General features: G+C 39.6%; 2 protein-coding genes across 5 annotated transcripts; both read left to right on the forward strand.

Annotated features, from left to right (window-relative positions):
- Positions 1–290: 290 nt before the first annotated feature.
- Positions 291–28,806, forward strand: LOC307133754 (H-2 class I histocompatibility antigen, Q10 alpha chain-like). 4 transcript variants are annotated; one of them, XM_079828990.1, is made up of 8 exons: positions 291–498; positions 17,916–18,188; positions 18,282–18,569; positions 18,665–18,952; positions 19,633–19,755; positions 20,065–20,136; positions 27,077–27,128; positions 27,215–28,806. In XM_079828990.1, the coding sequence occupies exons 1-7, from the start codon at positions 417–419 to the stop codon at positions 27,094–27,096; spliced, it is 1,146 nt and encodes a 381-aa protein (XP_079685116.1). In that variant the 5' UTR covers positions 291–416; the 3' UTR covers positions 27,097–27,128; positions 27,215–28,806. The 4 variants fall into 4 exon arrangements, with proteins under 4 accessions (XP_079685116.1, XP_079685118.1, XP_079685115.1 ...); XM_079828992.1 differs by having other exon boundaries at positions 300–498; positions 27,080–27,128; XM_079828989.1 differs by lacking the exon at positions 291–498 and adding an exon at positions 15,050–15,275.
- A 19,932-nt stretch (positions 28,807–48,738) lies between these two features.
- Positions 48,739–50,032, forward strand: npvf (neuropeptide VF precursor; the record flags this gene model as incomplete). Its single annotated transcript, XM_079829000.1, has 3 exons — positions 48,739–48,873; positions 49,392–49,765; positions 49,920–50,032. The coding sequence occupies 3 exons, from the start codon at positions 48,739–48,741 to the stop codon at positions 50,002–50,004; spliced, it is 594 nt and encodes a 197-aa protein (XP_079685126.1). The 3' UTR covers positions 50,005–50,032.
- Between the last annotated feature and the right edge of the window lie 10,482 nt (positions 50,033–60,514).

The following is a 60,514-nucleotide window of genomic DNA, read 5'->3' on the forward strand; positions in this document are numbered from 1 at the left end:
GACCAAACCCATTTATAAGATATTAAAACATCAGAACAAAACCCTACAAGAGTGTCCCTTTTTCCAATGAAACCGTAGACAGCAGATTATAGACAGTCCATTCTGATATATATATATATATATATATATATATATATATATATATATATATATATATATATATATATATATATATATATATATATATAAGTCTTTGCTGTGGACCTTTAAGAGTTGTGTTGTTGCTTTAGTAACATTGCTTCAGCTGCATCTGCCCAGATACGGATTAAATTTTCGTTCCAAATTTTCTTATTGGTTAAAATCATCCCTTTTTTTCTGCATCTAGAGAACTGCCGTCGAAAGTTGTTGAGTTCAGACATTACACATCAGTAGCCTAAAAATCAGCAGATAGCCTAATAATCGAACGTTTTTCAATCATGGGCACAGGGGTCGCGACCAAGAGTTTTGCTCTGCTTTGTTTTTTCTTCCTTTGTGGGACTCTGCCTTCACTTCAAGCAGGTAAGTTAACGTAAATGTTTAGCCTACATGCTGCGTTTGTTAGAGAAAGAAAGTGAAAGTAACAATTTACGCTTCCTGGTCTAAAACGGTTTTGTAAAGACAGATTTGACATTTGATTACGCATTTAGTAGCTACATTACATTACATTAAAAAGTGTGATCAATAAACTTATTTAATTAGGCCTATAGCCTACACTGGCTACGAGTTTTGTCAAATAAAAAAGCTTACCAGCCTACACACAAATGTGACCGACCAATATGGCTTCGGCCCCATACGTTAGTTATTACTGATCATAAGATCGATCCCTTACGGAAAGAAAATATATTTCCCTATATATGAATGGTCAATATATTAAATTATATAGGCCTAATGTAATAATTATATATAATTTGAAAATATTCACAATAAGATATTGTGTTAATATATTACAATTCATTGAATAATATATGGAATGCCAAGTCTGCCAAAATAAATACATAAATAAATATACAAAGAAATGTAAAAAAGCAACAATATATATATATATATATATATATATATATATATATATATATATATATATATATATATATATATATATATATATATATATATATATATATATATATAGGCTATATATATAGGCTATATATATAGGCTATATATATATATATATATATATATATATATATATATATAAATACCCATAGAAAAGCACAAAAAATATATATATACATTTATTTCCTTATTTATGTATATATATTTACCACATTTATTTATTTATACTATTATTCATTTATATTTTTATGTATAGGCCTTTATCACACTTCCTATTTGGTTTCCTGACACTAAAAGTATAGAGGAAACCATGAGTGAGGCTGATATGGCGGGAAGAAGGTCCTTCTTTTAAAATAATTCGCGTTGTGTATTGTAGCGTTATGGTGCGTTCACACCGTACGCAATTTGCGCGAGTGATTTACATGTTAAGTCAATGCAGAGACGCGAAATGGCATTCTGTGGCGCGATTCGCGCGAATGACGCGAATTGAGCGTTTTGAACGCGGGAATCGCTCGAGTTGAAAAATCTGAACTTATGTGGCATTCAAACCGGACGCAATTTGCGCTAACCGCGCGAAGGTGGACGTAAACTTGCATTTGGACATAAACTTGCATTTAACAAAAAGAGACTGGGTTGTGTTTCATGTCATTTAATGTTATCACAGTGATAATCATATTGTCTGAACCAGATATTAATATACAGATTTTCTCCTCATTGTTGTCACTACTAGAGCAAGCTCCTGATTGGTTAACGCAGCGCGAAATATCCGCCAAAGTTCAGATTTTTCAACTTGAGCGAATCGCGTCCGGTGTGAACGCACCATTATGACTTACGACTGATGGTGCGTTCACACCGGACGCGATTCGCGCGAGTGATTTACATGTTAAGTCAATGCAGAGACGCGAAATGGCATTCTGCGGCGCGATTCGCGCGATTGAGGCGGCGCGAAGGAGGCGAATTTAGCGTTTTGAACGCGCGATTCGCGTGAATCGCGCGAATCGCTCAAGTTGAAAAATCTGAACTTTGCCGGATATTTCGCGCCGCGTTTACCAATCAGGAGCTTGCTCTAGTAATGACAACAATGAGGAGAAAATCTGTATATTAATATCTGGTTCAGACAATATGATTATCACTGTGATAACATTAAATGACATGAAACACAACCCAGTCTCTTTTTGTTAAATGCAAGTTTATGTATGATCAATCAGGGGCGTCGCACCCGTGGGGGATGTGGGTGTTTTAACACCCACACTTTTCCCGGTGAGAGGGTTCAACACCCACACTTTTTCTGCAGTTTTCCCGCAGTTTTGCACAAACGCTGGGATGCCACAATTCTCATTATAATATTGAACCGTTCGGTACAGCATTCACGGTTCAATAAGCGCTTGTGAATTGCGTTGTTTTTTTTCTTTTGTTTTTGCAGTGTGCCTGTGAGTCTACGCGCTGATATGAGCAAATATCCAATCACTATACACAGTGCTAGACACGCTTGCAATGCTGGTGTCAGAGAGTTATACTCACAGAACACTAGTTATTTACAATCACGAAAGTTCATTATTTGCATGCGTTTTAAAGCCTTGCCGGTTATTTGCATGCTTATACACCGTTTTAAGGCGCAGAGCGCGCGCACTAAACGCCTGTCAAACACGTGATTACTGGACTAAGTAGTCTTACTGTGCTAATACTGTCAAATACACACAAGTTTAACATAAACACAGTCGGCACGTCTAGTCTTCAACGAGCCCAAAAGGACCCACGTCACACCACTCTTCATCACTCTGCACTACCACTCGCTGCTCGCATCAAGTTTAAGTCGCTGACGCTTGCCTACAGAGCCACCACGCACTCAGCTCCTGCATACTTTGACTCGATTCTACGTCGTCACACCCCCACCAGAAGCCTTCGTTCAACCAAGGAGCGAAGGCTTGTGGTACCATCACAGAGAGGCAAAAAATCCCTCTCCAGAACATTTTCATTCAACGTTCCCAGCTGGTGCAATGATCTGCCCACCGCCATCCGAAATGCGGATTCATTGACAACATTCAAAAATCAACTAAAAACTCATCTCTTCCGTGAGCACTTAACCTCCTAAAAAATCTCTCCTCTTTCCCGCCCTACTCTAGCCTGTGCTACACTGAGAAATGTACACGGACCAAGTATTTCAGGCACTTGTTGCGCTCACTCGACTCTTCACGACCAATCGCTTATTGTACCCCCAAGTTGTAAGTCGCTTTGGATAAAAGCTTCTGCTAAATGCATAAATGTAAATGTAAATGTAAATGAACATAAAAGAAGATATTTTGAAGAAAGTTTGTAACCAGGCTGCTTTGGGGGCACCATTGACTTCCATAGTAATCTTCCTATGTGTTCAACATAACAAAGAAATGTATACATGTTTGGAACAACTTGAGGGTGAGTAAATTATGACAGAATTTTCATTTTTGGGTGAACTGACCCTTTAAGCAGTCATTCTTAACCACTAATCACTTTTTTGAATTTCAAAAATGTTTTTGTTTTATTATTAATTTACTTAAATTATGACTATATTATCATGTAATTATTTGTCCCATTTTAATCTAAATATTTTTTTTAAATGTCATAAACTTTATATGACAGGATTATTTATTATGTATGATTAAAGCCTAGCTAAATTATAAATTAATTATAACATTTATTAGGCTATAATCTATTGATTAACCTGTCTAAAAAATTATAATTCTGTCTGCCAAGCTCTGGTAATGTATGGAATATTATATTAATATATTATCCATTAAAAAAAACTATAGGCCTACCTTAAGAAGCATGGATGTGTCTTTCACATACCGGTCTGTCAGCGCTCCTGCTTTAAGTCAGACAGTCTGAGCAACTGAAATGCTTCTCATAAAGTGTACAGTTGGCCTGAAGTTCATCATGAGTTACTGGACAGACCCATTGATACCTTTTTCATATTCAGCTCTATATCTGGAGATCCTCTTGCGTTCAAATGGTGGACGCGATGCGAGCTCGACATGTTTTTAAAAAAAACGTGCAAGTTTACAGGCAGACGGCACAGCGCATGTTCTGGAGACTCCGCCGCTATGGCAACAAAGCCACTAAAATGCAATAACGCACAAATGAGCTCCTGTACTACTTATTTGTAAATTGATCTCTTTATATTTGCTATAAGTATTCTCCACACTTCAAAATCCGTATGTGTTTATTGAACTATGTGTGGACCTATGTAAAATACGGGACATATGGGACGCGTCATTTTGCTTGTAAATACGGGACGATTCCTTATTTTACGGGACGGGTGGCAACCCTAGTTATGGGCCAGGCGCGAGTGTGTGTGCGCACGAGTGTGTGAGTGAGTGAGTGAGTGAGTGAGTGTGTGTGTGTGTGTGTGTGTGTGTATGTGTATGTGTGTGTGTGTGTGTGTGTGTGTGTGTGTGTGTGTGTGTGTGTGTGTGTGTGTGTGTGTGTGTGTGTGTGTGTGTCCCCGTGTCCGCGCGAGTGAGTGAGTGTGTGTCCGCCCGCCCGCGCGAGTGAGTGAGTGAGTGTGTGTGTGTGTGTGTGTGTGTGTCCGCGCGAGTGAGTGTGTGTGTGTGTGTGTGTGTGTGTGTGTGTGTGTGTGTGTGTGTGTCCGCGAGAGTGTGTGTGTGTGATTTAATCGTTGTGTTTGTTTGATATTTTGCGAGTCCTCTGAGCATTTCCCCCAGACGATTCCTGGGACTGATGGTAGCTGAAGCTCATTAAATATGCATATCTTATCCAATCCTAGCCGTGGGCGTTTACTTCCAAGTGTTCAGCGCTGCACGCCATCAAATCCGAGTATTTTTCAGAGAGCCTCAAAACCAAGGCAGAAAATAGCCTAATACTTATTCATTATGGTGTTTTTGAATGTAAAAACCACACAAACGTCATAAGTTGACTTGAGACAACAGTATAAAAATTTTTAAAAAGCCAGTTCATGACACCTTTAAGAATTGTGAATATCAATGACTGTAATTATTCACTGAACACGGAAGTGTCTTTAACCATACATGTATTGTCATTTTTTTAAAGTAGCTAATTAACCACTCTAGGAGTATAAAACTTCCCTAATGCTGCTGATTTTCTCTTTCTCCACCAACATCTGCCCAGATTCAAACAATATTGTTGTTCTACCAATTGTTTTAAAAGTTCATCCACTATTTTCTGCAACCAGTTTTCATCCATCCAAGGGACCGATATAAACATCAGTAAAATTCACATATAGCCAACTTTTCATGAGCATGTGTGTCCCTATGAAGATTTTTGCTTTGTATTTTGCCTTCACTTTAGACCGGTACATTAAACAATTTTGCCTCATGAGTCATGACTGATATCGGTATTGGATGGCAATTATAGGTTCAACAGGATTGCTTTTTAGCAGCCTAAATAAGATAAGAAAAAAAATAAGAAGATCCTGGAAAAACAGAAATTAATAACAAATAACCAAAAAAATATAATTTTCAATTATAGGATTACTTTTAGATTTGGGTTTTCGACCAGACTAAATGTCTCTGTGAACTATAGGTCTGGCTTTATGATAATATTTTTTAATAATTATTATTCTATTTAGTGGTTTCATGTGAATGTGAACATTCTGAAGTGTATGACACAATGCATCAGGTAAGATATAACTATAGCCTATATATCTTTCACATTAAACCACTTAACAGAATAATAATAATATGTGAATTTTACTGATGTTTATATCGGTCCCTTGGATGGATGGAAACTGGTTGCAGAAAATAGTGGATGAACTAGATTAGATTAGATTAGATTAGATTAGATTAGATTCAACTTTATTGTCATTACACAAGTACAAGTACAAGGCAACGAAATGCAGTTTAGGTCTAACCAGAAGTGTAATAGCAGCAAGTGCAGGATATACAACGTTTGCATAAGTGCAGGACATGGATATGTACTGAATATATATAAATATATCTATAAATAGAGAGATGGTTAGTACTATAAACAGAATTTACAGGTGAATATGTACAGTGAATAATATACAGATGGTTAATACTATAAACAGAATTTACAGGTGGATATCTATGAATATAATATAATATACAGATGGCTATTACTATAAACAGAATTTTACAGATAGAGGTATACAATGATATGTTAGGCTAAAATGAGGAATATGGCAGTGGATTAAGGTAGTGCAATAAATTATGGACAGAAGCTATCCGAAAAAAGTGTAAAAGTGCAGTGGAAGTGATTGCATATTACAGTTAGAAGTACAGTGCAAAATACAAATGTAAACAGTTGGTACTGTAAATAACAGTCGGCAGTGCAAATGAGCATAATCCAGTTATGGTATGGTAGTGCAAGATGCATAAGTAAACAGTTGTGACTCTAATAAACAGTCGGTAGTGCAAATAACAAAGTGAAGGCGGATGTGAGGTAGGAGAGTTATCAGTATATGAGGGAAGTGGATCAGCGGGGGTTCGAGTTCAGTAAGGAGACAGCTCTGGGGAAAAAACTGTTCTTTAGTCTGCTGGTCCTGGTCCGGTGGATCCTGAAACGCCTGCCGGAGGGCAGGAGAGAAAACAGTCTGTGGGCTGGGTGAGAGGAGTCCTTGAGGATGCTGCGAGCTCGATGCAGACAGCGTTTCCTCTGGATGTGTTCGATGGCAGGTAGTGGAGTACCTGTGATGCGCTGGGCAGTTTTCACCACCCGCTGCAGTGCCTTGCGCTCCGCAACAGAGCAGCTCCCATACCACACTGCGACACAGTTGGTCAGGATGCTTTCTATTGCGCAGCGATAGAAGTTCACCAGGATAGCCGAGGAGAGACGATTCTTCCTCAGTGTCCTCAGGAAGAAGAGGCGCTGGTGAGCCTTCTTGACCAGGCTGGAGGTGTTGGTCGTCCACGACATGTCCGCCGAGATGTGGATCCCCAGGAACTTGAAACTGGAGACACGCTCAACAGCCATTCCATTGATGTGGATGGTGTCGTGTGTGCCTCTTGACTCTTTCCTGAAGTCCACGATGAGCTCCTTCGTTTTGGTGGTGTTGAGGAGCAGGTTATTTTCGGTGCACCATGTGGCCAGGTGCTGGATCTCCTCCCTATAGGCAGTCTCATCGTTGTTGCTGATGAGACCAATCACCGTTGTGTCGTCCGCAAACTTGACGATAGAATTAGATCCATACACAGGCTTGCAGTCGGCGGTGAAGAGGGAGTAGAGAAACGGGCTTAGCACACAGCCCTGTGGTACACCAGTGTTAAGAGTGATGGATTTGGAGCAGGTGAATCCTGAACGAACATTCTGGGGTCTGTCAGTTAGGAAGTCCAAAATCCAGTTACACATTGAAGTGTTGATGCCCAGGTCTCCAAGTTTAGCTATTAACTTGGTTGGGATGACAGTGTTGAATGCTGAGCTGAAGTCAACAAACAGCATGCGTGCGTAAGTGTTTTTATTGTCCAGATGAGTGAGCACAGAGTGCAGTGCCATGGAAACGGCATCCTCTGTGCTCCTATTGCTGCGGTAGGCAAACTGGTGTGAGTCCAATGTGGATGGTAGAGAGTCTTTTAGGTGTTCTAGGACCAGCCGCTCAAAGCACTTCATGACGATGGGTGTACATGAACGATACTCGGTTACTTAACGTAACCTCGGTTCTCTCTAGAAGAGGGAACGAGTATTGCGTAAGTTCCTTACGCTACGGGAAAGTATTCTTTCTTCGAGATTTCTGAAAAACCCAAAATTATCCTTAATTTTGTAACATTGTCAACGCAGTGCGGCAGCCTGGCAGACCATAGCAGGCTATTCCAGCGTGCTATTGGCTGCTCTGCTGGCAACTGCAGCAGCCTATCGGTGAGCCCGCGTGACGTGGCGACCAATGACCACCTGGCTTCATTTGCCTACAGGTGGGGCGTGGCCACGTGTATATAAGCAGGGCTCACGGGCTGCATATTCGGTTTTCGTAGTTCTGAAGCGTAAAAGCCCGCGGGGCGCACGGCAAGGAACGCAATACTCGTTCCCTCTTCTAGAGAGAACCGAGGTTACGTTAAGTAACCGAGTATCGTTCTCTTACGAGAGGTTCTCTCGTATTGCGTAAGTTCCTTACGCTACGGGAACATATTGTCAACGCCGTACGCGCCTCGCATACAGCATATGTATCCCAGGGAACCGGGGAAAAAACACTGCTCGGGCAGGGTGGCCGGTAAAGGAAACGGGCCACCACATATACGGACACTTCATTTGAACTGACGGGTGGTTACAACAGGTGGTTACAACACCCTGTCCCATGAATGAGGGAACGGCACCTGCCGGTCTCCTTCAAATTCACCACACCTTGTCTCATGAATGAGGGAACAGCAACGCCGGTCGCCTTCAAATTCACAATATCTTGTTATATGAGTGAGGTAACGGCACCGCCGGTCACCTTCAAACTCACAACAGCTCGTCTCGTAAATGAGGGAACGGCACCGCCGGTCTCCTTCAAATTCACATGAGCCTAGTACCGAACTTACTACCAGTATGTGAGCTATGTCTGCGCAGAATCACTGGGCAGAACCAACAGCCCTATTGAACTGATAACACTTTCGCCTGTAAGGCAGGAACTTCCAGATTGTAAAATCTCACGAACGTAGACGGGGAGGCCCAGCCTGCCGCCATACAGATATCGTGGATGGAAATCCCTCTGGCCCAAGCCCACGAAGAGGCCATGCCTCTGGTGGAGTGTGCTCTGACACCTAGCGGGCACTGCAGGTGTTTGGAAGCGTATGCAGTTGCAATCGCGTCCACTATCCACCTGGACAGGGTCTGTTTCGAGGAGGCGAGACCTTTAGCGCGCCCTCCAAACGAAACAAATAGCTGCTCAGAACGCCTGAAGGCGGCGGAGCATGTGACATAAACCCTCAATGCCCTGACAGGGCAGAGGATATTGCCACCGTCCCCCTCGTCGGATGCTGGCAGAGCCGAGAGGGAGATAATCTGCGCCCTGAAGGGAGTGCCGATCGCTTTGGGGACATAACCATGCCTCGGTCTGAGAATGACCTTAGAGTCATTAGGACCGAACTCCATACACGTCGGGCTCACTGAGAGTGCGTGTAGATCCCCCACGCGTTTCACTGAAGCCAGAGCCATCAGGAACGCGGTTTTTAGCGAAAGGAACCTTGGTTCCACAGTCTCGAGCGGTTCAAAGGGATGAGCCTTCAGGGCCTCTAGGACCAAGGCCAGATCCCATATAGGAACCAAAGGGGGCCGCGGGGGATTCATCCGTCTGGCTCCTCTGAGGAAACGGATGATGAGCTCGTTCCTTCCTAGCGTGCTACCTAGCGTCGTCTGAGCGAACGCTGCTATAGCCGCCACATACACTTTGAGCGTGGAAGGGGACCTGCCCAGTTCCAAAAGCTCTTGGAGGAAGGAGAGCACCCGCTGGACCCCACATTGCTGTGGGTCCAATCCCTTGGAAACACACCACTCATTGAACACCGACCACTTAGAACTATATAACCGCCTCGTCGAGGGGGCTCTAGAGTGTGAAATCGTGTTCATAACCCCTTCGGGCAGGTCAACGGGTATCCGTTGGTCACCCATACATGCAGAGACCATCGCTCTGGATGGGGATGCCAAACTGACCCTCCTGCTTGAGAGAGGAGGTCTGCTCTCAGCGGAACTGGCCAGGGGGGTGAGTGCGACAGCTTCACCAGCTCTGGGTACCAAATCTGGTTCTCGCAGCGCGGCGCTATAAGGAGCACCGGGCGGCGCGTCTCCCTGATTTTCGCTATGACCTGGGGCAATAGGGAAATCGGCGGGAAAGCATACAGCGGGAGGCTGGGCCAAGGCTGGGACAGCGCATCCTCGCTTTTGGACAGAAACGTCGGGCAGCGGGCGTTCTCTTTTGTTGCAAAGAGGTCGAGCTCCGCTCTGCCGAATAGGCGCCATACCAGCTGGACTGTCTGGGGGTGCAGGGACCATTCTCCTGAGAGAATGAGGCCCCTGGACAGCTTGTCCGGGCCCACATTGAGGTGGCCCGGTACGTGCGCAGCTCTCAGCGAGCGCAGCGAGCTGTCTGCCCACACGAGCAGGCGTTCTGTCAGATTGCCCAGACACCTGGACCTGACACCGCCCTGCCGGTTCACGTAGGACACCACTGTGGTATTGTCCGACCGGACCAACACGTGGTGTCCTCGTATAAGCGGGAGAAACTGCTTGAGCGCGTTCTCTACCGCTATCATCTCCAAACAGTTTATGTGTAGGAGTTTTTCCTCGCTCGACCAGAGGCCCGAGGCTGATCTGCCCTCGAAAACGGCGCCCCAACCCGTGGTGGAGGCGTCCGTCGAGATGACCTTGCGGTGTGAGATGGCTCCCATCGTCACTCCCCTCTGGTACCAGTCGGCTACTAACCAGGGCTCTAGGCTGAAACACAGCTCTGAGTCACTCTGATCCTGAAGCCTCCGGACGCCCAGGCTCTGTGAGGCACTCGGGCGTTTAACCAGCATTGCAGCGGGCGCATGCGCATTAAGCCCAGCTGGAGCACAGCTGCAGCTGAGGCCATACGTCCCAGCATCCTCTGAAAGAGCTTGAGAGGTGCGATTTTGCCCGGCCGGAAGTACGCAGCCATGCGCTGAACTTGGCACGCGCGTTGGGGTGACAGGCGGGCTGACATTGCCACAGTATCCAGATTCAAACCCAGAAATGAGGTTGATTGCGTGGGCACTAATGAGCTCTTGGTCCAATTGACCGTGAGCCCCAGGCTGTCTGGATGGCTGAGCAGCATTGCCCTGTGGGCGAGGAGCTCGGCCTCTGACTCCGCAGGATGAGCCAATCGTCCAGATAGTTCAACACTCGCATCCCTCGACTTCTCAGAGGAGCGAGGGCCGCGTCCATGCACTTCGTAAATGTACGGGGTGCTAGTGACAGGCCGAACGGAAGGACGGTGTATTGATAAGCCTGGCCGTCGAAGGCGAATCGTAAGAATGGCCTGTGACGTGGCGTTATCTTGATTTGAAAATATGCATCTTTCAAATCTAGGGAGATTAGCCAGTCTCTCGGGCGAGTATGCGCGAGGATCTGCTTGGTCGTGAGCATCTTGAACGATCTTCTCATAAGAGCTTTGTTCAGACGCCTCAGATCCAGAATCGGTCTGAGCGACCCATCCCTTTTTGGCACGAGAAAATACGGGCTGTAAAAGCCTGACTCGCTCATAGAATGGGGAACCGGTTCTATAGCCCCTTTGCACAGCAGCGTGGCTATTTCTGCTCGAAGTAGATGTGCCACTTCCTCGCTCACTCTCGTCTCTGTACGCGCACAGAAGCGCGGAGGGTGGCGAGCGAACTGCAGAGTGTAGCCGTGCTTCACTGTTTTCAGCACCCATTCTGATACACCTGGAATGGCTTCCCACGCTCTCGCGTGTGCCACACGGGATAGAACGGCCTCCGGGCTCAAAACGCCGCGCTTCGCGGGTTTGACGGCCTGTATAGGAGGGGCGGGCGCAGTGCGCGCGCTCTCTGTGCTGTGGGCCAGCCGATCGCTCGCGATGGCTGGCCGCCCTACACACTGTATCTCTGCCGCTTCGAGCGGGGAGTGGCTTGTGTGTGGCCCTACACTCGTCGTTCCGGCCACCTTGGGCGGAGAACAAATGGTGTGTGGCGCGGCGCATGGCGCCGGGGGCAGAATGTTCGCGAAAATGTGTGAGCGCGTTTGAGCGGGTACAACTCTTACGCGTGGAACATGACCGGTTAAGAGTGGCTGTGTGACAGCGCGTGTGGTGATTAGGCGTGGGCGCAAATAAGCGGACACGTGACCTAACTCTAGCACTCGAGCGGCCGGTGGCCGCTTTATGTGAGTGAGAGACACAGGATTTGTGGTGCTTGGGTGCAGGGGTGAACACAAAAGTGGGCACGTTTACTGCATTTGAAAACACATACGGCGTGAGCCGTGCAACCAGAAATAAAGCAACTTCGTGATTTCTCTGGTTCGTCGTAAAACGGCGGTTGTAGACAGGCGAGAGGGCGAGTCCGCCGGCTCGTAGGCTGCGTGGAAAACATCTGCAGTAGCCACAGGAGTGGGGACTGACAGGAAAACAGAGTTTTAACGGTGGTCCGGCCGCAGCGGGACTTAACCGTCTATTCTCTCCTTATGTATAGACGCCCAAAAATACTCGAGCGCCACGTGGTGCAAGTTAGCTTTCTGTATGTAAGAAATGCTGGCCGCGAGCCCGGGGAAGCGGACAGTAAAACATTTTTATCTGCCGCGAGAGCTGGGCTCGAACTCGGGTCTCCGGCGTTTCAGCCGCTGATTTTGCCACTGTGCTACCGGGAGGGACACAATAGCGTTCAGTTAGCGCGAGCATACGGCAGTACGTCCTCGTGCTTGTTGGCAGTCGTGCGTGCATAAAAGACAGGCTCGTTACTGCAATAGTAATATTTCCAGCCGCCTGAACTGGAGAGGGGGCTGAGAAATGCTAGAGAAAGGCGGTTCGTCCGGCCACAGCGGGACGAAAACACCCTCTGTTAATTTCCCGGTGAGTGCGGCGCGCGCGCGCTGAACATGCTCGTGACCGTGCGCACTCTCATTCCTTGTGAACGGCGCAATCTGCGCGGTCCAACAGGGGGGAGTGCGGGTTCGTTGGAGAGCATATGTCAGCGTCATGTCTCATGACGGCATTTGTTCGCTGGCGTGCGTGTCTTAACAGGCTCGTGTACAGCAATATGAACAATTCCAGTCGCCTGAACTTATGAGGGGACTGAGAAATGTGCGCGAGGGTGGAACAGCTCTCTTGTGACGTAAAGAGAGCTGCAGGACCGTCCATTTCTGCCATCCCTTGTATGTAAGCGGCGCATTAGCGCGGCATGAACAGAGGGGGGAGGAGGCTCGCTCCGAGACCGTTCATTTCTACCATCCCTTGCAAGCGGCGCGGTGGCGCGGCTTGAACAGAGGGGGAGGAGGCTCGCTCCGAGACCGTTCATTTCTACCATCCCTTGCAAGCGGCGCGGTGGCGCGGCTTGAACAGAGGGGGAGGAGGCTCGCTCCGAGACCGTTCATTTCTACCATCCCTTGCAAGCGGCGCGGTAGCGCGGCTTGAACAGAGGGGGAGGAGGCTCGCTCCGAGACCGTTCATTTCTACCATCCCTTGCAAGCGGCGCGGTGGCGCGGCTTGAACAGAGGGGGAGGAGGCTCGCTCCGAGACCGTTCATTTCTACCATCCCTTGCAAGCGGCGCGGTGGCGCGGCTTGAACAGAGGGGGAGGAGGCTCGCTCCGAGACCGTTCATTTCTACCATCCCTCGCAAGCGGCGCGGTGGCGCGGCTTGAACAGAGGGGGAGGAGGCTCGCTCCGAGACCGTTCATTCCTACCATCCCTTGTAAGCGGCGCGGCTTGAACAGAGGGGGAGGAGGCTCGCTCCGAGACCGTTCATTTCAACCATCCCTTATAAGCGGCGCGGTGGCGCGGCTTGAACAGAGGGGGGGAACAGCGGAGTGATGTAATCATAAAACTGCTCGAGTCGAGCCCGCAGGGTCGACATAGAGAGTTCCTCGCACTCGGGGCAATCGCCCACGAGGAGTGCGGCGGCGGCGTGGTCACGGCCCAGACAGAGAGCGCAGACACATGGCGGTCTCTGGTGCTGAGCTGCACGTGGCACGAGCCGCAGGTGGAACGAGGCGTTTTGATAAAAACGCTCGTGCTCTTTTATGAAACGTGTGACGCAACGGCGAGAACACGTGCAATGAAAGGATATAATGCTGCCGGATAGCAGAGCAGGCACGGATGGCTGAAGGTGGCGCGATGCTGCCGGCTTCTTCAGGTGCTGTCCTCTGCTTGCTCGTCTGCACGATCACGGCGGCGGGTTCCAGATCCAGCGATGCGAAGGGCTTCGCTGAAGAAAAGAAAATCGAATATGCAGCCCGTGAGCCCTGCTTATATACACGTGGCCACGCCCCACCTGTAGGCAAATGAAGCCAGGTGGGCGCGAAGCGCCCTCATTGGTCGCCACGTCACGCGGGCTCACCGATAGGCTGCTGCAGTTGCCAGCAGAGCAGCCAATAGCACGCTGGAATAGCCTGCTATGGTCTGCCAGGCTGCCGCACTGCGTTGACAATGTTACAAAATTAAGGATAATTTTGGGTTTTTCAGAAATCTCGAAGAAAGAATACTTTCCCGTAGCGTAAGGAACTTACGCAATACGAGAGAACCTCTCGTAAGAGAACTACTAAAACAATTGGTAACAATATTGTTTGAATCTGGGCAGATGTTGGTGGAGAAAGAGAAAATCAACAGCGTTTTTGGAGTTTTAGGTACTCTTAACCTAGAGTGGTTTATTAGCTACTTTTAAAAATGACAATATAAGACACTTCAGTGTTCAGTGAATAATTACAGTCATTGATATTCACAATTCTTAATATAGTTCCTATTGGTTTTATTTGCTTTTATGAAAATGTTTACAAAAAGCTAAATGAGTATTCATTAGATTGCTCGGATTTTAAAGGAAATGAGACCAAACCCCTTTTCCTTTTATTTATATTAGCAGATATTAAAACATCAGAAACAAAACCCTACAAGAGGGTACCTTTTTTCCATGAAACCCTAAATGAAACAGTAGACAGCAGATTATAGACAGTCGACATTCTGACATAGGCTATATATATATATATATATATATATATATATATATATAGCCTATATATGAAGCAATATTACTAAATCAACAACACAACCCTTAAAGGTGCAAAGCATAGACTGGTATATATATATATATATATATATATATATATATATATATATATATATATATATATATATATATATATATATATATATATATATATATATATATATATATATATATATATATATATATATATATATATATATGAATATAGGAGGGAACTTTTGGGCTGGGTTGCTGCTTATTGTAAATATCATTAATTTAACAAAAACGGTCGTTGTTGTATTTTTAAAGATAATAAACCAGTCTATGCTTTGCACCTTTAAGAGTTGTGTTGTTGATTTAGTAATATTGCTTCAGCTGCATCTGCCCAGATACGGATGAAATTTTCATTCTAGATTTTCTTATTGGTTAGAATCATCCGCCATTTTCTGCATCTAGACTAGAGAACTGCCGTCGAAAGTTGTTGTGCTGCCATTACACATCAGTAGCCTAAAAATCAGCAGATAGCCTAATAATCGAACGTTTTTCAATCATGGGCACAGGGGTCGCGACCAAGAGTTTTGCTCTGCTTTGTTTTTTCTTCCTTTGTGGGACTCAGCCTTCACTTCAAGCGGGTAACGTAAATGATTACACTTTGCTGCGTTTGTTAAAGAAAGAAAGTGAAAGTAACATTTTACTTCCTGGTCTAAAACGGTTATGTAAAGACAGATTTTACATTTGATTACGCATTTAGTAGCTACATTACATTACATTATAAAGTGTGTATCAATAAACTTATTTAATTAGGCCTATACACTGGCTACGAGTTTTGTCAAATAAAAAAGCTTACTAAACACAAATGTGACCGATCAATATGGCTGCGGCCTTATATGTTAGTTATTACTGCATCATAAGATCGATCCCTTACGGAAAGAAAATATATTTCCCTATATATGAATGATCAATACCGTATATTAAATTATATAACGGTATATTTGAAAATATTCACAAAAAGATATTGTGTTAATATATTACAATTTATTGAATAATATATGGAATGCCAAGTCTGCCCAAATTAAAAATAAATATACAAAGAAATGTAAAAAAAAAAGCATAAATATATAAATACATATACATAGAAAAGCAAAAAAAAATATTTATACATTTATTTCCTTATTTATGTATATATTTGTTCCACATTTATTTATTTATTAATTTATATTTTTTATTTATTTCTACATTTCTTTATTTTTACATGTATAGGCCTTTATCACACTTCCTATTTCTGGCAAGTGAAGCAGGGCACCGCTACTTCCTTCCCATCGCGACGCAATCAAAACTAGTGTCTGAATCTGTTGCTGCAGGGATCCGGTGCTCTAATACTAAATAATGACATCCTTACCTCAGATTTTACCGTTTCCTGACACTAAAAGAATATAGGAAACCATGGTGGGGCTGATATGGCAGGAAGAAGGTCCTTCTTTTAAAATAATACGTGTTGAGTGTTGTAGCGTTAAGCCTATGCATTTACAAACTGAGGATGTTTATGTTTCATGAATATTGTCAACCTGCTGAAATGTTCCTTCCAAATGTGCATTCTGAATAATAAATACATTTCTAACCTGCCACAGTCCAGTGCTCGTCTTCTCATTAACAGTGTTTCTCTTACTAATCATATTTCATACCTGTTGAATTTACATTTTTAAATTAATTTTACTGACAAACACCCTTAAGATAGTTAACCATGGTTTTATTGTAGTAAGAATGAAGTAGGCTAGTTTTTGTGGATTGACTACCATTTGTATTAGTTTTACCACAAATACCATGGTTAAAGGGGCTATATGCGTTTTTCTGAAATTTAAACTCGCGACTGATACCTGTGGCCAAAAAACAGAACTGCTCTTCCTTTCTGCTCGCTCTCGCAGCGGTGGTGACGTCACATCCGCAGACAGCGCGGGAAAAATCCGACCCGACAGAAATAGGAAAAATAGGATACAGGCTTATAGGTGGAAGGTGTCAGTATGCTCATCAGGAGATGTTTGAGTCATAAATGGTCAAATAAAAAGGCTATTGTTACGTTTATTTTGGGGAAAAAGTTGCATATAGCCCCTTTAAACTACAATAACCATGTTAATTTATTTTATTTGTAATAAAACCATGTTTAATTTTCATGACAGCAGTATTAAATAGATGAATGAAAATGAATTAAAGAAATGTAATGGTGTTAAACATTTAATTAATCTTAAACAGTAAAGGCCTGTTCACACCGGGACGATTTTCGCGAGCGTTTATCGCCGACGTGTAATGCCTCGTGACTAAACAAAGGGCGCCAATGTGACTGTGCACACGACGCGTAAAATGGCAGGCGTAAAAGCGTAATTTTTAAAAAAAGCCTTGGGTTCGTTTTTTGGTTTTGACGTGGCGCGTTAAAAAACGGGCCGACCAATGAGATCTGCGCTTTTGTTCACGTGCCTGGAGCTGCTGAAGTTACAGTAAAACACGACTTGGTGGCGCTCAAGCACAAAACGGTCTTGCCGATGACACATTGATAAGACTAAGAAGTAGTAAGTAGACAAAGGCCCTGTCCCAAATGGCACCCTAAACCCTCACGGTCTTCCTTTGAGTGCGCACTTTCACAACGTAATGCCGCTTTGACTGCCGGGAAGAAGTCCGCTGCGTAACCCGCACCAGTGTGGGCTCGGCAGAAGTGCGCATTGAGGGCGAATATCGACCTCGAAGGGGGCGCTCGCGAGCACCCTTCTGAGACCTACAATGACAAATGGGTAAGTCCACAAGACCGAAAGTGCACATGAAGTGTGCCATTTGGGACAGGGCCAAAGAAGAAGATGAGCTGCTAATGCTGCTTGCCAGTTAGCAAAAAGTGTGTGAAAATTATTATAAATAAAATTATTATAAAATGTATATATTATAATTATTATATTCTTCATTCTGTAACTGAAATGTTTTGAGACTCACCAACCCACCTCTGCTCTCTCCTTCAGAAACTCCTTTTATCATATTGGACCAGTTGCATAAACATAAGTTTAGACTGTGCCTTAAAATCTAGTCTGACCAACTCAATTAGTTTAGGCTAATAATTTTTCAGATTAAAATTAGACCAATCTACTTTTTTATGTTACAGACTTTAAAAAACTTATGACCAGTCTTAAAGAAAAAAATGAGATGACTAACATGTAAGACTAGTTTAAGCAGTTTATGTAATCAGCCAATACACTAATTTTATGCACAGCCTATTTTATTCTTTTGTATTGCAGACGAACACTCCCTGTATTACATTTACACGGCCCTGTCCAAACCTGTCGATCTGCCGGGCATCCATGAATTCACTGCTATGGGTCTGCTAGATGACAGACAGATTGACTACTATAATAGCAAGGATAAAAGAAAGATTCCCAAACAGCCCTGGATGAAAGACAAAATGCAAGAGGATTACTGGGAAAAAGGCACTCAGTCAAGAAAGAGCAAAGAACAGTGGTTTAATGTGAATGTCAACATTCTGATGAACCGTATGAATCAGAATGAATCAGGTGAGGAACATTGATACATATTAACCTGCATATAATTATCATATTATATTGTTATTATTATCTGACAGACATTTTGTTTTCTGTCCTTTTAAGGTGTTCATGTTCTTCAGTGGAGACATGGATGTGAAACTAAACAAGAAGGAGGTGAAACAAAGTTTTCCAAAGGCATTGATGAGTACAGCTATGATGGTGAGAACTTCCTGTCTTTTGATGATAAGGAGTCTCAGTGGGTTGCCCCCATTGTTGCAGCACGTCCAACCAAGGAAAAGTGGGATAAGGTGCCCATCCTAAACCAGTACACCAAGGGATACCTGGAGAAAGAGTGTGTGGACTGGCTCAACAAATTCAGAGAATATGGAGACGAAGAGCTGAGAAACCACTGTGAGTAAATGTACAGCATTTGTATTTGTTGATTATCTGCAGTTGTCATATACTGTATATAGTACTCACTGATAAACTGATTCCTGTGTCCTCAGCTCCTCCAAAAGTGCATGTGTTCGCGAAAAAGTCTCTTAACGGTGACAAAACTAAGCTGAAACTCACCTGTCTGGCCACTGGCTTCTACCCCAAAGATGTGATAATGACCATAAGGAAATACCGCACATCCATGCCTGAAAAGGAGATGGAATCCACAGGAGTCAGGCCAAACCACGATGAAACCTTCCAGCTGAGGAAGAGTGTGGACATCAAGGAGGATGAAAAAGCAGAATATGACTGTTTTGTGTTTCATAGGACTCTTAAAGAACCTATTATTATCACATGGGGTAGGCAAAGTGAAAGCATTAATTCAATCATTAAAGTAGGGGTCTTTCCTCTGAGTAAGCATTGGTGGCAGTGCCTACTTGAAACAACTCATGAAAAGCATGATATGTTCGTTTTTTTTGACCAATTAGCTTAGTTAAAATTATAGGTACATCTCTGTTTTGTGACCATCATGACACCTGCAGTGTTTACCGAGAGTTACACTCACAGTATGGATGGATCCCGTTTATGTCGGAGAGACATGAAAGAGTTTGACTTTATGAAAGAGAATTATGCCACATAGAAACTCAAAGTGAAAACAAACACTTGTGATCCATAAACGTGTCTCTCATAGGAGTGCATAAGAGTCTCATGAATAATTATGTCGTCAGTACACCATAATGAGAGAAAATGTCACAACCTATGACTGACACAATGAAGATTTTAAACCCGAAAGTCAAAAATAGTGCCAATTTCTGCCACATTAAGTTTTCTATTACAATTAAAACATAATGGATGTTAACATTTTCATGTTAACATTTTCTTCTGTAATGTGCAACACAAACACCTTTTAAAATGTAGTTTAGTATTTTATGACCCCTTAAAGTGACCCTTTATCAACAATTTAATTGAATTTTCTATGTAATAATCATTTGGACTTTACATACAGTAACTTTGTCTATTTATTTTGCTTTTTTTGCAGATGGAAAATGCAAAGACTGCAAAGAAGGCCCTTTCCTGGTTATTGGAATTGTGATTGGAGCTTTAATCGCATTAGCCGTTGCTGCAGGGCTTGGCTTTTACCTTTATAAGACTAAAAGAATTGGTGAGTATTACAACATAAATACAGATTCTGGGCACAATACCTTTAACTTTAATAACTTTTAATAACTTAATAACTTTTCTCTAAAGAAATTTCTTCAACTGTCAGAATTGACAGGACTGCTTCAGAGAGAAAAAATCAATGTTTCACTTTGGGGTGGGCAATATGTCCAAAATCTTGAAATAGTCCATTGAAATCTATATTAATGTGTTTTTTTGTGCTGACCAGACTTCACTTGTTTATCTCTGCCTCTGACAGCAATGCATGTAGATTGTAACTGTATTTATCATATTTTTTTGTAATCCTCTGTAGTTTGTCAGAGAACTGAAAATAGAGAAGCAAGAGTGCCTTATACTAATGGAACAGAGAAGAGTCTTCTTCCAGGTAAGCTGCTTCTGAAAGGGATAGTTCACCCAAAATGAAAATTCTGTCATCATTTACTCCCCCTCAAGTCCAAACCTATATAAATTCCTTTGTTCTGCTGAACGCAAAAGAAGATATGTTAAAGAATGTCGGTAACCAAACTTGAAGGTAAAAAAAAAACAAAAAAATATATATACAATGGTAGTCAATGGGGCCCAAGATCTGTTTGGTTACAAACATTTTTCCAAATATCTTCCTTTGTGTTCAGCAGAACAATTTATACAGGTTTGAAACAACTAACCCTTGAAGTGGTGTAAATCAGTATTTCCCTTTAGATAAGTGTTATGGGGTGTTCACACATACAATCATTTTATCACCAGATAAAAAAGTCATTCATAAAGTCAAACTCTTTCAGAGGACCTGTAGTGGATGTTCCTACTGCTGGATTCCTCAGTAGTTTTGATGGGCTGCACATTGACCAAATACATCTGACACAAATGGGATAGATTTCTGCTTAAAATACGTAGTGACTATATTTTGACAGGGATTGTTTTCTGCTACTAATAATGAACATTCTAGGGTGTGGTTCCTAAAAGCATTTATGGTTTCAAGATAGCAACATAATTAAACTTGATCAAACAAAGTTGTGTGGTTGGAACTAGTTATCGACCGATATTGATTTTTTATAACCGATACCGTTTATTTGCATGTTTATGTGCCGATAATCGATTTATAGAACCGATATTTACTTATTGTGTATTTCTGTTTTTTTTACAATTATAGCAACAGCACTGAACTGAACTTTTTAAACACTGTAATTTTTACATACAGAACAAAACACACTTCTACATCAATAAATAGTCTGAAAGAGTGCATTTTTTAAAATACAGTGCAAAGTCTTTTTAACATTAATGCTGTTGCATCTTTTTATTTATAACAACAGCATATTAACAACAGGCAAGTCTGTTTTCAAATGGAGAACATAAATAAATGAGAGTTGAATCTATCAACTCCCCATAAGTATAAGTATAAATATAAGCATTAGTTTTAAACTACAGTTTTAAAAGGTTTATGTGTTGTTTAATAGACTAAAGAGTGAATATTCTCTGGAATATGCAAACATTGTCAGAAAAAATAAACAAAACCTTGATTACATCATAGCTATTAAAGAGTGCATCTCATCTGGCACATTATCAGAATTATTAAAGGGGTCATGAACTGTCAACTTATTACGTTCACGTGGTTTTTACACTGTAATACACTGTAAAAAAAAAAAGTGTGTTGGATTTACATGATTTAATTGTGTACATCGGTCCCACATGAATCAATTAAGTTAAACAAACATAATTTGTTCATGTAACTTCAACATCATGGAATGAATACATTTTAAGTGACCCAAGTAAGTAGTCTCAAAGTGAATGTTATATGGCTCCCTAACATGATTCAGGCATTCATTTTCATATATTCATTCATCTGCTTCAATTTCATATAGCTACTTTAACGTTACACAACTGAATTATGATACTGCACTAGCTAGTGGACAAACTTTTAGCTAGTAATAGCGCTTATTAGCATCTTAAATGCTAAGCATTAAAAGCTCCTTCAGCAAAGCTGTTATGACATTAGTGTATTAGTTGTGTATTAGCACAGCCTAAGCAAATGCTCCACTCTTCTCCACAATGGTAACCCACTGTAATTTGAATTGTTAATTCCAACATAATTTAGGGCTGGGCGATATGGCTGAAAACTGTATCACGATATAAGTGTTTCATATCTGTCGATATCGATAATTATTTATATTTTTATGACCTATTTAATATAAGGACCAGGAGAAAAATATTTTACATTTAAACATTTTTATTTTAAACTTAACCTTCCTCTGATTATAATCCCTTCAGTTATAAATGCAGAAAGGGCAACACAACCATGGAAAACACTCAAATAATTAAATTATAAAGTCTAAAATCACAATCAACACTTAACAATTATCTCTTAACATTAAGGTGCAGTGCCTCCGTTATTTCTTTGTAACTGTTACCGTTTAGATGCTTTGTCATAAGGCACTGATGCAGAGTACCTATCCATGTACTTTCAAAGGCTGAATCCGAAATCGCCCCCTATAAATAGGGCACAGGGGACAGCCATTTGTAGTGGTGTCCAAAACGGTAGTGGACGTTATTGAGTGCACGCATTCTATTCCACTTTGCACCGCAATAACGAGTCTGAAATTGCTCACTTGTTTTCATTCACTCCTTCAAGTGAACTGTATTAGTGGATTAAAGTATGGAATAGTGTTTGAGGGTTTAGGGGGCGATTTCAGATTCAGTTAAAGTCAAGAATAGCACAACGGCGAGCGAGTCGAGTATAAACACGTCCCCAAACGAGTGAGGCGCGCTGTCAGCAGAGGCTCGCGCTGCAGAGCCAGACGAAAGTATAAACAAGGCTGGTAAAACAAGTGTGTGGTATTACCAGTCTTGGAAGGGACGACAGTCTTGCATAATTTGCAGACGACATTGGTCAGACTACGGTCAGACTAATAAAATCCAAAAAACTGCCATACTGGTGAGCTGACTTGTTTTCCTGTTTTATCAACAATTTCCTCGCTCGCTGCGGCACTCATTTTCCACTTATCACTCCACACTGGTTCTGTTTACTGAAGAATGAATCCAACACGAGACGGCGCAACCAAACATGATACAGTTACATGATTGGCTGTTAGCCTGTCACTCCCTACGTTGCTTGGTTACCAGAGAGCGAGTGGCTTTGTTCATGCAACCAAACTTGCTTTGCAACCTCTGGTTTCTTCCGGCGAAGAAAAAAAAAATGATCGAACGCATTTTTTATTGATATCGATTACATGTCTATCGCGATACATATCATTATCGTTTTATATAATTGAATAGTAAACACTATTAAACACAATCACACAGTCTCCCCCTCTCTCATCTTGCTCAAAAATACATAAAATAACACTTACATATAAAATAACAACATTTACTCTCTCTTGATTTTGAACTAATAAGCCCTGCCCAGTTTCAGTTAATGCAACAAATCATTCATGTAAACACAAACAGATTAAAGGGGTGGTAAACCACGATTTCACTATTCTAACTTTAGCTAATGTGTAATGTTGCTGCTTGAGCATAAACAACATCTGCAAAGTTACAACGTTCAAAGTTTAAAGCAAAGGGAGATATTTGCTTTTAAAGAAATCAGTTTCTAAGAACTACAGCAAACGGCCAGTAGGCGACTACACACATTCCTCCAGGGTTGGTGACATCAACAGGCTCAATATTTACATAAACCCCTCCTCCGAGAATATTAAATAAGGGGGGGTGAGGCCATTTTGTATCGCGGCGCTGTTGTGGTATAACGTTAGTTAGGCTGGAGTGTTGTTGCCGCGATGCCAAGGAAACGCTGTTATTTTCATCCGGATTGCAGGTCTGGGGTACTTGCTCTGTTCAGCCTTCCTTGGGACGGGGGGTGCGTTGCAGAGTGTTTAACATAAAACATGTTATATGCACGTGTGTTTGAGTCAGCGGGGAATCAGGCGCGCGCAGGGTTCCCTGCAGCACATCTAACAGAGGAAAACATCCACCGTCTTCGCGATTTCAATGCCAGATTTGCACAACGTCAGCTGCGTGAAAAAAACACTGCCGGTGCGTGGATGCACGACGCGCGCGCTGCACATTTCACGGAGGACAACACAATCTTCCACAAACTTCGCGAGTTCAATACAGGATATGCACAACGGCTTGTCCTGAAAGCTGGATTTACAAACAGAAGCTGTTTACGGGCCACAACCTGTAAGTCTGATTTATTTTTCATCGATGTGTTTTCCTGTAATAGGTTGTAGCAAGGAAGTAAACAGATGACAGCGCTGTTCTGCAAACCAGTCTGTTAAATGCTCATTCATACTTAACGTTATCCGACGAACACCTAACGTTACAAACACTAACGTTAAAATCTCAACAGCGAACCTGGCATTAGTGTAAATGATTCTTTGATTAGAGCTTTTATGTATTGTTTATCTACAGGCATGCTAAACATGGTTCTGTGTGTGATTTGGCTAACTTACTAGTTAAAGCCAGTGCTTAGTGTTCGTTTTGGGTTAGTTCTTGCGACAGATATTTGGCTATAATCGTTCTAAAAATACAAAAGTTAAAGTGCCATTCAGTAGCGATCAATATAGATCCGCAGTCTTTACTCTTGAGGACTGAACAGGTTCTGCTCGATCATCTTCACTCAAATGTTCTGGGTCTGATTCGGGCGGTAAGGGGCGTGACGTTTCAGACGTGCACTGCGGTTAACGAATCAGAACACACTAGGCCAGCTAACCAATCTGAGCCCACTGCGTATTTTTGAGGGACTGGCTTCATACAACCCGGAAAGCATCAGACCGTTTTACAAGGAGGGACAGAGCAGTGTAGAATAAAGGTCAAATATATGAAAAATAACGAAGCATGAACACATGTTACAGTGCACCCCACAAACACAGTCAAGCCTTCAAAAGAATGTGTTTTACCACCCCTTTAAGTAAATTTCTAATTGACTTATATATAAGTCGATTGAACACAATCAAATTAAATTAGGACAGAATTGCAATTGTGTTGTTTTAGCTCATTTTAATTAAGCAATTTGAACAAGCAGCAAAAATATTTTTTTAGTGTAGGCTATTTTCTACCCTGGTTTTGAGCCTCTCTCCTGGAACACTCAGTTTTTATGGGGGTGCCACTGAAGACTAGGAAGTAAACGCCCACTGCTATGATTGGATAACAGTTTTGCATAATAATGAGTTTCAGTACTGTACTGTCAGTACATGTGGGGAATTGTTTTGAAAACTTCCGATGTGGAGAAATGGCAACCGGAATACGCCCACAGGGCTCGCAAAATGTCTTTTATCAAACAAACACAATTATTTATCTCTCATCCAACGCAATTAATATGAATGTTATTTCTTATTACTTGACCCGCCCGATTGGAGGATATATCTGCGAAACACGCATCACTAACACACACACACACATACACACACACACACACACACACACACACACACACACACACACACACACACACACACACACACACACACACACACACAAGCCAAGTACGTGCATCAGCAAAACTTCTCTGCAGACAAATCAGCATGTTCAAAACTTCCGCAACATAATCAGTAGATTTCAAACGATCTGTAACAATGCAATACTATCACATATAAAAAACATGCTTTACTCACATAAGTGTGTTGCCCCGTTCCTGTCAGATCCAATATAGAAGGCACAGCATTGTGTTTTAATCTCAATATGTCTGCAAATCCAGTCTCTATCTGTATTGTTTACAAACGATTCCGTGGTGAAATGAACCGAACAAACGTGCAAGAGCTTACCCAAGTGAGCTGGATCTTCATTAAAAATAAAGTTCAACCACACATTCCTAATATTAGAATCCGAAGGAAGCTTATGCAGCGACAGTGTTCTTCCCAGTGTTAATTTTGACAGCAAATTTTGATTTAGTTTTAGTCATAGTCTTTTGACATCACTTTTGGAGTCATTTCAGCAGTTAAAGCGCAGACATGGCTCATGGATATCGGATTTCTCCGCAGGTTGGATCGGGAAAATCCGATACGTGAATTACGCTGGTATCGATACCGATACTGCTTGTGACGACACATTGATGTCTTAAGACACGAAACAATCGGTTTGTGCGAGAAACCGTACAATATTTATAATTAATATTTATATATTTTTGACCTCAAATACACCGCTATTTCCAACAGCCTTGAGTGCGCGATCACTTCCAGTGAGTGAGGTCTGTACACGATCTGATCACGAAACTACAGACCTCACGTTGCGGAAGTGAGGTCTGTACACGATCTGGCGTAGTTTTGCGCTCAAGGCTGTTGGACATAGTGGTGTATTAGAGGTAAAAAAATTTAATAATACTGTTCGGTTTAATTTGGATTTACATTATACGACTGACAGACTGCAATGATTGGAGTTAAAAATCTTAATTTGTGTTCTACTGAAGAACTCAGTGCATGATGTGCAACACAATGCTGTTTGAATGCCTCTTTAGTTGTTAAAGGGATATAAAAATAAATCATCATTTGCTCACTCTCATGTCATTCCAAACCCATAAGATAACGGTACGAACGCTTTATATGATGAAGAGGTTTAATTGAGCAATGTGAGGTAGTGAAGAAGATTTAAGTTGTGAAATTCAAGTTCACATGAATGTTTATTACTGTTTGACATGTTACTTTCTCCTGGATGTCTATTAGATCACAACAGTAGAGTAGCGAGTAGAGAGCTCTATTATTGTTCTTCACGTGCACAGTAACTGAAATCGGGTGAAAGTTGGCTCCTCAGTATGATGACAATAAGGTGTGCAGAAAAAGTGTGCACTACCAACATAGACGATGCAGGGACACAAAGATAACGGTCTGATCTGAACAGATTTTTGGGGGGGTTACTCTCTAAGATTAAGACAACATTCCTTTTAATGTCATTTTAATACAAAAAATGTTTTGTACTCATAACTTCATTATGTTTACAATTATTATTATTATTATTGTAAACATGAATTCACTTATCCTTTATTACAAGTTGCTATAGTGTTTATGATGTAGTACATTTCTTAACCTATTACTTTGTGGATTTTTTATAAATATAAGATTTTGTTTTGAGAAATTATGATTTATGTTTCATTAATATAATATTACATTGTGCAATTATTACATTCTGATACCACAGCAGTGGTCCATTTGTGGCAACACTGCACAAGTAGTAATGTAAATGTGATTGATTATACAGTATATTTATATTTAAGGTTAATTGTAAAATATTCACAAACCTATAAGCAGTTAAGACTACACTTATCTTTTGGCCAGATTTGCTCAAAATGTTGTCACAAATTGCAAGCAAATTTCTCATGGATAACAATTTCCCTCTTATTACAGCAGCCAACGGAACTGCGTAAAGGAAGGCATTGTCCAAAGCAGTAATAATGACGTATGTATGCCAGAATTATGCTCAAGGATTTCATCTTAGTGACATTTTTTCTGTGATATTGATTATGGTTTCTTTTTGTGCCACAGGAATAGTAATAACCAAGGAATGAGATGAGAATCTTTGCTCACTCCGGTTTTTTCTCACCTTGTCAGATCAAATATGTACATTGTTTTCCTTAATTCTAAGTATGTGAGACCATTATATCGAAGAGGTTATTACATTTTTGCATTTGGCAAATGCTTCTGTCCAACGCAAATTATATTGCTTTCAAGGTATACAGTTCATGCATTCCCTGGGACTTGAACTTTTCGCTAGCACTTTCTCTAAGGTTCAAGCTACAGGAATGCGGTTTTAGGTTAAAGTATGAACTTGTCTAAATAAGCGTGTTGTGCTTGTGCTTTGAAAAATGATGTTACAGGGTTATTCTGATTACGGCTGTCACGATATTAGATTTTTCACACCATAGTTATTGTGGCCAAAAGTATTCACGATATCAATATATTGCGATATCTATTGAAACCTTGGGGGGAATAGTTATCAAATTAATTTTTACTTTGTTTATTTAGTTTTTCTTTGTTACCCAACGAACATAATTGGATTCTGATAAGCACATGCATCATGCACCTACATGCATCTTCTTTGAAGCTCCCTATGAAATAACAAGAGAGAAAATACTGTCAAGTTTAACAGTATGATGAATAAATATTAACATAAATGCTATGAACAGGATTGGTCATGACTAGATTGCAAATACAAATACAAAAAAATACATTATGTAAATAGACATTGATTAATTAAAAGAAACTATGAGATGTGCTGCACTGGTGGAAACAACACGAGACGAAAGTTATGGCCGTTTTACGTCTGTTCACTTCATTAGTTTTCTCTGATTAGATATCTATAATATTGTGAAGAGATCAGGAGTAAATGTCTTCTGAAATTCTTTCGAGGCGGATTTGAATCTGATCACTCAAACAAATCAATTCGGTGATCTGGGACGCATTTCAAACGAAACTGGACAAGTGTGTATGCATCTGGTTGTTTAAACCACATATAAACATTTTACTCCAGGCAAATTGTTAAAAATAAACAGCCCTTTCTCACTCCCAAGGCGTCAAAATCCGAAGCATGGTCAAGTGCCTTCCGCGTCACAACGAAGACGCTAAAGTCACCCCTAGGCGTCACTATATCGACGCGCTGCGTGCTCCATTCATTTCAGTTGTTTACCCAATGCGTCAAATCAAGACGCATTTTATTCTTTGCATTTGTAAAAGCAGACATGATTTTTTGTATTTATGTGTCATGTTATCATAAGAGTCCTATTCATTTTAAATATTGTGGTAATCGTCAATACCGGTAGATTGTCACACCCTAAATTAAAACGATGTTGATATTTCGTGCTTTGAATATCACGGTTGTCGCAAATACCGGTATATTGTGACACCCCTAATTCTGATATGTTGTTTAAAAACAATGGCTGGAAGATTTGACTTTGACTGCAGAAAAGCTTAATTTTTTCTTTAAATTCACCATGCAATAAGCATGGTACAAGTTTGATCATGTCATTGAGTTACCATTACTGACTAAATTATATCTTGTATTTTGAGAACGTTTTCAGCTTGTTCATGTGTTGTTTTTAATCATCAAAACTTATTAAAAAATGTTCCACCCAAGTTCACTTCTTTGTCACCCGTTTCACTGCTGAGAAGTTTACATCCCTGGACAGTTAGATGTTTTAGTCTTAAATGCTTGATAGAAATGTACATCTTGCACAAAGCGAGATTTAAAAAAGAATTATTCCAAGTTAGACTGCACAAACAAGAGGATTCACGCACTCCAACTGCCAGTGGATCACCTGTGCCTTATTCATGGTGACTACAACAAAATTAACATCACAAATAAGTAATTGTAATCCATCATGAACATTTGATTAACTCTTAAGGCAAGCTTACAAAACATGACTTTTGGTCGGACTTTGCGGTTGCAGATAGATTTCCTAGATCTGGGACAAAACCTCTGGATTGTGGCCAAATCAGCAGTTAATTATGAGCATCTTAGCCAGTCTCGAGCAGTTACAGACGCCATGATAATGTCCAACAGATTTTAAAATAATAATTTTAATTTATTAAAATAAATAGATTTTATTTTGTGCGATGCAACGAGGTGGAACTAATCCAGCCAATCACATTGCAGATGGTAAACAAAATATCTTAGTCTAATTAGTCTAATGCATGAATTTATGAACATTCAATGTTGGTCGAGACTGCTTCTAGACCAGTTTGTGCACTGCTACGACAGACAACAAGAAACCCTGTTTTCTGAGAGCACCACAGTGATTCAAGTAGTTTTGCAGTCCTGTAGTGTGAGCTTGCCTTTAAATGTATACAAATTGTGCACAACACACCTTTGCATCAAAGCAAGTCTCTGCACAGCGACCCAGAGGGCATGCACACTTCAATAGAACACATGAAGTAAATCTGTTTGCAGGGAGGAAACATAGAAACTGTCAGGTTGCCTTACCAAATTCATGATTCTGTTGTTGTCTAGTTGTTACCTCCTCATTTTATATATTTATTGGTGGACAAATCCATGAACTGAAAGGCTTTAATCTCAAAGCGACGATGGTACTGATTCTGAGGCAGATGTTTCACATAAAGGCTGGAGGTACTGCCAGAGTCAAGAGGATCAGGTCATCTGCAGGGTGAAAAAAAAACAATCGTTATCAAGGATTATTCATGAATAAAAAGACATCCGAGATATGCATATTTAAAAGTTTTGCTTAAAGGTTTAGTTCACCCAAAAATGAAAATTCTGTCATTAATTACTTACCCTCATGTCGTTCGACACCCGTGAGACCTCCGTTCATCTTCGGAACACAAATGAAGATATTTTAGTTGAAATCCGATGGCTCAGAAAGGCCTCCATTGGCACAATGCACTTTATACTCTCAAGACGTCGTTACAAAGTCCATCTCACTACAGTGGTTCTACAATAAGTTTATGGAGCGACGAGAATAGTTTTTGTGCGCAAAAAAACCCTAAATAACGACTTATACAGTGATGACCGATTTCAAAACACGGCATCATGAAGCTTCAAAGTGTCATGAGTCAGTGATTCGATTCAGCAGTTTGGATCGAAAGTCACGTGATTTCAGCAGGTTGGCGGTTTGATACGCGATCCGAATTATGATTCGACTTGCTGATTCATAACGCTTCGTAGCTTCATGATGCCGTGTTTTGAAATCGGTCATCACTATATACTGTAAGTCGTTATTTCGCTTCATAAAGTTATTGTAGAACCACTGTAGGGAAATGGACTTTGTAACGATGTCTTTAGTACCTTTTATGGGTCTTGAGAGTGTAAAGTGCATTGTGCCAATGGAGGCCTTTCTGAGCCATCGGATTTCAACTAAAATATCTTCATTTGTGTTCCGAAGATGAACGGAGGTCTTACGGGAGTCGAACGACATGAGGGTAAGTAATTAATGACAGAATTTTCATTTTTGGGTGAACTAACCCTTTAAGTTCTTAGCAGCCTCTGTACCTTCAAAAGGAGTTTACTGAACTAAAATTCAAGGAAGTTCACGGCATTATGGAAGTTAACTAAATATAAAAATATGAATCAAAAAGTTATCTCTATAGGTGGCATTTCGAACAATTATGCATCTACTGACAGACAACTTTCAAAATGTAATATTTAATATAAAATATTTATATAACTTTCAAACTGGGCTCACAACCCTACATTCAGCGTTTATCTGTTTAAAAATTCCACATTGCAGATGTGTATTTGAATTTAAAATTAATTTTTAAAGTCCATCTAAATTGCAAATCTGCATCCTCAATTCAATACAATTCAGTATTCAGGTTCTCACCCCTCAAAAAGCAGAACCAGGGCACTCTTAGCAGAGCGTGGATAGGCTACACAGTAGTGAACTAGAAGTGCTGCAGGAAGAAAAGTAGGGCATGACTTGATTTTGCCCATGGGGAAAATGGATTGCATGGTTGGGGATTGCTATTGCTGTGATCTCAAGTGACAGGCTGTCCTGCTCTCATGCCCGTAAACATGTCAGATGAGATCTAGGCATATTAATGAAAAAGATGTGCGCTGATAAGTTTATAATAAATACTGCAAACTCTTTGGGTGCGTCTCGATCAGTTCCCTAGCTCCCGAGCTCGTGAATCAGTATTTCAACGGTGTACACGAATTCGGGCACTGGTAAGGATGGTAAAGGACTCTGGCTCACTACACATTGGGACACTTATGAGTCTATTTCCGGCAACATGACAACGTCCTCATTGTACAACATCATTACTGGTATTTATGAACAACTGCAGAGCTGATATCTTTCTGACATTACTTGAAATGTTATGTAAAGTACATTATGATAAATAATTTGCTTGTTACATAGCTGTAGTGACTGAGGCAAATCAGACACATAATTGCCTGTTACATTTAACAAATATGTTTTAAATACTTTGTGCTTAGTAACAGACCTTCCCCCAACACAACAGAGAATGTTCCCAAAGATAAGACAAGTTTTACGACGTGAAAGAATGTGCAGAGAGCTGAGACTCAGTCTTTATGAAAAGGACAAATAAACCATCTTAAACTCATATATCCTATATATAACCACTTGAGAAATATATAAACATATATCCATCTCATGATTTGTTTTTATAGGGTTTGATCTATGTGTTAATTCAATCTCTGTTGGATTGGTTTCAGAATTGCATACTATGTTTAACGAAAATCAGGTGTCTACGAAGTTGAGATGTAAAAATCTGAATGATTGTGTTTATGATATGCCAATCCTTGTGCAACATATTAGTATTACAAGAGTCTTTAATAGTTCCTTCCTCTGCAATTGAATCATGCTTGAAACAAAGAGCCATAAAATCTCCAGAGAAACTTCCCGCTTGGAAATCCCAACACTCTCATTGGTCAAGTCTACCTCAGGAGGCAGTGATCTCCTGCAGACCTCTTAAGGAGCGAGGCACTCGTCCCTCCTCCTCTCTCTTCTCCCTCTGCCTCACGGACATGACACGCTGGGCCTGTGGGCTTCCGCCCAGCTGGCCGCCAACATGGTGCCTGATGGCCTTACAAGACCATGGACCAGAAGGTCCAGACTCTGCACGCCATGTGCAACCTCAACGGAGTCGAAGCAACCACGCAAGCTCATCATTTCTTCTTCAATCGATGCAGAAGAACTTGATCGCCACATCAATGCCATCGAACGGAACCAACAAACTTTCTCCTGCGATTTCACCTCGGGCGGTCTTCTACAGCTCAGGCTAAATGCCAGTAAAGTATGAAACAGAAATTGCTGTGTAGTTAGAAAACTGTAAACTCTTTGTTCAGAAAAAGAAGTTTATTAATGGTGGTTCTTCCAAAGGTTCCAGACTCTCTGTATAACTTCATCCATCTGTTCTGACCCTTTTCCCTCCAACCACTTGAACCTTACCTCTTGTCATGTATGCATTGTGTATGTAATATATCTTCTGTTAGTTTTAGTCTTGTTCCGTGATTTAGTTATTAAAGTTTGTGCACAATATATGTTGGTCCTGACTCCGTGCCTGCAAACATATTGTCCCTTAAATGATCGATCTTACTATGCGCTCTAAGCGCTTAGGTAAATTCAAATAAATAATATTTTTTTTGGCCATGAAAAATATCCTTTTCTAAGAATTAAATTAATAATCAATACTGAACGTCCTTAGGACAAACTGATTGAATGATTGTAATGTTAATGTAGCTACATCAAGTTAATCTATTTAACTGATTCAAATATTCATAATTAATCATAATGAATAATCATAATGAGTAATGAATAATTATGAATAATTCCCCTCAGAGCTAATTCGTTTCATAGCCTAGGCTACGTGCAACATTTCAGACGTAAATAAATTATAAATGTAAGCAAGATTGTGTTCATTTACCTATCTAGCTATGTATGTTTATCCTGAAATATAATAAAATAATGCTTTCTATTTCAAAAAACATATATTGCATGTAGTTATGTGTAGAGTGTAGTGAGTTGGCTCGATACAAGGTCCATGGCGGGAATGGTGTCAGCTGAACGCCACCTTTGGCTCAATCTTACTGACATAAAAGAAAAAGAGAAATCTTTCCTATTAGACGCCCCCATTTCTAATGACGGCCTATTTGGAGAGTCTGTAACTACGGTGGTTGACAAATTTAGAGCGGCTAAACAACAATCAGCCGTGTTTCGTCAACTCATTCCACGGCGTTCCAGGGATTTTTGACCGGCAACCGCCTCCCGCTCGTTCACACGATCGTTCACATTCATCCTCCCTTCAGCGCCCTCGTGAGGTACAGCTTTCTTAAGAAAAACAAACGCTGTTGAAACTTTTTACAGATGGCATCAGTATTAGCAAAGTAAAATTCATTTATTATCAATCTCTGTACCCAGATATAGTCATCCACAAGCTCAATATTCCGTCCATTTCAGTTGGAGAGACAGACATGGCAGACTTTCTAGAGTCTATAAAAAGAAATGTATTTATCTGACAGAACTCTTTTGCAACATTATACACGTCTTTACTGTCAATTTAATCAATTTAATGCATCCTAGCTAAACAAAAGTATTTAATTATTTCAAAGAAGAAGAAAAAAAAACTTTACTAGCCCAATACTTTTAAATGGCATATTTTAATCTTATGGACCAGGGTGAATTGAAAGGGATTCAAAATCATTTCAACATTAAATTCAAAATTTTGTCAAACCCTGAATTACTACTAACACAAATCTTACTCATAAAAGAAAACATTATACACCTTATGAATAATTTTTACCTTTTTTTTTCTTCTTCCTTGATAGACTGAGGGTAATTACTTTCCTGAAAATATATCTAAATAACCCCGCCACACCCCTCACATATACAAAGATAAGGCGAGATGTTGAAAATAAGGCCAAGGAGAAAACGTTCATGTGACTGAATCATGGACATCAGTTAGCTAATCAAACACAGACACACACTGTACATAAAGCACAGAAAAGCTAGTGAGCTGACTAGCGATTTGAACTCCTGATGCACTCAGTGAAGCACTGGTCACGAGGGCACGAGGCTGCTCGGAAATCTTTCCTGATTATCACAGAGCAGCTGGAGAAAGTGGGAGTCATGAGGAACTGCATTTGATGTGACAAGAGGAGGAATTTCGGCCACTCACCTTTTTTGCCCTCACTCAATATCTTGATCTTGCAGGTGGGAACAATTACACAGTGTATTCACAGCGCTTTACTTTTTCCACGTTTTGTAATGTTACAGCCTTATTCCAAAATGGATTAAATTCATTATTTTCCTCAAAATTCTATGAACAATACCCCATATTGACAATGTGAAAAAAGTTTGTTTGAAATCTTTGCAAATTTATAAAAAAAAAATATTTTTTTAAATCTCATGTACATAAGTATTTACAGCCTTTGCCATGACACTCAAAATTGAGCATAGGTGCATCCTGTTTCCACTGATCATCCTTGAGATGTTTCTACAACTTGATTGGAGTCCACCTGTGGTAAATTCAGTTGATTACATGATTTGGAAAGGCACACAGCTGTCTACATAAGGTCCTAACAGTGCATGTCAAAGCACAAACCAAGCCATGAAGTCCACAGAATTGTCTGTAGACCTCCGAGACAGGATTCTATCGAGGCACAGATCTGGGGAAGGGTACAGAAAAGTTTCTACAGCATTGAAGGTCCCAATGAGCACAGTGGCCTCCATCGTCCGTAAATGGAAGAAGTTTGGAACCACCAGGACTCTTCCTAGAGTTGGCCGCCCTGAGAAACAAAATGACCATGAGAAACAAAATGATCTGGTCTGATGAAACAAAGATTGAACTATTTGGCCTGAATGGCAAGCGTCATGTCTGGAGGAAACCAGGCACCGTTCATCACCTGGTGTCAGCATCATGCTGTGGAGATGTTTTTCAGCGGCAGGAACTGGAGACTAGTCAGGATCGAGGCAAAGATGAATGTAGCAAAGTACAGAGACATCCTTGATGAAAACCTGCTCCAGAGCGCTCTGGACCTCAGACTGAGGCAAAGGTTCATCTTCCAACAGGAAAACGACCCAAAGCACACAGCCAAGATAACAAAGGAGTGGCTAAGGGACAACTCCGTGAATGTCCTTGAGTGGCCCTGCCAGAGTATACTTATGTACATGTTTTTTTCTTCTTTTTTATAAATTTGCAAACATTCAAACAAACTTTCACGTTGTCATTATGGGCTATTGTTTGCAGAATTTTGAGGAAAATAATTATTTTACACTTTATAAAAGTGAAGCGCTGTGAATACTTTCCGGATGCACTGTATAAAGCAGCAGAAACGAACATGAGAAGCTTGGATTATTCAAGTAATGCAGTATATGTGTGTGTGTGTGTGTGTGTGTGTGTGTGTGTGTGTGTGTGTGTGTGTGTGTGTGTGTGTGTGTGTGTGTGTGTGTGTGTGTGTGTGTGTGTGTGTGTGTGTGTGTGTGTGTGTGTGTGTGTGTGTGTGTGTGTGTGTGTGTGTGTGTGTGTGTGTGTGTGTGTGTGTGTGTGTGTGTGTGTGTGTGTGTGTGTGTGTGTGTGTGTGTGTGTGCTGGGTAGATTAATTATTACAAATTGTAGTTAGTAACGTAATCCATTATGTTACACATTTAATGTAATATGATCTATGTTTTGATTACTTTTAAATGACTTAAATTCAACTAGTTTATCACATTGTTCATTTGAAAAAGATAATCTTGTACAATATTGATATAAAAATACAAAGAGATAGAAAATGTATTTCAATTTTTGTTATCAACAGCATTAAGTGCATTGAATATACTTCAGGGTTTACAGAATTTACAGGGTTTTAGAGAATGATAATAAGATAATAATAAGAAATGTTTGTGCATCAAATCAACATGTTAGAATGATTTCTGAAGGATCATGTGACACTGAAGAGTTATGGTTGCTGAAAGATGCATTCACGCCATGTCGCAATTACTGTAATTAAGAGATTTCAGTATATAAAAAGTGTTAATATCCTCAGCTCATGATTAGGCTTATAACTTGTACGCTGATAGTTTGCCATAGAGACGAACAGCTCAGAGTAATGTCACGTGTTGTCGTCATGAAATTCTGGTAATTATGACATGAACACAGCTAAAATTCCCCTTTGCATCAGATGAATAAATGGCATTTGAAAATATATTAAATAACAGTTTATTTAAACTAGTAATATTTTACATTATTACTGTTTTTACTATGTTTTTGAATAAATAAATGCTGCCTTTGTGAGCATTAAAGACTTCTTCCAAAACCATTTAAAAAAATCTTACAGACCCAAAACATTTGTAGTGTATATACTATTCAACAGATGACATCATAACTAGTTCCAAAATAAGATGGTAATGCTTATGTCTTACATGCACAGCCACAGGTTCAGATGAGTAGCTTTGTTATTCCTATTGGTGACTAGGCTTGTCTAATGGGGTTTCCTTCCGCTCACTGCAAGGGCCTCAGCACTGATTAAAGGAGTAATGCAAATCAAACAAACAGCAATCAGAGATGGGAATACACACACACACACACACACACAAACACACACACACACACACACACACACACACACACACACACTCAAATACATGCATATCCTAAATCAAGTACAGGAATACACACAAAGAATCTATCTGATCAAGTCTAAACTATGAGGGCTGGGTTACATGTACACAACTTATAAATACACAACACGCAGAAACATAAACATACTGTGTAAGAAAACCAGATGTTTAAGATGAAAACCAAGATATGGAGAAACATTTTCACTTACAAAAAAAAAAAAACTTTAGCTGTTTAAATTAACAATTAAACAACAAGCAGTTCGGAACAAGATTTAGACGTGATCTCTGTCAGCAAGAAAAGACACACACACACACACACACACACAAAACACAATCATTGGCAGTCTTTCTCCGGAGACCCTGAGAAACCCCAAATCTCTTTGATTTTAACATTTCCCAAGCTTTTCCTATTCCGAATCAGCAGCATTTATCAACATCATCCATCTGGCACATGCGGCACATCACATTACCCCGGCAACAACAGTAGGCCCTGGTTACCATGATGGCAATGCCAAGCCTCATTTGTCTCATTTGAGAAGCCTAATTTATTTGACAGGGGGGAAATATAAGATACATGTACGCATATTCACACACTGGGACGCACACTGATTCATATACAGCCACTGACAGCATGAATGTCTTATTAAATAGCCGACCATGCTGATTTCGTCTTTTCTCTCGTCATTAGAAAGTCAGTCACATGCATAGACAGCAATATGCCTGACCACACACATGCAGTCTATTGCTGACTCTGACATTTTTTTTATAATATTCTGCTTCTATCATCCAATTATGGAGTGTCAAAACAGTGTGGATTAATGTTTAATCTTAAATACCCAAATTATGCCAAATTATACTAAACTACATGAAATCCTCACCATCCTGAAATATACACCCCTAAAATAACTGTTGAAAAGAGCCAGAACACTTTTCTTGTGCTCGACTTCAAACCAACACCCCCTCCCTTTAATTTTCTGACAAGCCATTTTAGGCTTGTAGAATGTTTAAATTACCCAGAAGGCTTCCCGCTGGCTCATACAATCTCCATCCAACATTCGCAGCCACCCGCGCAGGTACGCACACACAGGCGCACGCAATTCGGGGTGAACGTTTGTGTGCCGATCGTACATTCTCTCACTTCAATTTCACAGTAAGCGGTTTTTGTCATCAATATGGAAATAAAAAATGAATGAAGATGATGAAGATCAAACCGTGGCTCCTGGGCTCCGGTGACTGAGAGCGGCAGCAAAATGAGGCATGACATCACGTGGTGCTCTCCAGCTCATTGCATATCTATACCACTTCGTTTTGCATCTTGTTCTTCTTTATTTGACTTTTAATTTTCTTTCTTGCTTGCTTCAAAAGAAAAGGAGGGATTTGTTCTCAAATATAGTTTTTATTGGCAACTGGGGTCCTTCAGAGGGGCTGCCAAAGAAATGCCTGGCAGAATTAGAGCTAATGTGACCATTTCAATTACTCTTCACACACACTGAAAGTCTGGAAGCCATTAGTTTGCAACCCCCTCAGTTTAGGTTTGATGGTTCCCAGGTGAAGGCTTCATTTTGTGATGTCCGCATGCGTATTGTCGGTGGACTCAATTAGCTACAACTCCGACTGATTTCACTCATAACCCTCCTGCCGATACCTGCCATGTTTCAGAGGGAGAGCTGCCATTTTCACTCAGATGAGGGTATATATACATGCTCGCATTCAAAGCAGGGAAGGAAATGAGCAGTCACACGCAACCTGGTACGTGTCAGCTGGTCCTAGTTAAAATGAAACCGTGGGGTTTTGGGCTTCTGACAGCAGTTTTCCCTAATGCACTCTTGCCCACAGTCGCACACACGACATTGAGAAATAGTGATTCCTTGTTGTGGTTTCTCTGTTTTTCCCAGAAGTCTCCTCTTCTGTAAATGGCTACCCAAAAGCCTATGAAAGCAAATAAGGTCTGAAATCACAAAATCAAGAAATAAAACAACAAAAGTTCTAACCACCATAAACCAACCTAGATGTTTGTGGTAAAGAAAAAACCTTCTTCTTTGTTATTGTGTGTGTTTGTGTGTGGATGTGAATAGAAAGAGAGAGAAAGACCAGTGGTCGGTGAAGTGTGTTTTCACTCTGACAGCGCCAACAGAAGATTTGTTGAAAGGAGGGAAACGAATCATGCTCTCTTTCATTTGCGTCAGTCTGTCTTTCATCATGTGCTAAGAAAGAGAAAATGAGAGGAAGAGAGAGAGAGAATCAGGCATGATGGAGAAGAGAGACTGATAGATAATGTCTTAGATGTGCTTTTGTGTCTTTGTGTATGGCTTTCAGGTACTCAGGACTAACCACAGGCATCCTGGAAATGGGAACTTCAGGAAAAAAATGCTCATATGTCATTCCACTTCTCATAAAGGTGGCATAAAAATATCTCAGATAACAGAAATAGAATACAGAGACCACAGACTATTTGTATATGAGTATGTGCCAATATGATGCATATTTCATGAATTTCATATGGCGCTAGCAATGCCAAGGTAATAAACTATTAAAAAATGTATACTTTGAATGCAATGCAAGTTGCTTTGGATAAAAGTGTCTGCTAAATGTGTAAATGTTTCACACTAACTTAACATCTTAATAAACACCGGGATAATGACCATTTTAATCATGGTTTAAGCAGTTTCACACCTGTCATTTTGAAAGGGGATTATCACTTTTTTTAGCCCCTTGTTGTGAAACTGGTACACAGCATGAAATAATGCAGTGTTACAATATTTTGATGAGGCATTTAGCAACAGACAACCAATCATAAACTACTTTACTGATTAGCTCATTAAGTTTTCATGAACTTTGAACAGTTATGGAAACTTTAACAAGTCTGAGAGGAAGTATTAAAAATGTCAGAGTGACAGCAAATGCGTTAACATGGTCAACATGGTTAACATTTTTCTTGTTACAGTAGCCCTACTACACTGGTCGAGTATGAATTATCCTTTAACACAATAAGAAGGCTATAAAAAGTATAGGCCTATAATCAGGCCAAAATGACTGTTCATAAGTGAGGTAGGCCTAAATGCTATAGATAAAGAGAATATTTTGCTCTAGGCCAAGTTCAGCAGAAGAATGTAATCTCACACTCATAAATTTTCAGGACTCAAACCCGTATTTTTGGTGAACCCCTACTGTTTGAACGGAACCGCTCTCTCACAGCGTATGCTGAGAAGGAGCCGCTCTGCACGCATGCATGTAGTGTTGCGGGGTATGTGTGGGTTTAATATCTCGCAGAGAAAGAGAAATGAGCTTTATGTCATTTGGAGGTTTTAGATCTAGTCACCGTCTTCCACCAAAGTTGCTTCAATCAGTTTTGTGGCTTGTCTGTCAGACTCTTACCTGGTTGTCGATCCCAAACACTGACAATGTGAACGTAGCCTCAAGTGTGGCATATGTCGATTCAGAATTTCAGTAGCCGCTCTGACAGTTTGACTGAGTCTTGGGCTGAATCTGAAATCGGCCCTTATACCCTCAAATAGGGTATTATTTGAGGAGACAGCCATTTAGTGGTGTCTGAAACCTTAGTGGACATTATCGAGTTCACTCATTCTATCTCACATTGCACAGCAATAACGAGTGTATACCCGATATAGGCTACACTCAACGGCTGTCCCAATTCGCTCACTCGTTTTCACTCACTCCTTCAAGTGAACTGTATTAGTGGACTAATGTATAGGGAAAAGTGATTGAGGGTTTAGGGGGCAATTTCGGATTCAGCCTCATTCAATGAAGGGTTTGTCGGACTGATTTAAGCCGGTTCGTAATTCGAGAGTCTTAACAAACAATTCAATAAAAGAACCGATTCATGAAGTCCATGAATCAGAATTGTGCGGGAAACACTGCTGTCTGCGACACATCATGTCACAAATATGTAAATGCAAGTTATGCCCACTAGTGAACTTTTTAATTTGAGACCTTACATATTCATATTCCTGACATGGCATCAATGGCATCAACACACCACCTTTCTCACACTTTATGTTACCTTTATAGCCTGTTATTTTTATCAAGTCGATATTTTTACATTATATCATTATATGGCAGAAATAGTAACCACAGAGTACACTGTAAAAAATGTAAGGCCTCTCCAATTCAAAATTTTCTAGTGAGCGATCACATCTAAATTTTTCAATTGGCCAAATTTAATTTCTGTGAATTGAATTTTATCCATTGTGGCAACTGTCTGTTAACATGGGCTCAATTAGAAATAATATGTTGAGCCAATGGAAAAATGTAATTTACCAACACAGTAAAAAATTTCAGGCCTCTCCAATTTAACATTTTCTAGTGACCGATCACATCTAAATTTTTCAGTTGGCCAAATTGAATTTCTGTGAATTGATACAATTTAATTCACAGAAATTCAATTTGGCCAACTAAAAAATGTAGATGTGATCGGTCACTAGAACATTTTGAATTGGAGAAATGTTTTACAGTGAAACTGTGAGGTTGGTCCAATTCAATGTTTTAAATTGTAGTCACAATTCTTTATTTCTCACTGCCCAAAAGACAAAAATGACTAAAAACATAGCCTAAATATATTAAGCAAAATACAGAACACAGACAACAGGGTTGACATTTTATCACATTACTTTATTAACAAGTAAATTCCAACACAGGAAATTTGGTGAAAATACCTTATTTTCAATAAGGAAAAACTCTGAATACATTCAATAATCTTCTGCATAACAGGATGTCTTAATGTGGTGAACCTGCAAATAAAAATAAAAAACTAACATTAATGACAAAGTTCCCCTGCATCACGTCTGGCATATGACAGAACAGAAGTTACTTCATTATATAATGAGGATGAGACGAATGAATGGACGAATAAGAAAATCACGAGCTTGACGTGTTTGATATTAAAAGGCAATAACTCAAGCCCTGAAAGAGGCCGACGCCAAATGCAATCTAACGGCACCGGGTCACATGGCACACATATCACACAAATGACTTAATTTACTTATTACCTATTGTTTTATACATATAGACATGAGGAAAATAAAAAATATTGGCTACCATTAGAGTAAACGAGGTAAACGAGAACACACGCATGAAACCAATGAATGCATGAACTCGTGATTCTATAAAATGTCTTTTAAACTTCATAACGGGTCATAAAGCAAAACTCTGGAGAATAATTTCAGTTTATAATACTCACCAACGTCTTGTGAGGATGAATATCTCTATTCTCCTGGGAATGTCTGTTTCGGTCTTCAGCACCTGCTGGTTCGGCTCCGCTCGCGCTGCCGCTCCAGCGCTCCGCATTTGAAATCTCCACACGAACGGTTTTCTTCAAGCGCATTTTGCGCATGCGTATACTGTTTTTCGGACGTAGGACTTGTTCAGCCAACATGGGTTTTTCACTTCGACTTTATAGATTGACAGAGCACAATTGAATATGTTCGGTGAATATACAATTTTAATTTTGAGTGAAGACCTTAAGCTATGATTAGTACAATGCATCTTTTTGCATTGGGATAATTATTTGGAAGTAATTTATTGGCCCAATATGTAATGATCAATTTGCACAATTTTTACCCAAAACATTTTTTTTACAGTGTAGTAGGCCTATATAGCTATTATGAATTCAGCAAAAAAAAAAAAAACGTATTAAACTTACTTATTAAACTTTACTTATTACCTTTTTTTTTCCTTTTTTTAAATTTACTTATTAGCACTTATTAAAATAGGTTGCAATTAATGTTATTAACCTAATTTGAAACCTTAAAACCTGACATATGGATTACAATATGAGACATGGAACAAGACAATCCAAAATTATGTTTTAATAATCATCATATTTTAAGTATACCATTTCCATAAGCCTATGAGTTTTTGTGTCCTAAGTTTGTTTCTTTTTGTTCTATGCCATTCCCTTCCTCTTTCTCTCATTCCCTGCCATATCTGTCTTTCTCTTTGTTTCTTTCTCTCTCTCTCTCTCTCTCTCTCATCCTGTCTGTCTCTCTTGCCCTCTCTCAGAGACCAATCATTGTGACCTCAATTCTTTGCGCAATGACATCAGTGTTCAAAATGACCAATTAGTAGAAAGTGTGAGAATTCTAACGAGTCTGTTGGGGAAACTGTATGTGTGTGCTTGTGTGATGACCATGAAATAGCACATTATTAATGAATGGCCTCCTACAGCTTGTACCTGAATGTAAATCTGTGAGTCTTTGGTGTCTTGCATGTTTGATTTGTTATCAGACAGTCAACACTAAAGTGAAGCAGTCACTGACGGTAAATGGAAAATGTGTGTGTGCGTGTGAGTGTAAGTGTGTGCACCAGCTGATTTAATCTTGGCTTTCCTTGATACCATCTACTGTTTCAGCCTGTAGACCCAACATATCATCAGTCATACCTGTCAGCAACTAAATCCCTCCCGCTCTTTCTCTCTCTTTCGTTCTCTCTATCTGTCTCTCGCTTGTTTCTCTCTTTCCCACTTAAATGCACACATACACACTCACATGACTTCTATGTCCCAAGTGTGTTGTTATGTGATTCCCCTGCACAATAAATGTTCAGTATATATGTGCCTTTGTGTGTTCTCTCTGACTTCTTATTTGCTTGTTTTGAACAAGTGTAAATGAATGGCATGACTACAACAGTTCTTATCATATGTTTTTGGATATGCATTTTCCTCCCTGGATTTCAGTGGACTTACAATGAAAGAAAGGAAATGTAGTTATTCTAAACCAACTCAAGAGGGAAATAAAAGAGAAACAAAGCTTATATTTATAATATTGGAATCTGAGGTGAAACACAAAATAACTTTTGCTATATAAACTTAGCCTATTACAAATAAACATTTCAGTAACAATTTGCAACAAGGTTAGATTCCTTAACATGTTAGCTATTAATGTTAGACCTTATTATACATTTAACATTTCTATCATAACCACATTATTCCTTTATGCCAACAGTTTCTCTCATTTGTTTTGTGCTGCGAGTATCGGCTTATGATTGATGGTGATAATGCATGCATATAGACCATTCATCTTCCTTTTACGAGATCTATCTGCTAAACTTTCATCAGTTTGTCAGTTCCAGATGTTCTAAATTGCCAGGATGATTGACAGTCTGATCATCTATAGTGTATGTGGCAATGACGTTTAGTATTTTGTAGACTGAGAAACAGCTTTCGGATGAACACCAACTAATTGACAGAAAAAAACATTGCAATATAATTTACCGGTGTAAACACAGTTGTGCATAATGGGACTTTTCCAGGCATGTCATGGTTCGCATCTCTTATATACGTGTATTGGTTGTTTTTTGGTGAAATATTCAACCCATCCATAAAATTTCCTTCAAGCGAGAGTTTCTTTCACTGATTTCTATTTGTCTAAGCAGCTTAAAAATGTCAATCGGCATTAGAGTTTTTGTCTCAGCTGTTTTTTATTTAGATCCTTTTCCTCACTCAGTCCCAATTATTTTCAACACAGTAGCAGAGCGGTTTTCGTTCAAGCATTTGGCAGGTGCCAACAGTTGAGATTGTGCCTTTCAACACCTTGATGTTATCACTACACAGTGGGAAAATGCCATAGACAGTTGACTGCACAGCCCAAGCAAACACATACTTCTACTGGGATCCGTGGGATTTGATTTAAAGGGGATCTGGCCTGTAGTCTAGTGCATACGTTTGGCGATGGAAAGTCTGGCTTTCAAGAAAAAAGTGTAATAATAACAGTGGAGACTTAGTGATTAAGATTTAAGAGATCAAAGAATTAGAGACTTGAGTGCAGACGCAACTCTAAAATGATGTGTGTGGGGGAGAAAGAATGGGATGAGGATTTAGTTGTTTTTCCTTACCTCCTCTCATGTAAAGGCACAGAATTCAAATATTTGAAACAAATAAATCAGGTTGAAATAATATATATTTAAAATAATTAATAAATAATAATAATTATACATAATTAAATACAATCCTATATGAATTATTCATTTTAATCACATATTAACAAATATTTATATATATAAATATTAAATATAAAGTTTTTACTTATTGCGTGTACACTGAAGCAAACGAGTCAAGTTAACATAATAATTTTTTTAAAATATTATTAAAATATATTTAATTAACTAATTTAAATATAAAAATATATATTAAATGCTCTTAAAAAAAGACATTTAGGATGTGGTGTGTTTCACAACTCCTCTTACATGTGCTCTGTCTGTCATCAGTCAGTCTGAGTTTTAATTACAGCTCAAGTTCATGGATAGTTTGCGTCTCCATAGTCAAGTGTCAATCACGGTCTGTCTCTCACTGTTTTTATACAGTCTGCTGGAAATGGCAGCATGTGTATGGTGTGCGCGTCTGGGTTGTTTGTGTACTGCTTATTCTCAGCCATGTGTTTGTCTGACAAACTGCACTTTAATCATGTAGCTTGGTAGCCTTGAATGGCCCTGTCCTCAAAGTATTTTAAATGATATTTTCCCTGAAACAATTATTTTTAGGCCTACCATTACAAATGAAAAAATAACCCTATAAGATTAACTGCATACAAAAAGAAATGTGCCCTGAAACCGAAACATACAGAAAAGAGTTATCTGTATATGTAGACTATTATGATATAATTGTGTGTGTTTTTTTGTGTGTGAATGCACACTGACCTAAATTGAGGTCCCCATGAGAAAACAAGCTTATAAATCACACAGAGTTTTTGTATTATTTTTTTCATTTAAAAATGCAGAAAGTTTTTTGTGATGGGTATTAGGGGTAGGGGTAGTGTAAGGGGATATAATATACAGTTTGTACAGAATAAAAAACATTAATCTATGGAGAGTCCCCACAAAGATAGTGAACCAGACGTGTGTGTGTACTTTTTTGCATTAAAAATTGTGAGCCGTGTAGCAATAGGAGGCGAATGTCGATGACAGTATATTCATGTCCATTTTACCAGTGGGGGTTGTCCCTTTCAGGCAAAGTTTAGGGGTCATTGCTCAGTTCGTAGAAAGGTTAAAGGTCATCCTCCCACACTGACTGCACTTTTCTCCGGCCATCATACCAGGCCTCGACCCCATCACTGCCATCAACCACATCTTAGGAATCTGCAGAGAGAGGAGACTAGAGATCAAAGTTCAAGACCCCATGTGGGCGGAGTCACTATCACTCTCTCGCTCTTTTTTATGTCTCGTCCACTCGGTTTTTATGTTCCTTATGTCCCTTTCACTCCTGCATGATTGCAGAGACCTGAAGTTCAAAGCTACAGATGCAAATGTAAGATAAAGCAAGCACATATAGCATGTGCGTAAATAGCAGCATGCTGAAACTCACATGTGCGAACACACCCCTCCTCTGTCATTAGGGGCCATTTTAGGCTTCCTGATCCTTCATCAGCGCCTTCCGCTTCATTCCTGATTGGCAGAAACATGCTGACCTCGGCAGACATCTGATTGGATGACCCTAAGGTCTTGTGTTAGGCATCTACACCCCTTGTCTGAGTGTAAAGGGTGGTTGTTTGTTCAGGTCTTTGATCGACTGGAGCTGACCGGATGGGAAAAAATACAATGGGACTGGTTAGCTGAAGTCTGAATAAACTGTAAGCATAGACATTTTGGCCTACATCCTCTAGCTATCTAAATAAAACAACCGCATTATTATTTTAAAATCACTAAGCTGTATTAGCTGATGAATGGCACATTGAGGTGAAAAAACAAAGCCACTGGGTGCCTTGCTAAAAAAATGTTTTATTAATTTGAGAGTTTGGCTACTTCCTGAAAGCAGCATTTTTTCCATATAGTAGGCTATAGAAACAAACGATAGTTTGTCATGCCCCTCTTTTTAAACTATTCATGTATATATAACATTAAGTACATTTAAATATATTTATCTCATGACAAAATCCTAATCGAAAGCTTGTCATGAAACATTTTTGTCAATCACTCATAATGTTGCACTGCACTGCCCCCTGCTGGGTAAGGTATGTAGTGACCTCCCCAGAAAAGCTGTCTAATTGATGTATATCATATAAAGAGTAAAATTACAGACAATTAAGTTTAAAATTAATTAATTCAAACCACTTGATAATGTTTGTAATATACACCGATCAGGCATAACATTATGAACTTTAGGAATAACACTGATTATCTCTTCATCACGGCACCTGTTAGTGGGTGGGATATATTAGGCAGCAAGTGAACATTTTGTCCTCAAAGTTGATGTGTTAGAAGCATGAAAAATGGGCAAGCGTAAGGATTTGAGTGAGTTTGACAAGGGCCAAATTGTGATGGCTAGACGACTGGGTCAGAGCATCTCCAAAACTGCAGCTCTTGTTGGGTGTTCCCGGTCTGCAGTGGTCAGAATCTAGCAAAAGTGGTGCAAGGAGTGGTGAACCAGCGACAGGGTCATGGGCAGCCAAGGCTCACTGATGCATGTGGAGAGCGAAGGCTGGCTCATGGGAAAAAGGCAAGCCAGCGGAGGCAGTGAGATGCTTTGGGCAATGTTCTGCTTGGAAACATTGGGTCCTGCCATCCATGTGGATGTTACTTTGACATGTACCACTTAAGCATTGTTGCAGACCTGTACATCCTTTCATGGAAACGGTATTCCCTGGTGGCTGTGGTCTCTTTCAGCAGGATAACGCGCCCTGCCACAAAGCAAAAATGGTTCAGGAAGGGTTTGAGGAGCACAACAACGAATTTGAGGTGTTGGCCTCCAAATTCCCCAAATCTCAATCCAATCGAGCATCTGTGGGATGTGCTGAACAAACAAGTCCGGTCCATGGAGGACCTCGCAACATACAGGACTTAAAGGATCTACTATTAATATCTTGGTGCCAGACACCAGCACACCTTCAGGGGTCTAGTGGAGTCCATGCCTCGACGGGCCAGGGCTGTTTAGTAGCAAAAGGGGGACCAACACAAGGTTATGCCTGATCAGTGTACTGTATATCAAAGTGAAGCAAATGCTACCAATAAGTACCAGTACCAGTAAGTAAAAGCTAGATGACACATTATTTTAATGTTACATTACATTCTATGTGAGCATGCTGCTCAGCGTAATGTAACATCCCACAAAATGAGGCCTATGTATGCGTATTTGCAATTATAGCCTATGATCATTAATGTGCAGCTTGAGATATATTTAAAGAAACATATTTTTGGAGCATTATGTATCTCTTTCAGCTATTACATATGATGATGATGATGATTAACATAACTAACAAACTACACATTATCAGATTACTTTTCCAAACAACACTGGTTACAGAATTGAAATGGCATCACCCCTCACTGCCATTGATGTCATCTGCATGTCAGTGATGGCAATTAGTAAATATTCTTTGGTGGAATAAAATACCAGACCATTCATAAGAGCTCTGTGGCCTACAACACCTCATCCAAACATTTCCAGCATGTCAACGTCTTATTCAAGCTCATGTGTCATGCATCTTTTACCAGACCATTCTTACTTTCTCCAATCTGAATGTGGTGGTAATTGAGGTCTCGGTGAGCTGCACAATGAATTGATTTGAACTATTGTGATATGCAATGCTTCTCCGGGTAATTTGGAGCGAACCCTATAAGGTTTTGTTAGGCATTTGAATGCACATTACTAACTGGTCATGTAGGGTGGAGTGCACATTTCCTGGAGATTTTTTACACATTCGTTGGTTGGCTTTAGTTAACCATCTAAGAATTTCTCAGTAATGCACCAATATTTCAAGACCAGCCATGACATTAAGGGTTTAATAATCAAATCATAGTGATTTGGAATAGCTTTATAAATAATCTTCATCAAGGCACCTTTGTTAAGGACTTCTGCACCTTTTTCAGTTCGACCTGTTACTCTGTTGCTATGAAACACTCAAGAAGGTCATTAGTGAATGAATGAAGGTTGGTGCTTATTAAGTATGCTGAGTACATTATAAGGAATGTCTTTGTGAGTATGTTTATTTGCACATGGCCAAATGTATAAAAACCCTATGATGTGCATGGACTTCAGTGAACGATTGTAAGATGTCCTACTTAACCCTTCTCTTTTTAGCCCTCGGCATCCTGAGCAGCTTCATGCTGAGTGAGGTTTCTGCTCTCAGATTGCCACTTCCAGGAGACAGTGATCCTAATAGATTTACATGGGGACAGTTTCCAGAGGTAAGTGCTTTATACTTTCTCTTTTATGATAAGAGTTTGCTTTACTTGAAAGTTTAGTTTGGAATATATCATATTTGCCATATTAATTAATATAGGCCTATATTAATTTATAATGCATTACTTTTATTTTGATCATTATTATTATCATGCCTTTTTACCTGTCTTCATTATAGAATAAACCTGACTACATTAGGTTGCACCAATAAGAAACATTTTTTAAAGGTCAGGGGCAGGCAGAAATATTTCCTTAATGTACTACCAATGCACATTTTCACTTGTAAAATATGTGAGGAATAGTCCAGCTACTGTTAGCGCCCTCTGAACTAATGCTTTTGCCATTTTTAATTGGAATTTATAAATGCAAATAAAATTGTAATACTAGTAAAACAAATATTTAAAATAATCCATGCAACTTGTTAGTTTAAAATTGACATTAGTGACTGTGTATCAGTACACTGTGATAACTGAATCTGCTGATTTTCACCATCTCTTCTTCTTCTACATTTGTGTTGTCAAAGAATGCTCAGGAGATTCCCCGGAGTCTGGAGATAGAAGACTTTGCTCCTAATGTAGCCCCAACCAGCAGTCGTGTGAGCTCGCCCACCATCCTACGACTTCACCCCATAATGGCAAAACCAGCACACCTGCATGCCAACCTCCCCCTTCGCTTCGGGCGGGATGCACATGCAAACACAGGTGACCGTGCTCCCAAGTCCTCCATCAACCTCCCTCAGCGTTTCGGCCGGTCCTGCACCATGTGTGCGCGCTCAGGGACTGGACCCTCAGCCACCCTCCCGCAGAGGTTTGGGAGGAGGAACATATTCGCTTTAGACCCTTTTCGCGCCTTGACTCTGTACACACGCACACCTGAATCCCCATTTCCAAAAGAAAGGTAAAGTGTAATATTTCTGTTTCAACTGAGATATTAAACAACACCCACCAAAAATGAATGGGTGTTGTTTTCGAAGCCTATATATCAATTATGTCTATATATATCAAAACTACCCCCTGTATATCACAAATTGCTTATTTGATTTCTCTCACAGGACTCAAGTCCAGGACTACATGTTTGAAACAATAGAAGACTTAGAAGAGACTGTAAAGAACACAGATTACACAGCTTTAGACTAAAGAAGCCCATAAAAACAACAGCGGGTACGAAAGATGTTTTGTTTGCCAGTTTTATGAATCTCCTATTCTTTATATGTATTTGCATCTGTACTTGCCTGCTTGTAAATTGTTTGAGTAAAGCAAATTATGAGTATATAATATGAGTATATAACAACCAGCTTTCACCTGCAAATGCACTCAGAGAACAATGTTTAATGAGACTGAGGTGTAAATAAAAGACTCATTGATTAACTGGAATGTTTCATGTGGATCCTCGAACCCTAAACAGTCAAATACACAAAGAATAATGTAAAAAAAAAACTTTCCTACTTGACACACACACCCACACAGAGAGCGAGAGAGAGAGAGAGAGAGAGAGAGAGAGAGAGAGAGGGGAATTTATGCTACTCACAGTGAAAGCCCCATACAATTGATTCTGTATTGCAACTTATTTATTGTTTGTTGCATATTTGTTTGTTTTTATTTGTCTATGGACCTAATAAAAAGAGAATATTATTTAAACATTAGTGAAAAATTATAATATTGTATTATTTTATGCTGTGACTTTTTTGGAAAAAATGTCTCTTTGGTCAAAAAAGGTTCCCAATCCCTGCTGGCCTGTAAGGAACAGTGCAACATTGAATTTGCCAAATGATTTGCCAAACGCACACACCTCTAATCAGGAATAATGATATAAAACACCGTTTCCTCATATAGGTGCACAAAATGGAGAATATATTGTCCTTTTCTGCCTAGCTTTAAGATCTAAATTAAGTTTTTAGCCAAGGGGGGCCCAACCTTCCCCCTAGACAGTGATTTAATCTTGCTGGAAACAAATTATGTAACAGAGAGCTGGTGTTTGCACACATCAAAATCATTCCTCACCACTGTTTGGTTATCAGATTACTTTTTTCAAGTAACTAGTAAAGTAACACATTACTTTTAAATTTACAACAATATATCTGAGTTCCTTTATCAAATAAGTAACAAAAGTTCTTCCCACTTTCCATTTACTGCCTGACACCTCTCCTGTCCCCAAGTTGAGAGAAATCGGGAGTAAGTGCAGAGGTGTTGCGTGCGCTATGTAAACATAGTTATTGTAGTTCTAAATGTGACCATGCATTTACTCATCTCACTTTCACAAATGCTGATTCAGTATTCCTCAAAATGAATAAAAACAGTGAAATGCAAACTCAGAAGAATATTATGCAAATGTTGACATATTACGTAAATATTAAATTACTCAAATATACTTTGGCCCGGTTACAACAGACTGGGTTTAGCTAAGCTAGGAATAGGCCTTATTTCATGATATTTTTTGTATTATTTTTATTTTACAAATGTTCAATTTGCTTCTCCTGCATCCTATTCTTCTGCAATCCAGAACTGTTTGAGCTGCGACCCTGAGGCTTAGGCCTATTCGTTTCACTTTTGATGTGAAAGGGCTTTTACATTTGCCAAAAATAAAAGTTTTGCTTAACTTTTGTTATTATAAAACAAACAAGAAAGTCCAGCCCAGGTTAGAAAAAGTAACGCAAAAGTGACGCAACGCATTACTATCCATAAAAAGTAACACAATTAGTTAATTTTTGTAAAGGGAGTAACATTTTGTAACATATTACTATGAAAAGTATCTTTCCCCAACACTGTTCCTTGCTCTTAGTTTTTGTTAACCACCAGGATTCATCCTATGACAGATAGGCCTATCCATCACCAGTTTCACAAAACCTAAATAAATAGGCTAATAGCAAAAGAGCATTTTTAAATATTTTTTCCTCACAACAGATTACAAACAAATACATATCATTTGGTAATAAGACATGCATATTTACTAAATGCAATCTATCTATGTCCCAAAAGTGCATCTAAAATAATTCTGAAATAGTAGGCTATATTCACATCCACCAGGTCAGATAAAAAAGTGTTTTGAGGATCTTAAAAAAGAAGAAGAAACAGCTGAAAACTGACAACTGTAGCAACTCAACCGAAACTCTGGTAGGGTACTGAAAACGGTGTAAGGTTATACAAGCCATCAATGGCACGAAACTTAAAGGGGTGGTAAAACACATTCTTTTGAAGGCTTGACTGTGTTTGTGGGGTGCACTGTAACATGTGTTCATGCTTCGTTTAAAAAAAAATTGCCTTATTTTTCATATAGTTGACCTTTATTCTACACTGCTCTGTCCCTCCTTGTAAAACGGTCTGATGCTTTCCGGGTTGTATGAAGCCAGTCCCTCAAAAATACGCAGTGGGCTCTGATTGGTTAGCTGGCCCAGTGTGTTGTGATTCGCTAACCGCCTAGTGCACGTTTGTCGGAAACGTCACGCCCCTTACCAGAGGCTGTGCTTTGGTCAGTATTAGAAACAACGGCGTCAATAAAACCATATGAGCCCGAATCAGACCCAGAACATTTGAGTGAAGATGATCGAGCAGAACCTGTTCAGTCCTCAAGAGTAAAGACTGCGGATCTATAGTGATCGCTACTGAATGGCACTTTAACTTTTGTATTTTTAGAACGATTATAGCCAAATATCTGTCGCAAGAACTAACCCAAAACGAACACTAAGCACTGGCTTTAACTAGTAAGTTAGCCAAATCACACACAGAACCATGTTTAGCATGCCTGTAGATAAACAATACATAAAAGCTCTAATCAAAGAATCATTTACACTAATGTCAGGTTCGCTGTTGAGATTTTAACGTTAGTGTTTGTAACGTTAGGTGTTCATCGGAGAACATTAAGTATGAATGAGCATTTAACAGACTGGTTTGCAGAACAGCGCTGTCATCTGTTTACTTCCTTGCTACAACCTATTACAGGAAAACACATCGATGAAAAATAAATCAGACTTACAGGTTGTGGCCCGTAAACAGCTTCAGTTTGTAAATCCAGCTTTCAGGACAAGCCGTTGTGCATATCCTGGATTGAACTCGCGAAATTTGTGGAAGTTTGTGTTGTCCTCCGTGAAATGTGCAGCGCGCGCGTCGTGCATCCACGCACCGGCAGTGTTTTTTTTACGCAGCTGACGATGTGCAAATCTGGCATTGAAATCGCGAAGACGTGGATGTTTTCCTCTGTTAGATGCGCTGCAGGGAGCCCTGCGCACGCCTGATTCCCCGCTGACTCAAACACACGTGCATATAACATGCTGTATGTTAAACGCTCTGCAATGCACCCCCGTCCCAAGGAAGGCTGAACAGAGCAAGTACCCCAGACCTGCAATCCGGATGAAAATAACAGCGTTTCCTTGGCATCGCGGCAACAAAACTCCAGCCTAACTATACCACAACAGCGCCGCGATACAAAATGGCCTCACCCCCCCTTATTTAATATTCTCGGAGGATGGGGTTTATGTAAATATTGAGCCTGGTGATGTCACCAACCCTGGAGGAATGTGTGTAGTCGCCTACTGGCCGTTTGCTGTAGTTCTTAGAAACTGATTTCTTTTAAGGCAAATATCTCCCTTTGCTTTAAACTTTGAACGTTGTAACTTTGCAGATGTTGTTTATGCTCAAGCAGCAACATTACACGTTAGCTAAAGTTAGAATAGTGAAATCGTGGTTTACTACCCCTTTAAATAAATTAAACGTTTCTGATGAATGTAACATACCACTGACTTGAGTAGCCTATTCACAGCGCAGAACATGCGAGTGCACGAGTTCGGTCATTCAAAATAGGCTACTATATCGAAAAATTTTGTTACGATGTTAGCCTAAGCTGTAGCCTATACTAAGCTAGCTTTTACATTTTAAGATAGGATACTTTCCTTTTACAGAACGAAGTTAATCCGCGATGTTTTATTCAATATCGATGTTCGGACCATGGATCAGCCTATCCCGCGTTCATTTTAAAGAGACGTAATTTCCTGACTGGTTTAACGTCAGTGAATATTCATTTTTGAAAATCAATTTCTGTATAGTCACATACCTACATCTTATAGGCCTACTGTTGTCCAGTGAAATATCCTCTCATTTGGTCAGATCAATCTGTTGTAAGCATTTGTTAAAATGGGAAGAGAAGACATAGCAAAAGGAAAGAAGATCTTGCAGAAATGCTTTCAGTGTCACACTGTTGAGGCTAGTGGCAAGCACAAAGTTGGCCCAAACCTATGGGCTCTTTGGTCGCATGACTGGCAAAGCACCTGGCTACTTCTACACACAGAATAACCTGGGTGAGTGTGGTCAAAAAACAGGAAACAAAGTGACTGAGAAAGTGATTTCACTTTACAAACATTCTTTAAAATTCCATTTAAATCAAGCCATTTCTGTTATAGTTGCATATAGAGTGAATACTCTAATTGTAATGCTTATCATAATGCTTTGTATATGTAATATGTAATGCTTTGTTTAAACTTAAAGTGAAAAAAATATATTTGTGACCACATTGGCCTTTACCGTGTATTAATAAAACCACATCTATTCCGTAGAACATTTTAAACCACTTCACAGCAATAAAATTTTATAAAACAAAGAAAAGTTATTTTAGCATAGCTTTGGTTTATTTATGTATTGTTTGGTAGGAAGACACACACACACACACACACACGTCCCAAGAGGAACGAAGGTCTTACGGGTTTGAAATGACATGGGGGTGAGTAATTAATGACAGAATTTTCATTTTTGGGTGAACTAACCCTGGACCTAACAATTCTCCAGGCCACCACCAGAGTTCACTGTTTCCTCAGAAGTAGTTCATGGTTACTGTAACACCTGCCCAGTGTTTAACCAGTCACTGGTGGATAGTAACTGATTACATGTAATCTGGGTACTTGTAATTGGATCATATTACGTTTTAAAATACTTGTAATCAGACTACTATTGATTACATGATTAGCCTACATGTTATTCTAATAATGGCAGAATCATTCATAATTTATTGATTTCCCTAATCCTTCTTTTTCATGTTTCAAATTTTCCTTTCTAAAAAAGCATATTGTTTATATTGATTCAGATCAGAAAGTTTGCTAGTTTTTTGAAATTGCACACACACCAGCCACTTGTCAGGTGGCTATAATTACATGGAAATTTGAGAGGCCATAAAGCATTTGACACCTTTATTTACACATTTTATTTTTATGGAGTGTTTTCTCAACATTGCAACATTGCATATCAACTTCTGATGAACATTATATTATTTAGTGATTTGACCATATTGCCATATTGACCATATATTTTTCCCCCTTCAAACACATTTTATTATTTTTTTTTTTATTTAAAAATTGTTATGCTTTATTTAACCTTTAGCTTTTCATTAAACTCAAAAAAACCCTGAAGTTCCTTCATGAACCCCAGTTTGGGAGACCCTGACTTAATGTTTAAAGCACTTCATGTTGTTGATGACAAAGAATTAAATAATTTTCTTTAACTTTGTATTTTCATATCAATATGGTACAATATTATCCTATTCAATTCAATGTGGTAAACAGGTTAGGTCAAAAGTAATCTAAAAGTAATCAAAATGTAGTCAGATTATATTACTTAAAATGTGTAATATAATGGATTATGTTATTTTTGTCATGTAATTTGGAATCAGTAATGTATTACAATTTGTAAGTAATTTACCAAGCACTGCTGGTCACATACAGATGATGATGTATGAGAACTGTCATGCTCCCATTTTTGGACTTTTCATTGAAAGCTTTGTACATTTATAAAACTTAGTTTTCAATGTCAGCCATCTGATAAAATGCCACACGTTTGCCTATGTAAAGTAGCCTATCACTATGTTGCTGATGCGTTGTATGTGTTTGGCATTATGTTTGTAAAATGTAACTAGTATTTTAGGCCTTTTTAGAGTCAAAAACTGGTGCCTGATCTGGTAGAATGGGGCAGAGTGAAGGAATATGTTTATGCTCATAATGAACAGTTCGTTTAATCATAATTCAATCTTAAAGCTGAAAAAATTCACCCAAAAATGAAACTTCTGTCATCATTTACTCACCCTCAAGTTGTTCCAAACCTGTATGAGTTCTTTCTTTGTTCTGCTAAACACAAATGAAGATATTTTAAAGAATGTTTGTAACCAAGCAGATCAGAGCAACTATTGACTACCATAGTATTTCCCCCCCTGCTATGGTAGTCAATGGTTGCTCTATCTGCTTTGTTACAAACATTCTTCAAAATATCTTCATTTTTGGGTGAACAATCGTTTAATCAGTTTAACATGAAGCAGTCATTTACACTGTTAGGTTAAAGGCAATATAAACACTAGTGCATGTGACATAATGACTAATTTCACTAGTAAGTCAGTCATATTATTCTGTTTGTGTCATGGAAAAACCATTATAGTTTCAGTGCTCGTAGACTTTCCCCAGAGCTGACAGTATGATGTCACTCACACTTCACTGTTTAAAGTTCTGCACTCTGGTATGTGTGAATGTGTCTCTCTTCTAAAACATACCTGAGTTAGGTTCAGTGGTTTGGTGAATTCCACTGTAGGGAGGATTCCCTCTCTAGCGTAAATGGGTGTTGTCAATGAACTAAAACCTATGTTGTTAAGGCAACCCTGGGATGACATGCAAAGGAGCAGATTTGTCTAGCAACATAAATTAATCATAGCACCATGCTGATGTGCAGTGAATAGACCTTATTCACAGCAGCACCATCTTTGATTTTTAAAAGGAATGAAAGCGAGGCTGTGAGGGATCGACATACAACTCTTCAGTGGGTTGAACTGCTATTTAATCTGTTCTTGGATTGTTCTGCTATGCTGAACAAACACTGCAAAAATGTCTTTGCAAGAAATTTCAGTAGACAAAAAAACTCTCGACAACATGAGCTGTGGGAAATGATAAGTGATCTAGGAGCTTTATACCGCTTTTTACAGTGTATGCAATTGAAAACATGGTAAGTCGATCCCTCACAGCCTTGCTTTCATACCTATCATAGCCCTGCTTTGAATAAGGTCTATAGAAGATGGATTCCCTCTTCCATTCATTATAACTTATGTGGCCCTCACAATATAGAGATCAGGTGGTTATTCTGGCATATGGCAAGCCATTTTAGCTTACAATGTTCCCAGCATTACTTGTGGTAATTGTATTTTTACTAGTAACAATTACAATTACAGAGCTCTCTAATTCAATTACTAGTACCAATTATGATAGGAGAGCTCTCTAATTCAGTACTAACAATTATATTTAAAAAGCTCTCTAATTCAATTGTTACTATAGTAATAATTGGATTAGAGAGTTCTCTAATTGGGATTCTTATAGTAAAAAAAATATTGTAGAGCTTTAATAAGCTGTAATTCACTGCTGGAAAGATGAATGTGTATTTAAATTGGGTCATTTATGTAGTAGAAATGTGAAATTATTTTAGAAGTTGGTGCCTTCTAGACTGAGAAAAGCCAGAAAATGTATTTTTGGCTCATATGGATGAACGACAAAAACTCCCAGAATGCACTTGCTTCGCTGCCCTATGAGGCCACTCCTAAGCCACGCCCACCAGTTACAGCTCTTGCCCACCGCGGCACCCCCCACCGTCGTTTAGATTTTTATAGAAATAAAATCCTTTAGTTCAGTTAGAGAACAGACACTAAAAATGTCTGCTCAGCGCAGCACGAGCCGAATGAGTGTCGCAGCACAAACACAGCAGGAGTCAGATTGAGGATGCTGACAGACCTGATGATCGTGGAAGAATTGGTTTCAAAGTGAAATGCGCCTATTTAAGTGAGTTTGTCATTGTACCGTTTTGTTGTTGTGTTTTCATGTGTTTTCATGAACCCACAATTCAAGCAACCCACCCCAGAATTGGAAACTAAAATGAGCACGGCCGACCGGTATTCGTTCACGGCCGCATTGTCATTCATTCACGGCCTCACAGTCATTGACGGTACGTGTTCAGTCTGGCGCGTTTTCAGTTCATGCCTATGGAAGCTTAACTTTCATAGGAATTCATTGAGAACACTTGCTTTGCTCCGCACCGCACCGTTATGAATGTCCGCGGCCGTCTGTGTCTTCCATTCTGTGAGTGAGATTCCACCCCTATGGGCGGGTTTTAAACATGCGGAACTAGCTCCTACTACTGGCTGTAGTCTTTAGCCTCTGGCCAAAAAAGCCTCCAATGACGCAAAATGACGATATTTGTGTTATCTGAGACTTTTTTCCAGACATAAAATACATAAATCTCTCGTCTCAGGGGGATATGAGGGGGGGAAGCACGATCTTTCGAATATACTACCGGGTTTTTACTAGTGGTGTAACGGATCACAAAACTCATGGTTCGGATCACACTACAGATCATGAGTCACGGATTGGATCATTTTTCAGATCAGAAAAAAAGGGGGAGGAGACTCTTGGTGTTAACAAAAACTTTTGGTGTTAACATAACCTTTATGGTTTAACAAGGAACTTTTGGTGTTAACAAAAATAACCTATATGGTTATGGTTTTAACAAAAATAAAATAAATAAATAACCAGCTGAATAAATCAAATTTTACTCAGTTGTTAAAGTGTAACAACCTGAGACGTGAAAATGGAAATTAAAAAATATATTATATATATAAAATATATAATATATATATTTTTTTAAGATTAGGATGTCAACATTCTCAGGGGAGAGAGTAGACTTTTCAACATTGCAATTCTCTTTGTAGGCCTATAGATTTTATAGATATCATGTTTAAACGCACTACACTTAAACAATGTTGTATTCAATTAATTACTTTAGCCTTGTACCTACTTTAGATGTATATATTACGTTGCTCATGCAAGTTGCAAAACAGGCTATAGACTATATTAAAATAACAAACATTTTAAGTTAGAACTTACAATAGACAAAAACTTTACCCCAGGCAAAAAGCCATGTGTTGACTTTGAAACAGAGTAGACTTTACATTATATGCATCTGTGGTGGAATTACTAGATTTTCGCATCAATACATGTTTGTTTTAATGCGGACAATGCGCTGTCACTTTAATTCAGCGCCAGCACATCAAAAAATAGACTGCGGAAACGATCGCAGCACAGCTGTAGGCTACACACCGCTCCTGGAGACTGACGGACCGAAAACGCGTGTAGTGTGAAAGCTGTAATCCGTTAGCATTGGTACGGAAAAAATACGTAGGCTACCGCATACGCACTGAAAACAGAGTATGTGTGAAACGGGCGTCAGCAGGTGTGTGTCGCTTCAGATGCGTAACGTTAGCCATGCTCGATGTGTTGCCACTTTCATACGTGGGTCGTGATCTGTACGGATCACGGATCAACTGCGATCCGTTACACCCCTAGTTTCTACTGATACAAAGCTTAATGCTAAATCGCTGATGTAACCCTTTAAAAATTAATGGAAGTCAATGGAGTATTTTTAATGCAAAATGTAGATAACAAGACAGGAAACAAACAACAATGCAAGACACTTCAATTGGGATAAACACAGAGAGTTTGAATTTAAATAGGAGTAATACATTTTTTTAAAACACCACAAGGAGCAAGGGTGAAGACAAACAGGTAGTCAATGGAGACTAGTGAATATTCAATAGTAGATCACAAACTACCGCAAATAAAACCGAAAGTAAGTTGCAGATGCTCAACTAGTGTTGTTTTTGGCGGCCTGTTTTCATTTTAGTTTTAGTCTAGTCTTTGTGTCAAGCTGTCATTTTAGTTTTTATTAGTTTTAGTCATAGTCATACTCTTTTTAGTCTAGTCAAGTTTTAGTCGACTAAAAGTCTGAGCATTTTAGTCTTATTTTAGTCAGAATTATCTATGACTATTTTCGTCTAGTTTTAGTCGACGAAAACTGATGACATTTTAGTCAAGTTTTACTCAATGCAAATTGTATTTTAGTCTCTTTTTAGTAATGCAATTCTATTTAACCCAGTCAATGTAGTATAAGTACGTATTATAGACAAAACCAAAATCTTCTTTTAGCCAAACCCATTTCAAACAAGGTTATCTTATTATATTATTGTCACCTTAGACTCAAGAATACATCCATTCCAGACACGGAAGACGCTCTGATTTGAAGTTACAACATATTTATTTTACCAACTAAACATGTTAAAAGGACACACACATACATTTAAATAAAATAAATAAAAACATTGAGATGTCTCTTAAGGTTTGTGGTGTTTTTTCCTGTGATTTTTGTGGCCACATTTTTCCCCATCTATTTCCACAACACCCGTTTTATTTTCCACTTCAATAAAAGTTTTTCCAAATGTCTTAATAAGAATAAATGCATATTTAATTTAATAATAGGAAAATAATATCCAAATTATTATTTAAATATGTATAAAATTAGACCCACATTATAGTTAAAATGTTTTTCTGTCTTGTATTTTATCTCAAAATAAAGGATGTAATTTTATTCCACATGGAAATGAGTGGAAATAAGTGAATATAGCCTCTTATTCGCTTATGAGGTATTCATAATGCTGCGGTTATTTTAACATATATAATTGCTGCCGTTATAAAAACACTGATATTCTGTATTAAGACGACAATAAAATCACTGACTAGCCCCTGTAAATGATGAAGACACCTTACGACCGCAGGACAAACAATTACCGTCCGAATAGGGCTTACGAACC

The sequence above is a fragment of the Gobio gobio genome (assembly GCF_949357685.1).
Source record: "Gobio gobio genome assembly, chromosome: 11".
In the NCBI taxonomy this organism is placed as follows: Eukaryota; Metazoa; Chordata; class Actinopteri; order Cypriniformes; family Gobionidae; genus Gobio; species Gobio gobio.

Coding starts and splice junctions, on each gene's coding strand:
- LOC307133754 (XM_079828990.1), top strand. CDS start 417: ATGGGCACAGGGGTCGCGACCAAGAGTTTTGCTCTGCTTTGTTTTTTC. Junction 18,570..18,664: donor CGAAGAGCTGAGAAACCACT/GTGAGTAAATGT, acceptor CTGTGTCCTCAG/CTCCTCCAAAAGTGCATGTG. Junction 20,137..27,076: donor AGAGAAGAGTCTTCTTCCAG/GTAAGCTGCTTC, acceptor CTCTTATTACAG/CAGCCAACGGAACTGCGTAA.